A 72,089-nucleotide genomic window follows, 5' to 3' on the forward strand; every position below is an offset into this window, starting at 1 on the left:
GTGAAAAATGGATAAAGAAGTTGTGGTATTTACTTACAAAGCAATATCACTCAGCAATGAAATCTATGTCATCAGGCCCTTAGCAGCACAATGAGTGGATTCAGGTATGATGATTCTAACTGAAATAAGTCACACAGAAAAAGAAACATCATAAGATATCTCTAATACACGCAATGTAAACTTGGCTACACAGGAACTGAATTACAGAACAGAACAGGGTCTCAAATTTAGAAAAACAACTTACGCTTGCTTAAGGGTAAAGGTGAGTTGGGGTGCTGCATAAAACCAGAGATTGAAATGAGCACAGATAAAGTTCCTTAAGCCAAATATGGAATAGACAAGAGCTACTCCTTGCTCAACGAAATGGACTCAACACCGCATATTAAACGCCTAAGAATGTACCTGACTAGTAAGTATCTTAAAACCTATGGATTGCTATGTCTCCGAAAGAGAATCAAGCATGTTTACAGGGGCATAAACGCAGCAGTGATAGGATTGGAGAGGTTCGGTGAGCAAATGAAGACCCTTTGAGGTCATATTACATGGTACCCATTACGCGGGTTTCAACTACCCAGGTTTAAGGTATTCTTCCTTCAGCTAAAACATGCATGTGGAACCTAGAGTATGATCAACCATGTGATCGGGAAACGTGTTCAAATATGTCTCAGTTTTCGTACCCTGGTACTCGGGTGCAACATTCCAGACGCTTTACTAACACTCTCCCGACTTGGAGAGTCAGTCCCTTTAACCTCCTGTTTGGCCCAGTTTGCAATTTCTGCGGAAGATGAACAGGAATAGCGAGAACCAATGAGAGCCTAGCTGGAGGTGTCTGGACGGGCAAATTTAACTCTCATTTCCCAGCAGGAAGAGGAATTAACCAAAGGCTCAGCGTGCCGTGCCGGAACCAGATTAGGGCCTGAAACCATCCTGCGGTGTTGCGGCCAGCTCAAAAGAAAGCGAGTTGAAGAAAGGAGCTCAGGGGCACTGTAATTCACAAACCTGCAGAGTTATAAATGACAGCTATCGTCCAAAAATATACTGAAGTAAGGCTGTCAAGAGGACATGAAAGCGGGGCAGAATTGCAGGAAACCGATTTCAGTAGGTAGACTGGAATTGCATTGAAAGCATAGGAAAAGAGGCAGAACGTCCACAATGATGCACTTGGCCAAAAAGGGCGTATGCGTTTTTTCCCTAGGAAAAAACGCATACGCCCTTTTTGGCCAACCAAGCAAGCTTGCAAAGGAAATCTGCACTACAATGAAGTCTCACTTCCCCCCGGTCAAAAGGGCCATCTGAAAAAAGTGTAAAATCCAGAAAGGCAGGACAGGCCATGGAGAACTGGGAGCCTTGTTATGCTGATGGGCGGGATGTAAATTGCCAACAGCCACTCCGGAGAAGTGTATGGTGTTTCCTGAAACATCTAAAAAACAAAGCAACAGAGCCTAGGGCACTTGCACTTATGGTCCTATAGCTTAGGGAAATTAAAATCAAAAAGACACAGCCACCCCACAGTTTCGGACAGCTCTGTTTACAAGAACCTCGTTTACGGTACAAGTTCAATATCGCAGAAAGTGAAAAATGGATAAAGAAGTTGTGGTACTTATGTACAATGCAAAATCACTCAGCCATGAAATCTATGTCATCAGGCCCGTAGCAGCATAATGAGTGGATTCAGGTATGATGATTCTAACTGAAATAAGTCACACAGAAAAAGAAACATCATAAGATATCACTAATACACGGAATGTGAACTTGGCTACACATGAACTGAATTACAAAACAGAACAGGGTCTCAAGTTTAGAAAACCAACTTATGCTTGCTTAAGGGGGAAAGTGAGTTGGGGTGCTGCATAAAACCAGAGTTTGAAATTAGCAGAGATACCATTCAATAAGCCAAATATGTAATAGACAAGACCTACCCCTTGCTCAACAAAATGGACTCAACAATGAGGTATCACCTCACACCTGATAGAATGGGCATCATGAGAAAATCTACAAACAAAAATGCTGGAAAGGGTGTGGAGAAAAGGAACCCTCTTCCACTATTGTTGGGAATATAAATTGATACAGTCTCTACGGAGAACAATATGGAGTTTCTTAAGAAACTAACAATAGAATTACCATATGATACAGCAATCCCAGTACTGGACATATACCCAGACAAAACCATAAATCAAAACGAGACATTCACCGCAATGTTCATTGCATCACTATTTACAATATCGAGGTAATGGAAGCAACCTAAATGCCCACAGACAGATGAATGCATAAAGCTGTGGTACATATATAAAATGGAATATTACTAAGCCATGAAAAGGAATGAAATTGGGTCATTTGTAGAGACGTCGATGGATCTAGAGACTGTCATACAGAGTGAAGTAAGTCAGAAAGAGAAAAACAAATCTTGTATATTCATGCATATATGTGGAACCTAGAAAAACTGTACAGATTAACCATTTTGCAAGGCATAAATAGAGCAACAGATGTAGACAACAAATGTATGGACAACAAGGGGGGAAAGCTGTTGGGGGGGTGGTGGTGGGAGGAGTTGAGAGACTGGGATTGGCATGTATACATTTATATGTATAAAATAGATAACCAATAAGAACCTGCTGTATAAAAATATAAAATAAAATTCAAAATTAAAAAGAAATAAAATTTAAAAAATAAAACAGAAAAAACAATTATTCCCTTCACATACATGTATTTATATGAATAAATTATTTCCATGCTTATATCTGTAAATACAAAAAAGAGGAATAAAATCTACCTTGAAGCAAAAACGAAAAAGAGAAAAAAAACACAGAACCCACCAGTTCCACAGAAGGAAACCGTATCAGGGCACTTGCTCCAGTTGTAAACAATTCTGAAGTTGGCCAGTGGTGGGGAATCGTCTCCCATTCAGCCAGCAGCCCCCACGCAACAAGCGTCCTCATTGCAAAGCTGGGGCACCGTGCCGAGGCATCTGTGAGTAAACGTGAGCTGAGCCCCAGGCCAGTTGCTGCTGAACTATTCCCACCCGTCCCAGGTAAAACACCTGAATATATACAAGGACTTGAAAGCCTAGAGGAAGGGCCATAGAGCCACACGAGTGACAGCATGCCGGCCGACTTGGTGCCTGCAGGCCAGCCAGGATGGTCCTGGCCCTGGGTGCTCTTCTGGAAGATTTCCATTTCCCTGCCTGAGATACCCGTCCTGTCCCTGCCCCCACTGCTTTTTTCCTTCCTCACCTCTGCCCAGGGAGAAATTCCAGCAGCAGGTATGGGTGACACATCCTCTTCTTTAGCAGGTGGCAGCCTGGCAACTGCTGCAGAAAGTCCAGCAGAGCCCCACTCACACTGGGCCACCCACAAAGCCGTGGCCTCTCACTCCCTCCCACCAGCCCAGCCCCGAGACTGCTGACAGGGCAGAGAAAATGGCGTCAGGCACGGCTGCAGGGGCTCTTGCTGCCTGGAGTGGTATTTATATTGATCTCAACCCAGGCACACCTGGGGAGGGCTGGCCCGCACGGTAAGGCTGCCCAGGTCAGCCAATCATCACCCCTCAGGGGCTCACAGTTGCAGAAAATGGAACTTGCTGAACCGGCCAGGTCCAAGGAACAGGTGTGGGCTCCTGAGAGTCAGGATAGACAAGGGGCTGCAGCTTTGGCTTGTTTTCTAATCATTTTATCTGGCCCATGAGTGGGAGACAACTTCAAGAAAACCCTCTCCTTATGAGAGGAACCCAGGAGTCAGGGAGAGGAGGGGTGGGTGGTGGTTGGAGACAGAGGCCTGGTGCCCCGGGTGCAGTGGAAGTCTCTGGAAGACCAGGTGGAGGGAGGCCGCACAGAGTGATGCCCAGGGTCACAGACCTGTCGCAGCTGCTGTTTGTTAGTTCAAGTCCTGCTCTGAGGTGCTCTGTGTCAGCTCTGAGTGACAGGTGAGCTGGGGGTGCTCTGCAATGAGGGCTATGTGCACGGTTCCTGTGTGCCCAGCCCTGCCACGGTACCTGCAAGGGTAGCTCTGTATCCTGGGAAGGGCCTGACCACGAGAGCCCCGTGGGCTGGGGTGGGGGTGGGGTACCTGCCCAGGTGAGCTCCATATTCTGGGATTGGTCTGACCACGAGAGCCCCATGGGCTGCTGGGGACCTGGTAAAGGATGTCAGGACAGTCAGTGAAGCCACCGAGGATATACCTCCAGTTGCTCCTAATTCCTACACCCTGCTGGTCATTCTACCAACCACCAGGACATGGTATTCTGTATTAGTCTTCAATTATGCCTTCTTTTGTATTCCATTAGTCCCAGAGTCACAAGAAATTTTGGCTTGTGAGTGGCAGGACTCAACATACAACTAAAACAATACTTCCGGGCCGTCTTGCCCCAAGGGTGCAAAAATTCCCACACCATCTTTGGGGAAAGCTTAGCTAAAGACCTAAAAGTTCTACCTCTGGAAAAGGAAACCCTCCTTCAGTACGCAGACAACATTCTGATCGCCAGCCCTACTAAGGAGGCCTCTGAACTACCAAGCCAATAAAGGATAGAAGTTGTCCAAGAAAAAGCTCAAATATCACAGACTGCAGTGACCTGCCTGGGCTTCATTCTCACAGAAGGTCGGAGAAGCCCATCCCAGGAAAAGGAAGAAACCATTTGCAGCCTTACCCCTTTCTAAAACTAGAAGACAGCTTAGGGGTTCCTGGGGAGGCCAGGGTTTGCTGCTTCTGGATCCCTAACTACAGTCTACTAGCTGGGCCTCTATATGAAACACTGAAAGGAAAAGATGATGATCCTTTTGAATAGAATCCAGAAGTGGCCTTTCAAGAATGGAAAGAGCAGTCAATTCAGACCCTTGCCCTGGAACTCCCTAATTTAGCTAAACCCTTTGACCTTTACATTCCCGGTGAAAGGTGAATCGCCATTGGAGAATTAGTGCAAAAACTGGGACCACTTGAAATGGAACAATGCAAGAATGCCATCCAGGTAGGATAAACTACGGTCACCAAGGGGCTTGGCCCACTGCCGCATCTGGCCAAGATACTGGTGGTATCTAAAAACCTGGAAATCAGCAGCCCAAAAGGCCACCTCCCTCCTAAGGGAAAAGGACCCCACGTGGTGATCCTAACCACCAACCATGCCCTGAAGTTGCAGGGTTCGCTCCGTGGGCACACCGACCTCGAGTGAGGAGGCCCTCCAATTCCAACATCCAGAGAGATAACCGGGGGCAACAGGGCACCATGACGATTCGTGTGAACATCACTTGACCTGGAGTTTCTCTCATAAAACAACAAGAGTGTGTCCCAAAAGAGCAGACTACTGCTTGCAGGACTTACTGCACCCAGAGGGGAGCTAATAATCTTGGCGGGGGAACCGTATATCACACTGTCACCATAGAAAAGCCTACAGACACCGTGATGATGGTGGCCAATAAGACCGGCTGGACTCCTGTTTACTTCAAAAGGCTGTTGACTCAGTGGTCATCATGGTCCTTGATCACCACTGACCCTGGACTGTCTGGGAGTTGAGCGGGCAGGGCTCTGACACCTGGTGCTGTTTGTACGTTAATTCAGGGGCCTAATTGAAGAAAGCGCAGACTACTGGTCAGAGCATCTAGGCTGGCAGAAACGGTCAGCCTAAGGTGGCCGAACAAATGTGGGGCGGGGTGAAACCGGCCCCCACAGCGTCTCTGCATATCTCTTTCCTGGACCCTTAAAGGTCATTAAAATCTATAACACTTCCAATGCTGGTGCTCAGGTGGACGAGCAGGGAGGCAGGGGACCTGGGGACAATCAACATCACCTGGAGGCTGCTGGGGAGAAGCTCTGACCCTCGCCCCCGGGTATTAGGGCTCCCAACTCAGCACTCAGCAGTTACAGAAGAAGTGTCTGCACCCTCAGCACTCCAAGAATGAGGAACGGGACAAAAGGCAGAGGAGGGGTTTGTCCCCAGCAAAGCCCATTAAAAATCCCTGGGAGATAAAAATAGAATCTGGGCAATAAAGTCAAGTCTAACCTTTTTTATCCTTTGTGCTTTGTCTAATTTCACGTGCTCCTAGGGTCCCGCATGCAGAGGTTCCACACCCGGCACTTCAGACCAGATTTCCTAGTGCAGAATGGCTGGGTCGACACCTCAGCTCCTGGGGCCCAGTGCAGACTCCGCGATATAGAGCCTGAGCTGCAGCCAACCTGGCCCTCGAGAGCTCCGCCCCCTCCCTCCCACTGACTCTGACAGGATCTCTACACAGCAGCCCAGCCCACAGCCCACGGGGTAGTGCATGCTCTCACCTCTCCATTCTCTGATCAAAATATAAAGTTTCCTTTGCTTGTGAACCAAACTCAGTCTCGATCTGTTGGCCCCAATGACACTGGGCAGGGGGACACTTGTTGGGGTCCACTCTGGAGGATCAGTAACAGAAATTGAGACTATTGTAACCTCAATGAACAGATGTGTGAGCCAAACTGTAGTTAACATAGAACAGTGTATAAGGCTCGGGTAAAATAAGATGTTTCTAACACTTCCATTTGATATTTCCATCACTTTATTATAAGCAAGTTCAGTGAAAAGGTTTGTCTTATTTGTCAGGTCAATATGAGAGAAACGAAGTGATTTCTTTCCAAGGATGTACATCTAATAATCTTGGTTAAAGCTTCAATCTTGTTTTAAATGCTTTTCCATTGAAAATGATACCTCTCTTTCAGCTCCCCCATTTCTGAGAAGTATAAAATCTTATAATTTATTATTACCAAAGGGGAAAGGTGGGAGGAGGGATAAATTAACAGTTTGGGATTAACACATACACACTGCTATGTATAAAATAGATCATCAACAAGGAACTACTGTATAGCACAGGGAACTACACTCAACATTTTGCAATAACCTATAAGGGGAAATAATCTGAAAAAGAATAGATATTTTTATTGACATCATCTATCAATGACAGTTAAAGTGTAACCTAAGGGAAGCTGGTGGTGAGTGCTTCTGACCCTGAAGACTTCAATCATCTAAAGTTTGGACTCTGCCTACTTCCCAAGGCCCTTAATGAACATATGTGTAGCCGTAGCTTAAAAAATTCCCCAGTTTGGGTTTCGGGGAGACACTGATTTTGAAAAAGCCCTGGTGTTCTCCTTACATGAATGGGACTCTTCCTACTGCTAAAACATGTCTGTCACACCCAGAGGATGGTATACCGTCTGATCGGGAAGAGTTTGGGAAAGGCATCTCATCTCCTCATCTCCTGGTGCTCGGGTTCACCCCTCCAGCGTCTTTATTAACAGTCTCCCCACTTGGAGATGTCAGCACTGTCAACATCCTGTTGCGTACAGTTTGGAATTTGTCCAGAGGATGAAGCGGAAGGATGAGGAACAATGAGAGACAAGTCCTAGGTGTTCAGACAGGCACATGTCACTCTAATTTCCAATCAGGAAGACGAATTGACCAAAGGCTAGGGTTGCCCATGGAAACAGTATAGGGCTTGAGGAAATCCCGCTGCTTTGTGGCCAGTTCCCATAAACACAAGTTGAACAATGGAACTCAGGGGCAGTAAAATTCACAAAACTGCAGAGTTGAAAATATCCATCACTGAAAAATGTCTTGAGGAAAGTCAGAGAAAAGGACTTGTAAGCAAGGGAGAATGGCAGGAAAGGGATTTGAGGAGGTAGAAAGGACTCGCCATTAAGCACAAGAAAAGGAGCTGAACATTGCCAACATTGCAGTTGGCCAAAAAGGGTGTATGCGTTTTTTTCTGTATATATTCAAGAAAAGGGCATACACTTTTTTAGCCAACCAAACAGGTGGGCACTGGAAGTCAATACTACAAAAGATATCACTTCGCATCAGTCAGAAGAGCCATCCTCATAAAGCGTAAACAACAGAAATGCAAGACAGGGCAAGGAGAAGAGGGAGCCCTGTGAGACTTATAGTGGAAATGTATATTGCCAACGGCCATTCTGGAGAAGTGTATTGTGTTTACTAAAACATCTAAAAAATGAGCTACAGAGCATAGGGCACTTGCACTCATGGGCGTATATCTTGAGAAAAACAAAAATCGAGAGGACACAGGCACCCCAATGTTTACCCCCTCTCTGTTTAAAAGATCCTCAACTAGGATATAACTTAAATGTCTCTGGAGGGAAAAAATGGGTAGAGATGTAGTACTTAGGTAGAGTGGAATATTATTCAGCCTGGAAATCAATGAAATATGGCCAGTTGTAACAACTCCGGAGGAGTTACGTATGATCTTTCTAAGTGACATAATTCAAAAAGAAAAAGACACATATCATAAGATATCACTTAAAGGTGGAATCCAAAATGGCTACACATGAAATAAATTACAAAACAAAAACATAGTCAAATATGTAGAAAACACGCATAAGGCTGCTAAACGGGAAAGGTGGGGAGGGGTGAGGCATCACCCAGGAGGTTGAAATTAGCAAAGATACCATTCCAAATACCAAACTGATAATCAACAAGGCCTACACGGTAGCTAAAAGAACTGCACTCAGCACACTCAAGTCACCGGAAAAGAATATATACGACTGGTAAGAATCTGAAAAAGAATTTACTGATGTCTCTCTGTACGTGAATCAAGTGGATGTACAGCAGCAAGAAACAGAGCTTTGAAAATCAGCTGTAACCAATATAGTAATAAATTGAAAAAAATAAACGACAGAGAGACAGAGAAAACCTCTTACAACTTTTCCTCAGGGCCGGTGATGCAACATGGATTGAACACATCTAGACCCACAGCAGGATGAGACATAAGGCTGGAAACTGTTTGCGCTAAGAGAAATGTGAGGTTGGGTGAGGAAATGCACACCCTTTAAAGTAATACTACCTGGTACCCATTCAATGGGTCCCAAATATGCAGGTTCAAGGGATCTTCCTACAGCTAAAACATGCATGGAAAACCCAGAGGACTGTACACCATGTGATCGGGAGATGTGTCTAAAATGCAGCTCATTTATCCTCTCCTGGTGCTCCTGTTCACCATTCCAGCCACGTTACTTAGAATCTCCCCACTTGGAGAATCAGCACATTTCAACTTCTGTTTCACACATTTTGCAAATTGTGAGGAGGATGAACGGGGAACCAATGAGAGAATAGTTGTAGGGGTTTGGACGGGCACATATCACTCTAATTTCCCATTAAGAATAAGAATTGAAAAAAGGCTCAGCCCGCCTCGCCCGAGCCAAAATAGGGCCTGAAGCAATCCTGCGGGTTTGAGGCCAGCTCACAAAAGAGCAACTTAAAAAATGGAGCTCAGGGTCACTGCAATTCACAAACCTGCAGAGTTATAAATGAAAACTAACGTCCAAAAATATGTTGAGGTAAGGCAAAGAAGAGGATCTGAATGCAAGACAGAATTGCAAGAAACAGATTTCAAGAGATAGATTGGACTCGTCTTTAAAGCACATGAAAAGCGGCAGAATTTCGACAATGATGCAGTTGGCCCAAAAGGGCGTATGCGTTTTTTCCTGATTATATCCAGGAAAAAACGCATACGCACTTTATGGGCAACGAAGCAAGCAAGCAATGCAAATGTGCACAACAAAGAAGTCTCATTTCCCACTGGTCAAAAGGGCCATCCTAAAAAATTGTAAAAACCAGAAATGCAGGACAGGCCATGGAGAACAGGGAGCCTTTATACGCTGATGGGCAGTGTGTGAACTGCCGAGAGCCACTCTGGAGAAGTGTATGGTGGTTCCTAAATCATCTAAAAAACAGAGCTACAGAGCATAGGACACTTCCAATCATGGGAGTATATCTAGGGAAGTCTAAAAATCAACAAGACACAAGCACACCACAGTTTAGGGCTACTCTGTTTACAAGAACCTCAACTTCAGTATACCTTAAATATCCCAGGAAAGAGAGCAATGGATAAAGAAGATGTGGTACTTATGTACAATGGAATATTTCTTCACCATGAAATCAATGTAATAAGGCTAGTAGAAGGATAAAGAGTGGATTTAGGTCCGATAATACTACTTGAAATAAGTCAAACAGAAAAAGAAACATATCATAAGATATCACTTATAGAGGGAGGGTAAATATGGCTGCACAAGAAATGAATTACAGAACAGAACAGTGTCTCACATTTAGAAAACACACTTATTTCAGCTTAAGGGGAAAGGAGAGGTGGGGTGATGCATAAAACCAGAGTTTGAAATTAGCACAGATACCGTTCAATAAACCAAATAGATATTAGACAAGATCTACACCTTGCTCAATGAACTGGCCTCAACACACCCTATACACCGCAGAGAAATCTATCTGAGTAATAAGAATCTTAAAACCCATGTATTGATATATCTCCATAAGGGAATCAAGTGTGTGCAGAGCGGCACAAACACAGCAGTGAAAATGAGCTAAACCCCATTATAGAAATAAATTTTAAAAACAAAACGCAGAAACAATGAAAGAGAGAAAAATTCTTACAAAATTCGCTCAGGGGCTGTGATGCAACCTGGATTGACCACATATAAACCCACAGCTGGATAAGACATAAGGCTGGACACTTGGGGCTGAGAGGATTGATGAGCTTTGGTGAGCAACTGCCAAAAGTTTAATGCAATACTTCATGCTACTCATTCCAAGGGTCCCAACACTCCAGGTTGAAGGGAATCTTCCTACAGCTAAACCATGCTTGAGAAACCCAGCGACTGGTATACCATATGATCGGGAAAGGTTTCTAAAACGCACCTCATTTTTCCTCTCCTGGGGCTCCGGATCGACATTCCAGCCGCTTTACCAAAAATATCCCCACATGGAGAGTCAATGCCTTTAAGTTCTGGTATCGCACAGTCTGCAGTTAGTGCGGAGGATGAATGAGAATAGGGGGAACCAGTGAGAAACTAGCTGTAGCGGTTTCAATGGGCACATGTCACTCTAATTTCACATCAGTAAGAAGAATAAACCAAAGGCACAGCAAGGTGCCCCAGAAGAAGAATAGGGCCTGAAGGAATCCTGTGGTTATGAGGCAAGATCACAAAAATAAGAGCTGAAAAATGGAGCTAAGGGCCACTGCAATTCAAAAACCTGCAGAGTTATAAAGGCCAACTATTTTCAAAAAATATATTGAGGTAAGGCTATGAAGAGGCATTGAAAGCAAGGCAGAATTGCAGGAAAACGATTTCAGGAGGTAGACTGGAATTGCATTTAAAGCATAGGAAAAGAGGCAGAACGTCCACAATGATTCACTTGGCCATAAAGGGCGTATGCCTTTTTTCCTGAATTTATTCAGGAAAAAAGGCATACGCCCTTTTTGGCCAACCAAGCAAGCTTGCAAAGGAAATCTGCACTACAATGAAGTCTCACTTCCCCCCCGTCAAAAGGCCCTCTGAAAAACGTGTAAAATCCAGAAAGGCAGGACAGGCCATGGAGAACTGGGAGCCTTGTTATGCTGATGGACGGGATGTAAATGGCCAACAGCCACTCAGGAGAAGTGTATGGGGTTTCCTGAAACATCTAAAAAACAAAGCAACAGAGCCTAGGGCACTTCCACTTATGGTCCTATAGCTTAGGGAAATTAAAATAAAAAAGACACAGCCACCCCAAAATTTGGGACGGCTCTGTTTACAAGAACCTCATTTACGGTAGAAGTTCAATATCGCATAAAGTGAAAAATGGATAAAGAAGTTGTGGTACTTACGTACAATGCAATATCACTCAGCAATGAAATCTATGTCATCAGGCCCATAGCAGCATAAAGAGTGGATTCAGGTATGATGATTCTAACTGAAATAAGTCACACAGAAAAAGAAACATCACAAGATATCACTAATACACGGAATGTAAACTTGGCTACACAGGAACTGAATTCCAAAACAGAACAGGGTCTCAAATTTAGAAAACCAACTTATGCTTGCTTAAGGGGAAAGGTGAGTTGGGGTGCTGCATAAAACCAGAGATTGAAATGAGCACAGATAAAGTTCCTTAAGCCAAATATGGAATAGACAAGAGCTACTCCTTGCTCAATGAAATGGACTCAACACCCCATATTAAACGCCTAAGAATGTACCTGACTAGTAAGTATCTTAAAACCTATGGATTGCTATGTCTCCGAAAGAGAATCAAGCGTGTGAACAGGGGCATAAATGCAGCAGTGATAGGATTGGAGAGGTTCGGTGAGCAAATGAAGACCCTTTGAAGTCATATTGCATGGTACCCATTCCACGGGTCTCAACTCTCCAGGTTTAAGGTATTCTTCCTTCAGCTAAAACATGCATGTGGAACCCAGAGTATGATCAACCATGTGAACGGGAGACGTGTTCAAATATGTCTCAGTTTTCCTCCCCTGGTACTCGGGTGCAACATTCCAGACGCTTTACTAACACTCTCCCCACTTGGAGAGTCAGCGCCTTTAACCTCCTGTTTGGACCAGTTTGCAATTTCTGCGGAAGATGAACAGGAATAGGGAGAACCAATGAGAGACTAGCTGGAGGTGTCTGGACGGGCAAATTTAACTCTCATTTCCCACCAGGAAGAGGAAATAACCAAAGGCTCAGCGTGCCGTGCCGGAACCAGATTAGGGCCTGAAGCCATCCTGCGGTGTTGCGGCCGGCTCAAAGGAAAGCGAGTTGAAGAAAGGAGCTCAGGGGCACTGTAATTCACAAACCTGCAGAGTTATAAATGACAGCTATCGTCCAAAAATATACTGAAGTAAGGCTGCCAAGAGGACTTGAAAGCGGGGCAGAATTGCAGGAACCCGATTTCAGGAGGTAGACTGGAATTGCATTGAAAGCATAGGAAAAGAGGCAGAACGTCCACAATGATGCACTTGGCCAAAAAGGGCGTATGCGTTTTTTCCTGAATATATTCAGGAAAAAACGCATACGCCCTTTTTGGCCAACCAAGCAAGCTTGCAAAGGAAATCTGCACTACAATGAAGTCTCACTTCCCCCCGGTCAAAAGGGCCATCTGAAAAAAGTGTAAAATCCAGAAAGGCAGGACAGGCCATGGAGAACTGGGAGCCTTGTTATGCTGATGGGCGGGATGTAAATTGCCAACAGACACTCGGGAGAAGTGTATGGTGTTTCCTGAAACATCTAAAAAACAAAGCAACAGAGCCTAGGGCACTTCCACTTATGGTCCTATAGCTTAGGGAAATTAAAATCAAAAAGACACAGCCACCCCAAAGTTTGGAACGGCTCTGTTTACAAGAACCTCGTTTACAGTACACGTTCAACATCGCAGAAAGTGAAAAATGGATAAAGAAGTTGTGGTATTTACTTACAAAGCAATATCACTCAGCAATGAAATCTATGTCATCAGGCCCTTAGCAGCACAATGAGTGGATTCAGGTATGATGATTCTAACTGAAATAAGTCACACAGAAAAAGAAACATCATAAGATATCTCTAATACACGCAATGTAAACTTGGCTACACAGGAACTGAATTACAGAACAGAACAGGGTCTCAAATTTAGAAAAACAACTTACGCTTGCTTAAGGGTAAAGGTGAGTTGGGGTGCTGCATAAAACCAGAGATTGAAATGAGCACAGATAAAGTTCCTTAAGCCAAATATGGAATAGACAAGAGCTACTCCTTGCTCAACGAAATGGACTCAACACCGCATATTAAACGCCTAAGAATGTACCTGACTAGTAAGTATCTTAAAACCTATGGATTGCTATGTCTCCGAAAGAGAATCAAGCATGTTTACAGGGGCATAAACGCAGCAGTGATAGGATTGGAGAGGTTCGGTGAGCAAATGAAGACCCTTTGAGGTCATATTACATGGTACCCATTACGCGGGTTTCAACTACCCAGGTTTAAGGTATTCTTCCTTCAGCTAAAACATGCATGTGGAACCTAGAGTATGATCAACCATGTGATCGGGAAACGTGTTCAAATATGTCTCAGTTTTCGTACCCTGGTACTCGGGTGCAACATTCCAGACGCTTTACTAACACTCTCCCGACTTGGAGAGTCAGTCCCTTTAACCTCCTGTTTGGCCCAGTTTGCAATTTCTGCGGAAGATGAACAGGAATAGCGAGAACCAATGAGAGCCTAGCTGGAGGTGTCTGGACGGGCAAATTTAACTCTCATTTCCCAGCAGGAAGAGGAATTAACCAAAGGCTCAGCGTGCCGTGCCGGAACCAGATTAGGGCCTGAAACCATCCTGCGGTGTTGCGGCCAGGTCAAAAGAAAGCGAGTTGAAGAAAGGAGCTCAGGGGCACTGTAATTCACAAACCTGCAGAGTTATAAATGACAGCTATCGTCCAAAAATATACTGAAGTAAGGCTGTCAAGAGGACATGAAAGCGGGGCAGAATTGCAGGAAACCGATTTCAGTAGGTAGACTGGAATTGCATTGAAAGCATAGGAAAAGAGGCAGAACGTCCACAATGATGCACTTGGCCAAAAAGGGCGTATGCGTTTTTTCCCTAGGAAAAAACGCATACGCCCTTTTTGGCCAACCAAGCAAGCTTGCAAAGGAAATCTGCACTACAATGAAGTCTCACTTCCCCCCGGTCAAAAGGGCCATCTGAAAAAAGTGTAAAATCCAGAAAGGCAGGACAGGCCATGGAGAACTGGGAGCCTTGTTATGCTGATGGGCGGGATGTAAATTGCCAACAGCCACTCCGGAGAAGTGTATGGTGTTTCCTGAAACATCTAAAAAACAAAGCAACAGAGCCTAGGGCACTTGCACTTATGGTCCTATAGCTTAGGGAAATTAAAATCAAAAAGACACAGCCACCCCACAGTTTCGGACAGCTCTGTTTACAAGAACCTCGTTTACGGTACAAGTTCAATATCGCAGAAAGTGAAAAATGGATAAAGAAGTTGTGGTACTTATGTACAATGCAAAATCACTCAGCCATGAAATCTATGTCATCAGGCCCGTAGCAGCATAATGAGTGGATTCAGGTATGATGATTCTAACTGAAATAAGTCACACAGAAAAAGAAACATCATAAGATATCACTAATACACGGAATGTGAACTTGGCTACACATGAACTGAATTACAAAACAGAACAGGGTCTCAAGTTTAGAAAACCAACTTATGCTTGCTTAAGGGGGAAAGTGAGTTGGGGTACTGCATAAAACCAGAGTTTGAAATTAGCAGAGATACCATTCAATAAGCCAAATATGTAATAGACAAGACCTACCCCTTGCTCAACAAAATGGACTCAACAATGAGGTATCACCTCACACCTGATAGAATGGGCATCATGAGAAAATCTACAAACAAAAATGCTGGAAAGGGTGTGGAGAAAAGGAACCCTCTTCCACTATTGTTGGGAATATAAATTGATACAGTCTCTACGGAGAACAATATGGAGTTTCTTAAGAAACTAACAATAGAATTACCATATGATACAGCAATCCCAGTACTGGACATATACCCAGACAAAACCATAAATCAAAACGAGACATTCACCGCAATGTTCATTGCATCACTATTTACAATATCGAGGTAATGGAAGCAACCTAAATGCCCACAGACAGACGAATGCATAAAGCTGTGGTACATATATAAAATGGAATATTACTAAGCCATGAAAAGGAATGAAATTGGGTCATTTGTAGAGACGTCGATGGATCTAGAGACTGTCATACAGAGTGAAGTAAGTCAGAAAGAGAAAAACAAATCTTGTATATTCATGCATATATGTGGAACCTAGAAAAACTGTACAGATTAACCATTTTGCAAGGCATAAATAGAGCAACAGATGTAGACAACAAATGTATGGACAACAAGGGGGGAAAGCTGTTGGGGGGGTGGTGGTGGGAGGAGTTGAGAGACTGGGATTGGCATGTATACATTTATATGTATAAAATAGATAACCAATAAGAACCTGCTGTATAAAAATATAAAATAAAATTCAAAATTAAAAAGAAATAAAATTTAAAAAATAAAACAGAAAAAACAATTATTCCCTTCACATACATGTATTTATATGAATAAATTATTTCCATGCTTATATCTGTAAATACAAAAAAGAGGAATAAAATCTACCTTGAAGCAAAAACGAAAAAGAGAAAAAAAACACAGAACCCACCAGTTCCACAGAAGGAAACCGTATCAGGGCACTTGCTCCAGTTGTAAACAATTCTGAAGTTGGCCAGTGGTGGGGAATCGTCTCCCATTCAGCCAGCAGCCCCCACGCAACAAGCGTCCTCATTGCAAAGCTGGGGCACCGTGCCGAGGCATCTGTGAGTAAACGTGAGCTGAGCCCCAGGCCAGTTGCTGCTGAACTATTCCCACCCGTCCCAGGTAAAACACCTGAATATATACAAGGACTTGAAAGCCTAGAGGAAGGGCCATAGAGCCACACGAGTGACAGCATGCCGGCCGACTTGGTGCCTGCAGGCCAGCCAGGATGGTCCTGGCCCTGGGTGCTCTTCTGGAAGATTTCCATTTCCCTGCCTGAGATACCCATCCTGTCCCTGCCCCCACTGCTTTTTTCCTTCCTCACCTCTGCCCAGGGAGAAATTCCAGCAGCAGGTATGGGTGACACATCCTCTTCTTTAGCAGGTGGCAGCCTGGCAACTGCTGCAGAAAGTCCAGCAGAGCCCCACTCACACTGGGCCACCCACAAAGCCGTGGCCTCTCACTCCCTCCCACCAGCCCAGCCCCGAGACTGCTGACAGGGCAGAGAAAATGGCGTCAGGCACGGCTGCAGGGGCTCTTGCTGCCTGGAGTGGTATTTATATTGATCTCAACCCAGGCACACCTGGGGAGGGCTGGCCCGCACGGTAAGGCTGCCCAGGTCAGCCAATCATCACCCCTCAGGGGCTCACAGTTGCAGAAAATGGAACTTGCTGAACCGGCCAGGTCCAAGGAACAGGTGTGGGCTCCTGAGAGTCAGGATAGACAAGGGGCTGCAGCTTTGGCTTGTTTTCTAATCATTTTATCTGGCCCATGAGTGGGAGACAACTTCAAGAAAACCCTCTCCTTATGAGAGGAACCCAGGAGTCAGGGAGAGGAGGGGTGGGTGGTGGTTGGAGACAGAGGCCTGGTGCCCCGGGTGCAGTGGAAGTCTCTGGAAGACCAGGTGGAGGGAGGCCGCACAGAGTGATGCCCAGGGTCACAGACCTGTCGCAGCTGCTGTTTGTTAGTTCAAGTCCTGCTCTGAGGTGCTCTGTGTCAGCTCTGAGTGACAGGTGAGCTGGGGGTGCTCTGCAATGAGGGCTATGTGCACGGTTCCTGTGTGCCCAGCCCTGCCACGGTACCTGCAAGGGTAGCTCTGTATCCTGGGAAGGGCCTGACCACGAGAGCCCCGTGGGCTGGGGTGGGGGTGGGGTACCTGCCCAGGTGAGCTCCATATTCTGGGATTGGTCTGACCACGAGAGCCCCATGGGCTGCTGGGGACCTGGTAAAGGATGTCAGGACAGTCAGTGAAGCCACCGAGGATATACCTCCAGTTGCTCCTAATTCCTACACCCTGCTGGTCATTCTACCAACCACCAGGACATGGTATTCTGTATTAGTCTTCAATTATGCCTTCTTTTGTATTCCATTAGTCCCAGAGTCACAAGAAATTTTGGCTTGTGAGTGGCAGGACTCAACATACAACTAAAACAATACTTCCGGGCCGTCTTGCCCCAAGGGTGCAAAAATTCCCACACCATCTTTGGGGAAAGCTTAGCTAAAGACCTAAAAGTTCTACCTCTGGAAAAGGAAACCCTCCTTCAGTACGCAGACAACATTCTGATCGCCAGCCCTACTAAGGAGGCCTCTGAACTACCAAGCCAATAAAGGATAGAAGTTGTCCAAGAAAAAGCTCAAATATCACAGACTGCAGTGACCTGCCTGGGCTTCATTCTCACAGAAGGTCGGAGAAGCCCATCCCAGGAAAAGGAAGAAACCATTTGCAGCCTTACCCCTTTCTAAAACTAGAAGACAGCTTAGGGGTTCCTGGGGAGGCCAGGGTTTGCTGCTTCTGGATCCCTAACTACAGTCTACTAGCTGGGCCTCTATATGAAACACTGAAAGGAAAAGATGATGATCCTTTTGAATAGAATCCAGAAGTGGCCTTTCAAGAATGGAAAGAGCAGTCAATTCAGACCCTTGCCCTGGAACTCCCTAATTTAGCTAAACCCTTTGACCTTTACATTCCCGGTGAAAGGTGAATCGCCATTGGAGAATTAGTGCAAAAACTGGGACCACTTGAAATGGAACAATGCAAGAATGCCATCCAGGTAGGATAAACTACGGTCACCAAGGGGCTTGGCCCACTGCCGCATCTGGCCAAGATACTGGTGGTATCTAAAAACCTGGAAATCAGCAGCCCAAAAGGCCACCTCCCTCCTAAGGGAAAAGGACCCCACGTGGTGATCCTAACCACCAACCATGCCCTGAAGTTGCAGGGTTCGCTCCGTGGGCACACCGACCTCGAGTGAGGAGGCCCTCCAATTCCAACATCCAGAGAGATAACCGGGGGCAACAGGGCACCATGACGATTCGTGTGAACATCACTTGACCTGGAGTTTCTCTCATAAAACAACAAGAGTGTGTCCCAAAAGAGCAGACTACTGCTTGCAGGACTTACTGCACCCAGAGGGGAGCTAATAATCTTGGCGGGGGAACCGTATATCACACTGTCACCATAGAAAAGCCTACAGACACCGTGATGATGGTGGCCAATAAGACCGGCTGGACTCCTGTTTACTTCAAAAGGCTGTTGACTCAGTGGTCATCATGGTCCTTGATCACCACTGACCCTGGACTGTCTGGGAGTTGAGCGGGCAGGGCTCTGACACCTGGTGCTGTTTGTACGTTAATTCAGGGGCCTAATTGAAGAAAGCGCAGACTACTGGTCAGAGCATCTAGGCTGGCAGAAACGGTCAGCCTAAGGTGGCCGAACAAATGTGGGGCGGGGTGAAACCGGCCCCCACAGCGTCTCTGCATATCTCTTTCCTGGACCCTTAAAGGTCATTAAAATCTATAACACTTCCAATGCTGGTGCTCAGGTGGACGAGCAGGGAGGCAGGGGACCTGGGGACAATCAACATCACCTGGAGGCTGCTGGGGAGAAGCTCTGACCCTCGCCCCCGGGTATTAGGGCTCCCAACTCAGCACTCAGCAGTTACAGAAGAAGTGTCTGCACCCTCAGCACTCCAAGAATGAGGAACGGGACAAAAGGCAGAGGAGGGGTTTGTCCCCAGCAAAGCCCATTAAAAATCCCTGGGAGATAAAAATAGAATCTGGGCAATAAAGTCAAGTCTAACCTTTTTTATCCTTTGTGCTTTGTCTAATTTCACGTGCTCCTAGGGTCCCGCATGCAGAGGTTCCACACCCGGCACTTCAGACCAGATTTCCTAGTGCAGAATGGCTGGGTCGACACCTCAGCTCCTGGGGCCCAGTGCAGACTCCGCGATATAGAGCCTGAGCTGCAGCCAACCTGGCCCTCGAGAGCTCCGCCCCCTCCCTCCCACTGACTCTGACAGGATCTCTACACAGCAGCCCAGCCCACAGCCCACGGGGTAGTGCATGCTCTCACCTCTCCATTCTCTGATCAAAATATAAAGTTTCCTTTGCTTGTGAACCAAACTCAGTCTCGATCTGTTGGCCCCAATGACACTGGGCAGGGGGACACTTGTTGGGGTCCACTCTGGAGGATCAGTAACAGAAATTGAGACTATTGTAACCTCAATGAACAGATGTGTGAGCCAAACTGTAGTTAACATAGAACAGTGTATAAGGCTCGGGTAAAATAAGATGTTTCTAACACTTCCATTTGATATTTCCATCACTTTATTATAAGCAAGTTCAGTGAAAAGGTTTGTCTTATTTGTCAGGTCAATATGAGAGAAACGAAGTGATTTCTTTCCAAGGATGTACATCTAATAATCTTGGTTAAAGCTTCAATCTTGTTTTAAATGCTTTTCCATTGAAAATGATACCTCTCTTTCAGCTCCCCCATTTCTGAGAAGTATAAAATCTTATAATTTATTATTACCAAAGGGGAAAGGTGGGAGGAGGGATAAATTAACAGTTTGGGATTAACACATACACACTGCTATGTATAAAATAGATCATCAACAAGGAACTACTGTATAGCACAGGGAACTACACTCAACATTTTGCAATAACCTATAAGGGGAAATAATCTGAAAAAGAATAGATATTTTTATTGACATCATCTATCAATGACAGTTAAAGTGTAACCTAAGGGAAGCTGGTGGTGAGTGCTTCTGACCCTGAAGACTTCAATCATCTAAAGTTTGGACTCTGCCTACTTCCCAAGGCCCTTAATGAACATATGTGTAGCCGTAGCTTAAAAAATTCCCCAGTTTGGGTTTCGGGGAGACACTGATTTTGAAAAAGCCCTGGTGTTCTCCTTACATGAATGGGACTCTTCCTACTGCTAAAACATGTCTGTCACACCCAGAGGATGGTATACCGTCTGATCGGGAAGAGTTTGGGAAAGGCATCTCATCTCCTCATCTCCTGGTGCTCGGGTTCACCCCTCCAGCGTCTTTATTAACAGTCTCCCCACTTGGAGATGTCAGCACTGTCAACATCCTGTTGCGTACAGTTTGGAATTTGTCCAGAGGATGAAGCGGAAGGATGAGGAACAATGAGAGACAAGTCCTAGGTGTTCAGACAGGCACATGTCACTCTAATTTCCAATCAGGAAGACGAATTGACCAAAGGCTAGGGTTGCCCATGGAAACAGTATAGGGCTTGAGGAAATCCCGCTGCTTTGTGGCCAGTTCCCATAAACACAAGTTGAACAATGGAACTCAGGGGCAGTAAAATTCACAAAACTGCAGAGTTGAAAATATCCATCACTGAAAAATGTCTTGAGGAAAGTCAGAGAAAAGGACTTGTAAGCAAGGGAGAATGGCAGGAAAGGGATTTGAGGAGGTAGAAAGGACTCGCCATTAAGCACAAGAAAAGGAGCTGAACATTGCCAACATTGCAGTTGGCCAAAAAGGGTGTATGCGTTTTTTTCTGTATATATTCAAGAAAAGGGCATACACTTTTTTAGCCAACCAAACAGGTGGGCACTGGAAGTCAATACTACAAAAGATATCACTTCGCATCAGTCAGAAGAGCCATCCTCATAAAGCGTAAACAACAGAAATGCAAGACAGGGCAAGGAGAAGAGGGAGCCCTGTGAGACTTATAGTGGAAATGTATATTGCCAACGGCCATTCTGGAGAAGTGTATTGTGTTTACTAAAACATCTAAAAAATGAGCTACAGAGCATAGGGCACTTGCACTCATGGGCGTATATCTTGAGAAAAACAAAAATCGAGAGGACACAGGCACCCCAATGTTTACCCCCTCTCTGTTTAAAAGATCCTCAACTAGGATATAACTTAAATGTCTCTGGAGGGAAAAAATGGGTAGAGATGTAGTACTTAGGTAGAGTGGAATATTATTCAGCCTGGAAATCAATGAAATATGGCCAGTTGTAACAACTCCGGAGGAGTTACGTATGATCTTTCTAAGTGACATAATTCAAAAAGAAAAAGACACATATCATAAGATATCACTTAAAGGTGGAATCCAAAATGGCTACACATGAAATAAATTACAAAACAAAAACATAGTCAAATATGTAGAAAACACGCATAAGGCTGCTAAACGGGAAAGGTGGGGAGGGGTGAGGCATCACCCAGGAGGTTGAAATTAGCAAAGATACCATTCCAAATACCAAACTGATAATCAACAAGGCCTACACGGTAGCTAAAAGAACTGCACTCAGCACACTCAAGTCACCGGAAAAGAATATATACGACTGGTAAGAATCTGAAAAAGAATTTACTGATGTCTCTCTGTACGTGAATCAAGTGGATGTACAGCAGCAAGAAACAGAGCTTTGAAAATCAGCTGTAACCAATATAGTAATAAATTGAAAAAAATAAACGACAGAGAGACAGAGAAAACCTCTTACAACTTTTCCTCAGGGCCGGTGATGCAACATGGATTGAACACATCTAGACCCACAGCAGGATGAGACATAAGGCTGGAAACTGTTTGCGCTAAGAGAAATGTGAGGTTGGGTGAGGAAATGCACACCCTTTAAAGTAATACTACCTGGTACCCATTCAATGGGTCCCAAATATGCAGGTTCAAGGGATCTTCCTACAGCTAAAACATGCATGGAAAACCCAGAGGACTGTACACCATGTGATCGGGAGATGTGTCTAAAATGCAGCTCATTTATCCTCTCCTGGTGCTCCTGTTCACCATTCCAGCCACGTTACTTAGAATCTCCCCACTTGGAGAATCAGCACATTTCAACTTCTGTTTCACACATTTTGCAAATTGTGAGGAGGATGAACGGGGAACCAATGAGAGAATAGTTGTAGGGGTTTGGACGGGCACATATCACTCTAATTTCCCATTAAGAATAAGAATTGAAAAAAGGCTCAGCCCGCCTCGCCCGAGCCAAAATAGGGCCTGAAGCAATCCTGCGGGTTTGAGGCCAGCTCACAAAAGAGCAACTTAAAAAATGGAGCTCAGGGTCACTGCAATTCACAAACCTGCAGAGTTATAAATGAAAACTAACGTCCAAAAATATGTTGAGGTAAGGCAAAGAAGAGGATCTGAATGCAAGACAGAATTGCAAGAAACAGATTTCAAGAGATAGATTGGACTCGTCTTTAAAGCACATGAAAAGCGGCAGAATTTCGACAATGATGCAGTTGGCCCAAAAGGGCGTATGCGTTTTTTCCTGATTATATCCAGGAAAAAACGCATACGCACTTTATGGGCAACGAAGCAAGCAAGCAATGCAAATGTGCACAACAAAGAAGTCTCATTTCCCACTGGTCAAAAGGGCCATCCTAAAAAATTGTAAAAACCAGAAATGCAGGACAGGCCATGGAGAACAGGGAGCCTTTATACGCTGATGGGCAGTGTGTGAACTGCCGAGAGCCACTCTGGAGAAGTGTATGGTGGTTCCTAAATCATCTAAAAAACAGAGCTACAGAGCATAGGACACTTCCAATCATGGGAGTATATCTAGGGAAGTCTAAAAATCAACAAGACACAAGCACACCACAGTTTAGGGCTACTCTGTTTACAAGAACCTCAACTTCAGTATACCTTAAATATCCCAGGAAAGAGAGCAATGGATAAAGAAGATGTGGTACTTATGTACAATGGAATATTTCTTCACCATGAAATCAATGTAATAAGGCTAGTAGAAGGATAAAGAGTGGATTTAGGTCCGATAATACTACTTGAAATAAGTCAAACAGAAAAAGAAACATATCATAAGATATCACTTATAGAGGGAGGGTAAATATGGCTGCACAAGAAATGAATTACAGAACAGAACAGTGTCTCACATTTAGAAAACACACTTATTTCAGCTTAAGGGGAAAGGAGAGGTGGGGTGATGCATAAAACCAGAGTTTGAAATTAGCACAGATACCGTTCAATAAACCAAATAGATATTAGACAAGATCTACACCTTGCTCAATGAACTGGCCTCAACACACCCTATACACCGCAGAGAAATCTATCTGAGTAATAAGAATCTTAAAACCCATGTATTGATATATCTCCATAAGGGAATCAAGTGTGTGCAGAGCGGCACAAACACAGCAGTGAAAATGAGCTAAACCCCATTATAGAAATAAATTTTAAAAACAAAACGCAGAAACAATGAAAGAGAGAAAAATTCTTACAAAATTCGCTCAGGGGCTGTGATGCAACCTGGATTGACCACATATAAACCCACAGCTGGATAAGACATAAGGCTGGACACTTGGGGCTGAGAGGATTGATGAGCTTTGGTGAGCAACTGCCAAAAGTTTAATGCAATACTTCATGCTACTCATTCCAAGGGTCCCAACACTCCAGGTTGAAGGGAATCTTCCTACAGCTAAACCATGCTTGGGAAACCCAGCGACTGGTATACCATATGATCGGGAAAGGTTTCTAAAACGCACCTCATTTTTCCTCTCCTGGGGCTCCGGATCGACATTCCAGCCGCTTTACCAAAAATATCCCCACATGGAGAGTCAATGCCTTTAAGTTCTGGTATCGCACAGTCTGCAGTTAGTGCGGAGGATGAATGAGAATAGGGGGAACCAGTGAGAAACTAGCTGTAGCGGTTTCAATGGGCACATGTCACTCTAATTTCACATCAGTAAGAAGAATAAACCAAAGGCACAGCAAGGTGCCCCAGAAGAAGAATAGGGCCTGAAGGAATCCTGTGGTTATGAGGCAAGATCACAAAAATAAGAGCTGAAAAATGGAGCTAAGGGCCACTGCAATTCAAAAACCTGCAGAGTTATAAAGGCCAACTATTTTCAAAAAATATATTGAGGTAAGGCTATGAAGAGGCATTGAAAGCAAGGCAGAATTGCAGGAAAACGATTTCAGGAGGTAGACTGGAATTGCATTTAAAGCATAGGAAAAGAGGCAGAACGTCCACAATGATTCACTTGGCCATAAAGGGCGTATGCCTTTTTTCCTGAATTTATTCAGGAAAAAAGGCATACGCCCTTTTTGGCCAACCAAGCAAGCTTGCAAAGGAAATCTGCACTACAATGAAGTCTCACTTCCCCCTGGTCAAAAGGGCCATCTGAAAAAACGTGTAAAATCCAGAAAGGCAGGACAGGCCATGGAGAACTGGGAGCCTTGTTATGCTGATGGACGGGATGTAAATGGCCAACAGCCACTCGGGAGAAGTGTATGGGGTTTCCTGAAACATCTAAAAAACAAAGCAACAGAGCCTAGGGCACTTCCACTTATGGTCCTATAGCTTAGGGAAATTAAAATAAAAAAGACACAGCCACCCCAAAATTTGGGACGGCTCTGTTTACAAGAACCTCATTTACGGTAGAAGTTCAATATCGCATAAAGTGAAAAATGGATAAAGAAGTTGTGGTACTTACGTACAATGCAATATCACTCAGCAATGAAATCTATGTCATCAGGCCCATAGCAGCATAAAGAGTGGATTCAGGTATGATGATTCTAACTGAAATAAGTCACACAGAAAAAGAAACATCACAAGATATCACTAATACACGGAATGTAAACTTGGCTACACAGGAACTGAATTCCAAAACAGAACAGGGTCTCAAATTTAGAAAACCAACTTATGCTTGCTTAAGGGGAAAGGTGAGTTGGGGTGCTGCATAAAACCAGAGATTGAAATGAGCACAGATAAAGTTCCTTAAGCCAAATATGGAATAGACAAGAGCTACTCCTTGCTCAATGAAATGGACTCAACACCCCATATTAAACGCCTAAGAATGTACCTGACTAGTAAGTATCTTAAAACCTATGGATTGCTATGTCTCCGAAAGAGAATCAAGCGTGTGAACAGGGGCATAAATGCAGCAGTGATAGGATTGGAGAGGTTCGGTGAGCAAATGAAGACCCTTTGAAGTCATATTGCATGGTACCCATTCCACGGGTCTCAACTCTCCAGGTTTAAGGTATTCTTCCTTCAGCTAAAACATGCATGTGGAACCCAGAGTATGATCAACCATGTGAACGGGAGACGTGTTCAAATATGTCTCAGTTTTCCTCCCCTGGTACTCGGGTGCAACATTCCAGACGCTTTACTAACACTCTCCCCACTTGGAGAGTCAGCGCCTTTAACCTCCTGTTTGGACCAGTTTGCAATTTCTGCGGAAGATGAACAGGAATAGGGAGAACCAATGAGAGACTAGCTGGAGGTGTCTGGACGGGCAAATTTAACTCTCATTTCCCACCAGGAAGAGGAAATAACCAAAGGCTCAGCGTGCCGTGCCGGAACCAGATTAGGGCCTGAAGCCATCCTGCGGTGTTGCGGCCGGCTCAAAGGAAAGCGAGTTGAAGAAAGGAGCTCAGGGGCACTGTAATTCACAAACCTGCAGAGTTATAAATGACAGCTATCGTCCAAAAATATACTGAAGTAAGGCTGCCAAGAGGACTTGAAAGCGGGGCAGAATTGCAGGAACCCGATTTCAGGAGGTAGACTGGAATTGCATTGAAAGCATAGGAAAAGAGGCAGAACGTCCACAATGATGCACTTGGCCAAAAAGGGCGTATGCGTTTTTTCCTGAATATATTCAGGAAAAAACGCATACGCCCTTTTTGGCCAACCAAGCAAGCTTGCAAAGGAAATCTGCACTACAATGAAGTCTCACTTCCCCCCGGTCAAAAGGGCCATCTGAAAAAAGTGTAAAATCCAGAAAGGCAGGACAGGCCATGGAGAACTGGGAGCCTTTTTATGCTGATGGGCGGGATGTAAATTGCCAACAGACACTCGGGAGAAGTGTATGGTGTTTCCTGAAACATCTAAAAAACAAAGCAACAGAGCCTAGGGCACTTCCACTTATGGTCCTATAGCTTAGGGAAATTAAAATCAAAAAGACACAGCCACCCCAAAGTTTGGAACGGCTCTGTTTACAAGAACCTCGTTTACAGTACACGTTCAACATCGCAGAAAGTGAAAAATGGATAAAGAAGTTGTGGTATTTACTTACAAAGCAATATCACTCAGCAATGAAATCTATGTCATCAGGCCCTTAGCAGCACAATGAGTGGATTCAGGTATGATGATTCTAACTGAAATAAGTCACACAGAAAAAGAAACATCATAAGATATCTCTAATACACGCAATGTAAACTTGGCTACACAGGAACTGAATTACAGAACAGAACAGGGTCTCAAATTTAGAAAAACAACTTACGCTTGCTTAAGGGTAAAGGTGAGTTGGGGTGCTGCATAAAACCAGAGATTGAAATGAGCACAGATAAAGTTCCTTAAGCCAAATATGGAATAGACAAGAGCTACTCCTTGCTCAACGAAATGGACTCAACACCGCATATTAAACGCCTAAGAATGTACCTGACTAGTAAGTATCTTAAAACCTATGGATTGCTATGTCTCCGAAAGAGAATCAAGCATGTTTACAGGGGCATAAACGCAGCAGTGATAGGATTGGAGAGGTTCGGTGAGCAAATGAAGACCCTTTGAGGTCATATTACATGGTACCCATTACGCGGGTTTCAACTACCCAGGTTTAAGGTATTCTTCCTTCAGCTAAAACATGCATGTGGAACCTAGAGTATGATCAACCATGTGATCGGGAAACGTGTTCAAATATGTCTCAGTTTTCGTACCCTGGTACTCGGGTGCAACATTCCAGACGCTTTACTAACACTCTCCCGACTTGGAGAGTCAGTCCCTTTAACCTCCTGTTTGGCCCAGTTTGCAATTTCTGCGGAAGATGAACAGGAATAGCGAGAACCAATGAGAGCCTAGCTGGAGGTGTCTGGACGGGCAAATTTAACTCTCATTTCCCAGCAGGAAGAGGAATTAACCAAAGGCTCAGCGTGCCGTGCCGGAACCAGATTAGGGCCTGAAACCATCCTGCGGTGTTGCGGCCAGCTCAAAAGAAAGCGAGTTGAAGAAAGGAGCTCAGGGGCACTGTAATTCACAAACCTGCAGAGTTATAAATGACAGCTATCGTCCAAAAATATACTGAAGTAAGGCTGTCAAGAGGACATGAAAGCGGGGCAGAATTGCAGGAAACCGATTTCAGGAGGTAGACTGGAATTGCATTGAAAGCATAGGAAAAGAGGCAGAACGTCCACAATGATGCACTTGGCCAAAAAGGGCGTATGCGTTTTTTCCCTAGGAAAAAACGCATACGCCCTTTTTGGCCAACCAAGCAAGCTTGCAAAGGAAATCTGCACTACAATGAAGTCTCACTTCCCCCCGGTCAAAAGGGCCATCTGAAAAAAGTGTAAAATCCAGAAAGGCAGGACAGGCCATGGAGAACTGGGAGCCTTGTTATGCTGATGGGCGGGATGTAAATTGCCAACAGCCACTCCGGAGAAGTGTATGGTGTTTCCTGAAACATCTAAAAAACAAAGCAACAGAGCCTAGGGCACTTGCACTTATGGTCCTATAGCTTAGGGAAATTAAAATCAAAAAGACACAGCCACCCCACAGTTTCGGACAGCTCTGTTTACAAGAACCTCGTTTACGGTACAAGTTCAATATCGCAGAAAGTGAAAAATGGATAAAGAAGTTGTGGTACTTATGTACAATGCAAAATCACTCAGCCATGAAATCTATGTCATCAGGCCCGTAGCAGCATAATGAGTGGATTCAGGTATGATGATTCTAACTGAAATAAGTCACACAGAAAAAGAAACATCATAAGATATCACTAATACACGGAATGTGAACTTGGCTACACATGAACTGAATTACAAAACAGAACAGGGTCTCAAGTTTAGAAAACCAACTTATGCTTGCTTAAGGGGGAAAGTGAGTTGGGGTGCTGCATAAAACCAGAGTTTGAAATTAGCAGAGATACCATTCAATAAGCCAAATATGTAATAGACAAGACCTACCCCTTGCTCAACAAAATGGACTCAACAATGAGGTATCACCTCACACCTGATAGAATGGGCATCATGAGAAAATCTACAAACAAAAATGCTGGAAAGGGTGTGGAGAAAAGGAACCCTCTTCCACTATTGTTGGGAATATAAATTGATACAGTCTCTACGGAGAACAATATGGAGTTTCTTAAGAAACTAACAATAGAATTACCATATGATACAGCAATCCCAGTACTGGACATATACCCAGACAAAACCATAAATCAAAACGAGACATTCACCGCAATGTTCATTGCATCACTATTTACAATATCGAGGTAATGGAAGCAACCTAAATGCCCACAGACAGACGAATGCATAAAGCTGTGGTACATATATAAAATGGAATATTACTAAGCCATGAAAAGGAATGAAATTGGGTCATTTGTAGAGACGTCGATGGATCTAGAGACTGTCATACAGAGTGAAGTAAGTCAGAAAGAGAAAAACAAATCTTGTATATTCATGCATATATGTGGAACCTAGAAAAACTGTACAGATTAACCATTTTGCAAGGCATAAATAGAGCAACAGATGTAGACAACAAATGTATGGACAACAAGGGGGGAAAGCTGTTGGGGGGGTGGTGGTGGGAGGAGTTGAGAGACTGGGATTGGCATGTATACATTTATATGTATAAAATAGATAACCAATAAGAACCTGCTGTATAAAAATATAAAATAAAATTCAAAATTAAAAAGAAATAAAATTTAAAAAATAAAACAGAAAAAACAATTATTCCCTTCACATACATGTATTTATATGAATAAATTATTTCCATGCTTATATCTGTAAATACAAAAAAGAGGAATAAAATCTACCTTGAAGCAAAAACGAAAAAGAGAAAAAAAACACAGAACCCACCAGTTCCACAGAAGGAAACCGTATCAGGGCACTTGCTCCAGTTGTAAACAATTCTGAAGTTGGCCAGTGGTGGGGAATCGTCTCCCATTCAGCCAGCAGCCCCCACGCAACAAGCGTCCTCATTGCAAAGCTGGGGCACCGTGCCGAGGCATCTGTGAGTAAACGTGAGCTGAGCCCCAGGCCAGTTGCTGCTGAACTATTCCCACCCGTCCCAGGTAAAACACCTGAATATATACAAGGACTTGAAAGCCTAGAGGAAGGGCCATAGAGCCACACGAGTGACAGCATGCCGGCCGACTTGGTGCCTGCAGGCCAGCCAGGATGGTCCTGGCCCTGGCTGCTCTTCTGGAAGATTTCCATTTCCCTGCCTGAGATACCCGTCCTGTCCCTGCCCCCACTGCTTTTTTCCTTCCTCACCTCTGCCCAGGGAGAAATTCCAGCAGCAGGTATGGGTGACACATCCTCTTCTTTAGCAGGTGGCAGCCTGGCAACTGCTGCAGAAAGTCCAGCAGAGCCCCACTCACACTGGGCCACCCACAAAGCCGTGGCCTCTCACTCCCTCCCACCAGCCCAGCCCCGAGACTGCTGACAGGGCAGAGAAAATGGCGTCAGGCACGGCTGCAGGGGCTCTTGCTGCCTGGAGTGGTATTTATATTGATCTCAACCCAGGCACACCTGGGGAGGGCTGGCCCGCACGGTAAGGCTGCCCAGGTCAGCCAATCATCACCCCTCAGGGGCTCACAGTTGCAGAAAATGGAACTTGCTGAACCGGCCAGGTCCAAGGAACAGGTGTGGGCTCCTGAGAGTCAGGATAGACAAGGGGCTGCAGCTTTGGCTTGTTTTCTAATCATTTTATCTGGCCCATGAGTGGGAGACAACTTCAAGAAAACCCTCTCCTTATGAGAGGAACCCAGGAGTCAGGGAGAGGAGGGGTGGGTGGTGGTTGGAGACAGAGGCCTGGTGCCCCGGGTGCAGTGGAAGTCTCTGGAAGACCAGGTGGAGGGAGGCCGCACAGAGTGATGCCCAGGGTCACAGACCTGTCGCAGCTGCTGTTTGTTAGTTCAAGTCCTGCTCTGAGGTGCTCTGTGTCAGCTCTGAGTGACAGGTGAGCTGGGGGTGCTCTGCAATGAGGGCTATGTGCACGGTTCCTGTGTGCCCAGCCCTGCCACGGTACCTGCAAGGGTAGCTCTGTATCCTGGGAAGGGCCTGACCACGAGAGCCCCGTGGGCTGGGGTGGGGGTGGGGTACCTGCCCAGGTGAGCTCCATATTCTGGGATTGGTCTGACCACGAGAGCCCCATGGGCTGCTGGGGACCTGGTAAAGGATGTCAGGACAGTCAGTGAAGCCACCGAGGATATACCTCCAGTTGCTCCTAATTCCTACACCCTGCTGGTCATTCTACCAACCACCAGGACATGGTATTCTGTATTAGTCTTCAATTATGCCTTCTTTTGTATTCCATTAGTCCCAGAGTCACAAGAAATTTTGGCTTGTGAGTGGCAGGACTCAACATACAACTAAAACAATACTTCCGGGCCGTCTTGCCCCAAGGGTGCAAAAATTCCCACACCATCTTTGGGGAAAGCTTAGCTAAAGACCTAAAAGTTCTACCTCTGGAAAAGGAAACCCTCCTTCAGTACGCAGACAACATTCTGATCGCCAGCCCTACTAAGGAGGCCTCTGAACTACCAAGCCAATAAAGGATAGAAGTTGTCCAAGAAAAAGCTCAAATATCACAGACTGCAGTGACCTGCCTGGGCTTCATTCTCACAGAAGGTCGGAGAAGCCCATCCCAGGAAAAGGAAGAAACCATTTGCAGCCTTACCCCTTTCTAAAACTAGAAGACAGCTTAGGGGTTCCTGGGGAGGCCAGGGTTTGCTGCTTCTGGATCCCTAACTACAGTCTACTAGCTGGGCCTCTATATGAAACACTGAAAGGAAAAGATGATGATCCTTTTGAATAGAATCCAGAAGTGGCCTTTCAAGAATGGAAAGAGCAGTCAATTCAGACCCTTGCCCTGGAACTCCCTAATTTAGCTAAACCCTTTGACCTTTACATTCCCGGTGAAAGGTGAATCGCCATTGGAGAATTAGTGCAAAAACTGGGACCACTTGAAATGGAACAATGCAAGAATGCCATCCAGGTAGGATAAACTACGGTCACCAAGGGGCTTGGCCCACTGCCGCATCTGGCCAAGATACTGGTGGTATCTAAAAACCTGGAAATCAGCAGCCCAAAAGGCCACCTCCCTCCTAAGGGAAAAGGACCCCACGTGGTGATCCTAACCACCAACCATGCCCTGAAGTTGCAGGGTTCGCTCCGTGGGCACACCGACCTCGAGTGAGGAGGCCCTCCAACTCCAACATCCAGAGAGATAACCGGGGGCAACAGGGCACCATGACGATTCGTGTGAACATCACTTGACCTGGAGTTTCTCTCATAAAACAACAAGAGTGTGTCCCAAAAGAGCAGACTACTGCTTGCAGGACTTACTGCACCCAGAGGGGAGCTAATAATCTTGGCGGGGGAACCGTATATCACACTGTCACCATAGAAAAGCCTACAGACACCGTGATGATGGTGGCCAATAAGACCGGCTGGACTCCTGTTTACTTCAAAAGGCTGTTGACTCAGTGGTCATCATGGTCCTTGATCACCACTGACCCTGGACTGTCTGGGAGTTGAGCGGGCAGGGCTCTGACACCTGGTGCTGTTTGTACGTTAATTCAGGGGCCTAATTGAAGAAAGCGCAGACTACTGGTCAGAGCATCTAGGCTGGCAGAAACGGTCAGCCTAAGGTGGCCGAACAAATGTGGGGCGGGGTGAAACCGGCCCCCACAGCGTCTCTGCATATCTCTTTCCTGGACCCTTAAAGGTCATTAAAATCTATAACACTTCCAATGCTGGTGCTCAGGTGGACGAGCAGGGAGGCAGGGGACCTGGGGACAATCAACATCACCTGGAGGCTGCTGGGGAGAAGCTCTGACCCTCGCCCCCGGTTATTAGGGCTCCCAACTCAGCACTCAGCAGTTACAGAAGAAGTGTCTGCACCCTCAGCACTCCAAGAATGAGGAACGGGACAAAAGGCAGAGGAGGGGTTTGTCCCCAGCAAAGCCCATTAAAAATCCCTGGGAGATAAAAATAGAATCTGGGCAATAAAGTCAAGTCTAACCTTTTTTATCCTTTGTGCTTTGTCTAATTTCACGTGCTCCTAGGGTCCCGCATGCAGAGGTTCCACACCCGGCACTTCAGACCAGATTTCCTAGTGCAGAATGGCTGGGTCGACACCTCAGCTCCTGGGGCCCAGTGCAGACTCCGCGATATAGAGCCTGAGCTGCAGCCAACCTGGCCCTCGAGAGCTCCGCCCCCTCCCTCCCACTGACTCTGACAGGATCTCTACACAGCAGCCCAGCCCACAGCCCACGGGGTAGTGCATGCTCTCACCTCTCCATTCTCTGATCAAAATATAAAGTTTCCTTTGCTTGTGAACCAAACTCAGTCTCGATCTGTTGGCCCCAATGACACTGGGCAGGGGGACACTTGTTGGGGTCCACTCTGGAGGATCAGTAACAGAAATTGAGACTATTGTAACCTCAATGAACAGATGTGTGAGCCAAACTGTAGTTAACATAGAACAGTGTATAAGGCTCGGGTAAAATAAGATGTTTCTAACACTTCCATTTGATATTTCCATCACTTTATTATAAGCAAGTTCAGTGAAAAGGTTTGTCTTATTTGTCAGGTCAATATGAGAGAAACGAAGTGATTTCTTTCCAAGGATGTACATCTAATAATCTTGGTTAAAGCTTCAATCTTGTTTTAAATGCTTTTCCATTGAAAATGATACCTCTCTTTCAGCTCCCCCATTTCTGAGAAGTATAAAATCTTATAATTTATTATTACCAAAGGGGAAAGGTGGGAGGAGGGATAAATTAACAGTTTGGGATTAACACATACACACTGCTATGTATAAAATAGATCATCAACAAGGAACTACTGTATAGCACAGGGAACTACACTCAACATTTTGCAATAACCTATAAGGGGAAATAATCTGAAAAAGAATAGATATTTTTATTGACATCATCTATCAATGACAGTTAAAGTGTAACCTAAGGGAAGCTGGTGGTGAGTGCTTCTGACCCTGAAGACTTCAATCATCTAAAGTTTGGACTCTGCCTACTTCCCAAGGCCCTTAATGAACATATGTGTAGCCGTAGCTTAAAAAATTCCCCAGTTTGGGTTTCGGGGAGACACTGATTTTGAAAAAGCCCTGGTGTTCTCCTTACATGAATGGGACTCTTCCTACTGCTAAAACATGTCTGTCACACCCAGAGGATGGTATACCGTCTGATCGGGAAGAGTTTGGGAAAGGCATCTCATCTCCTCATCTCCTGGTGCTCGGGTTCACCCCTCCAGCGTCTTTACTAACAGTCTCCCCACTTGGAGATGTCAGCACTGTCAACATCCTGTTGCGTACAGTTTGGAATTTGTCCAGAGGATGAAGCGGAAGGATGAGGAACAATGAGAGACAAGTCCTAGGTGTTCAGACAGGCACATGTCACTCTAATTTCCAATCAGGAAGACGAATTGACCAAAGGCTAGGGTTGCCCATGGAAACAGTATAGGGCTTGAGGAAATCCCGCTGCTTTGTGGCCAGTTCCCATAAACACAAGTTGAACAATGGAACTCAGGGGCAGTAAAATTCACAAAACTGCAGAGTTGAAAATATCCATCACTGAAAAATGTCTTGAGGAAAGTCAGAGAAAAGGACTTGTAAGCAAGGGAGAATGGCAGGAAAGGGATTTGAGGAGGTAGAAAGGACTCGCCATTAAGCACAAGAAAAGGAGCTGAACATTGCCAACATTGCAGTTGGCCAAAAAGGGTGTATGCGTTTTTTTCTGTATATATTCAAGAAAAGGGCATACACTTTTTTAGCCAACCAAACAGGTGGGCACTGGAAGTCAATACTACAAAAGATATCACTTCGCATCAGTCAGAAGAGCCATCCTCATAAAGCGTAAACAACAGAAATGCAAGACAGGGCAAGGAGAAGAGGGAGCCCTGTGAGACTTATAGTGGAAATGTATATTGCCAACGGCCATTCTGGAGAAGTGTATTGTGTTTACTAAAACATCTAAAAAATGAGCTACAGAGCATAGGGCACTTGCACTCATGGGCGTATATCTTGAGAAAAACAAAAATCGAGAGGACACAGGCACCCCAATGTTTACCCCCTCTCTGTTTAAAAGATCCTCAACTAGGATATAACTTAAATGTCTCTGGAGGGAAAAAATGGGTAGAGATGTAGTACTTAGGTAGAGTGGAATATTATTCAGCCTGGAAATCAATGAAATATGGCCAGTTGTAACAACTCCGGAGGAGTTACGTATGATCTTTCTAAGTGACATAATTCAAAAAGAAAAAGACACATATCATAAGATATCACTTAAAGGTGGAATCCAAAATGGCTACACATGAAATAAATTACAAAACAAAAACATAGTCAAATATGTAGAAAACACGCATAAGGCTGCTAAACGGGAAAGGTGGGGAGGGGTGAGGCATCACCCAGGAGGTTGAAATTAGCAAAGATACCATTCCAAATACCAAACTGATAATCAACAAGGCCTACACGGTAGCTAAAAGAACTGCACTCAGCACACTCAAGTCACCGGAAAAGAATATATACGACTGGTAAGAATCTGAAAAAGAATTTACTGATGTCTCTCTGTACGTGAATCAAGTGGATGTACAGCAGCAAGAAACAGAGCTTTGAAAATCAGCTGTAACCAATATAGTAATAAATTGAAAAAAATAAACGACAGAGAGACAGAGAAAACCTCTTACAACTTTTCCTCAGGGCCGGTGATGCAACATGGATTGAACACATCTAGACCCACAGCAGGATGAGACATAAGGCTGGAAACTGTTTGCGCTAAGAGAAATGTGAGGTTGGGTGAGGAAATGCACACCCTTTAAAGTAATACTACCTGGTACCCATTCAATGGGTCCCAAATATGCAGGTTCAAGGGATCTTCCTACAGCTAAAACATGCATGGAAAACCCAGAGGACTGTACACCATGTGATCGGGAGATGTGTCTAAAATGCAGCTCATTTATCCTCTCCTGGTGCTCCTGTTCACCATTCCAGCCACGTTACTTAGAATCTCCCCACTTGGAGAATCAGCACATTTCAACTTCTGTTTCACACATTTTGCAAATTGTGAGGAGGATGAACGGGGAACCAATGAGAGAATAGTTGTAGGGGTTTGGACGGGCACATATCACTCTAATTTCCCATTAAGAATAAGAATTGAAAAAAGGCTCAGCCCGCCTCGCCCGAGCCAAAATAGGGCCTGAAGCAATCCTGCGGGTTTGAGGCCAGCTCACAAAAGAGCAACTTAAAAAATGGAGCTCAGGGTCACTGCAATTCACAAACCTGCAGAGTTATAAATGAAAACTAACGTCCAAAAATATGTTGAGGTAAGGCAAAGAAGAGGATCTGAATGCAAGACAGAATTGCAAGAAACAGATTTCAAGAGATAGATTGGACTCGTCTTTAAAGCACATGAAAAGCGGCAGAATTTCGACAATGATGCAGTTGGCCCAAAAGGGCGTATGCGTTTTTTCCTGATTATATCCAGGAAAAAACGCATACGCACCTTATGGGCAACGAAGCAAGCAAGCAATGCAAATGTGCACAACAAAGAAGTCTCATTTCCCACTGGTCAAAAGGGCCATCCTAAAAAATTGTAAAAACCAGAAATGCAGGACAGGCCATGGAGAACAGGGAGCCTTTATACGCTGATGGGCAGTGTGTGAACTGCCGAGAGCCACTCTGGAGAAGTGTATGGTGGTTCCTAAATCATCTAAAAAACAGAGCTACAGAGCATAGGACACTTCCAATCATGGGAGTATATCTAGGGAAGTCTAAAAATCAACAAGACACAAGCACACCACAGTTTAGGGCTACTCTGTTTACAAGAACCTCAACTTCAGTATACCTTAAATATCCCAGGAAAGAGAGCAATGGATAAAGAAGATGTGGTACTTATGTACAATGGAATATTTCTTCACCATGAAATCAATGTAATAAGGCTAGTAGAAGGATAAAGAGTGGATTTAGGTCCGATAATACTACTTGAAATAAGTCAAACAGAAAAAGAAACATATCATAAGATATCACTTATAGAGGGAGGGTAAATATGGCTGCACAAGAAATGAATTACAGAACAGAACAGTGTCTCACATTTAGAAAACACACTTATTTCAGCTTAAGGGGAAAGGAGAGGTGGGGTGATGCATAAAACCAGAGTTTGAAATTAGCACAGATACCGTTCAATAAACCAAATAGATATTAGACAAGATCTACACCTTGCTCAATGAACTGGCCTCAACACACCCTATACACCGCAGAGAAATCTATCTGAGTAATAAGAATCTTAAAACCCATGTATTGATATATCTCCATAAGGGAATCAAGTGTGTGCAGAGCGGCACAAACACAGCAGTGAAAATGAGCTAAACCCCATTATAGAAATAAATTTTAAAAACAAAACGCAGAAACAATGAAAGAGAGAAAAATTCTTACAAAATTCGCTCAGGGGCTGTGATGCAACCTGGATTGACCACATATAAACCCACAGCTGGATAAGACATAAGGCTGGACACTTGGGGCTGAGAGGATTGATGAGCTTTGGTGAGCAACTGCCAAAAGTTTAATGCAATACTTCATGCTACTCATTCCAAGGGTCCCAACACTCCAGGTTGAAGGGAATCTTCCTACAGCTAAACCATGCTTGGGAAACCCAGCGACTGGTATACCATATGATCGGGAAAGGTTTCTAAAACGCACCTCATTTTTCCTCTCCTGGGGCTCCGGATCGACATTCCAGCCGCTTTACCAAAAATATCCCCACATGGAGAGTCAATGCCTTTAAGTTCTGGTATCGCACAGTCTGCAGTTAGTGCGGAGGATGAATGAGAATAGGGGGAACCAGTGAGAAACTAGCTGTAGCGGTTTCAATGGGCACATGTCACTCTAATTTCACATCAGTAAGAAGAATAAACCAAAGGCACAGCAAGGTGCCCCAGAAGAAGAATAGGGCCTGAAGGAATCCTGTGGTTATGAGGCAAGATCACAAAAATAAGAGCTGAAAAATGGAGCTAAGGGCCACTGCAATTCAAAAACCTGCAGAGTTATAAAGGCCAACTATTTTAAAAAATATATTGAGGTAAGGCTATGAAGAGGCATTGAAAGCAAGGCAGAATTGCAGGAAAACGATTTCAGGAGGTAGACTGGAATTGCATTTAAAGCATAGGAAAAGAGGCAGAACGTCCACAATGATTCACTTGGCCAAAAAGGGCGTATGCCTTTTTTCCTGAATTTATTCAGGAAAAAAGGCATACGCCCTTTTTGGCCAACCAAGCAAGCTTGCAAAGGAAATCTGCACTACAATGAAGTCTCACTTCCCCCTGGTCAAAAGGGCCATCTGAAAAAACGTGTAAAATCCAGAAAGGCAGGACAGGCCATGGAGAACTGGGAGCCTTGTTATGCTGATGGACGGGATGTAAATGGCCAACAGCCACTCAGGAGAAGTGTATGGGGTTTCCTGAAACATCTAAAAAACAAAGCAACAGAGCCTAGGGCACTTCCACTTATGGTCCTATAGCTTAGGGAAATTAAAATAAAAAAGACACAGCCACCCCAAAATTTGGGACGGCTCTGTTTACAAGAACCTCATTTACGGTAGAAGTTCAATATCGCATAAAGTGAAAACTGGATAAAGAAGTTGTGGTACTTACGTACAATGCAATATCACTCAGCAATGAAATCTATGTCATCAGGCCCATAGCAGCATAAAGAGTGGATTCAGGTATGATGATTCTAACTGAAATAAGTCACACAGAAAAAGAAACATCATAAGATATCACTAATACACGGAATGTAAACTTGGCTACACAGGAACTGAATTCCAAAACAGAACAGGGTCTCAAATTTACAAAACCAACTTATGCTTGCTTAAGGGGAAAGGTGAGTTGGGGTGCTGCATAAAACCAGAGATTGAAATGAGCACAGATAAAGTTCCTTAAGCCAAATATGGAATAGACAAGAGCTACTCCTTGCTCAATGAAATGGACTCAACACCCCATATTAAACGCCTAAGAATGTACCTGACTAGTAAGTATCTTAAAACCTATGGATTGCTATGTCTCCGAAAGAGAATCAAGCGTGTGAACAGGGGCATAAATGCAGCAGTGATAGGATTGGAGAGGTTCGGTGAGCAAATGAAGACCCTTTGAAGTCATATTGCATGGTACCCATTAAACGGGTCTCAACTCTCCAGGTTTAAGGTATTCTTCCTTCAGCTAAAACATGCATGTGGAACCCAGAGTATGATCAACCATGTGAATGGGAGACGTGTTCAAATATGTCTCAGTTTTCCTCCCCTGGTACTCGGGTGCAACATTCCAGACGCTTTACTAACACTCTCCCCACTTGGAGAGTCAGCGCCTTTAACCTCCTGTTTGGACCAGTTTGCAATTTCTGCGGAAGATGAACAGGAATAGGGAGAACCAATGAGAGACTAGCTGGAGGTGTCTGGACGGGCAAATTTAACTCTCATTTCCCACCAGGAAGAGGAAATAACCAAAGGCTCAGCGTGCCGTGCCGGAACCAGATTAGGGCCTGAAGCCATCCTGCGGTGTTGCGGCCGGCTCAAAGGAAAGCGAGTTGAAGAAAGGAGCTCAGGGGCACTGTAATTCACAAACCTGCAGAGTTATAAATGACAGCTATCGTCCAAAAATATACTGAAGTAAGGCTGCCAAGAGGACTTGAAAGCGGGGCAGAATTGCAGGAAACCGATTTCAGGAGGTAGACTGGAATTGCATTGAAAGCATAGGAAAAGAGGCAGAACGTCCACAATGATGCACTTGGCCAAAAAGGGCGTATGCGTTTTTTCCTGAATATATTCAGGAAAAAACGCATACGCCCTTTTTGGCCAACCAAGCAAGCTTGCAAAGGAAATCTGCACTACAATGAAGTCTCACTTCCCCCCGGTCAAAAGGGCCATCTGAAAAAAGTGTAAAATCCAGAAAGGCAGGACAGGCCATGGAGAACTGGGAGCCTTTTTATGCTGATGGGCGGGATGTAAATTGCCAACAGACACTCGGGAGAAGTGTATGGTGTTTCCTGAAACATCTAAAAAACAAAGCAACAGAGCCTAGGGCACTTCCACTTATGGTCCTATAGCTTAGGGAAATTAAAATCAAAAAGACACAGCCACCCCAAAGTTTGGAACGGCTCTGTTTTCAAGAACCTCGTTTACAGTACACGTTCAACATCGCAGAAAGTGAAAAATGGATAAAGAAGTTGTGGTATTTACTTACAAAGCAATATCACTCAGCAATGAAATCTATGTCATCAGGCCCTTAGCAGCACAATGAGTGGATTCAGGTATGATGATTCTAACTGAAATAAGTCACACAGAAAAAGAAACATCATAAGATATCTCTAATACACGCAATGTAAACTTGGCTACACAGGAACTGAATTACAGAACAGAACAGGGTCTCAAATTTAGAAAAACAACTTACGCTTGCTTAAGGGTAAAGGTGAGTTGGGGTGCTGCATAAAACCAGAGATTGAAATGAGCACAGATAAAGTTCCTTAAGCCAAATATGGAATAGACAAGAGCTACTCCTTGCTCAACGAAATGGACTCAACACCGCATATTAAACGCCTAAGAATGTACCTGACTAGTAAGTATCTTAAAACCTATGGATTGCTATGTCTCCGAAAGAGAATCAAGCATGTGTACAGGGGCATAAACGCAGCAGTGATAGGATTGGAGAGGTTCGGTGAGCAAATAAAGACCCTTTGAGGTCATATTACATGGTACCCATTACGCGGGTTTCAACTACCCAGGTTTAAGGTATTCTTCCTTCAGCTAAAACATGCATGTGGAACCTAGAGTATGATCAACCATGTGATCGGGAGACGTGTTCAAATATGTCTCAGTTTTCGTACCCTGGTACTCGGGTGCAACATTCCAGACGCTTTACTAACACTCTCCCGACTTGGAGAGTCAGTCCCTTTAACCTCCTGTTTGGCCCAGTTTGCAATTTCTGCGGAAGATGAACAGGAATAGCGAGAACCAATGAGAGACTAGCTGGAGGTGTCTGGACGGGCAAATTTAACTCTCATTTCCCACCAGGAAGAGGAAATAACCAAAGGCTCAGCATGCCGTGCCGGAACCAGATTAGGGCCTGAAGCCATCCTGCGGTGTTGCGGCCAGCTCAAAAGAAAGCGAGTTGAAGAAAGGAGCTCAGGGGCACTGTAATTCACAAACCTGCAGAGTTATAAATGACAGCTATCGTCCAAAAATATACTGAAGTAAGGCTGCCAAGAGGACTTGAAAGCGGGGCAGAATTGCAGGAAACAGATTTCAGGAGGTAGACTGGAATTGCATTGAAAGCATAGGAAAAGAGGCAGAACGTCCACAATGATGCACTTGGCCAAAAAGGGCGTATGCGTTTTTTCCTGAATATATTCAGGAAAAAACACATACGCCCTTTTTGGCCAACCAAGCAAACTTGCAAAGGAAATCTGCACTACAATGAAGTCTCACTTCCCCCCGGTCAAAAGGGCCATCTGAAAAAAGTGTAAAATCCAGAAAGGCAGGACAGGCCATGGAGAACTGGGAGCCTTGTTATGCTGATGGGCGGGATGTAAATTGCCAACAGACACTCGGGAGAAGTGTATGGTGTTTCCTGAAACTTCTAAAAAATAAAACAACAGAGCCTAGGGCACTTCCACTTATGGTCCTATAGCTTAGGGAAATTAAAATCAAAAAGACACAGCCACCCCAAAGTTTGGGACGCCTCTGTTTACAAGAACCTCTTTTACAGTACAAGTTCAACATCGCAGAAAGTGGAAAATGGATAAAGAAGTTGTGGTATTTACTTACAAAACAATATCACTCAGCAATGAAATCTATGTCATCAGGCCCTTAGCAGCACAATCAGTTCATTCAGGTATGATGATTCTAACTATAATAAGTCACACAGAAAAAGAAACATCATAAGATATCAGTAATACACGGAATGTAAACTTGGCTACACAGGAACTGAATTACAGAACAGAACAGGGTCTCAAATTTAGAAAACCAACTTATGCTTGCTTAAGGGTAAAGGTGAGTTGGGGTGCTGCATAAAACCAGAGATTGAAATGAGCACAGATAAAGTTCCTTAAGCCAAATATGGAATAGACAAGAGCTACTCCTTGCTCAACGAAATGGACTCAACACCCCATATTAAACGCCTAAGAATGTACCTGACTAGTAAGTATCTTAAAACCTATGGATTGCTATGTCTCTGAAAGAGAATGAAGCATGTGTACATGGGCATAAACGCAGCAGTGATAGGATTGGAGAGGTTCGGTGAGCAAACGAAGACCCTTTGAAGTCATATTGCATGGTACCCATTCCACGGGTTTCAACTACCCAGGTTTAAGGTATTCTTCCTTCAGCTAAAACATGCATGTAGAACCTAGAGTATGATCAACCATGTGATCGGGAGACGTGTTCAAATATGTCTCAGTTTTCGTACCCTGGTACTCGGGTGCAACATTCCAGACGCTTTACTAACACTCTCCCGACTTGGAGAGTCAGTCCCTTTAACCTCCTGTTTGGCCCAGTTTGCAATTTCTGCGGAAGATGAACAGGAATAGCGAGAACCAATGAGAGACTAGCTGGAGGTGTCTGGACGGGCAAATTTAACTCTCATTTCCCACCAGGAAGAGGAAATAACCAAAGGCTCAGCATGCCGTGCCGGAACCAGATTAGGGCCTGAAGCCATCCTGCGGTGTTGCGGCCAGCTCAAAAGAAAGCGAGTTGAAGAAAGGAGCTCAGGGGCACTGTAATTCACAAACCTGCAGAGTTATAAATGACAGCTATCGTCCAAAAATATACTGAAGTAAGGCTGCCAAGAGGACTTGAAAGCGGGGCAGAATTGCAGGAAACAGATTTCAGGAGGTAGACTGGAATTGCATTGAAAGCATAGGAAAAGAGGCAGAACGTCCACAATGATGCACTTGGCCAAAAAGGGCGTATGCGTTTTTTCCTGAATATATTCAGGAAAAAACGCATACGCCCTTTTTGGCCAACCAAGCAAACTTGCAAAGGAAATCTGCACTACAATGAAGTCTCACTTCCCCCCGGTCAAAAGGGCCATCTGAAAAAAGTGTAAAATCCAGAAAGGCAGGACAGGCCATGGAGAACTGGGAGCCTTGTTATGCTGATGGGCGGGATGTAAATTGCCAACAGACACACAGGAGAAGTGTATGGTGTTTCCTGAAACATCTAAAAAACAAAGCAACAGAGCCTAGGGCACTTCCACTTATGGTCCTATAGCTTAGGGAAATTAAAATCTAAAAGGCACAGCCACCCCAAAGTTTGGGACGCCTCTGTTTACAAGAACCTCGTTTACCGTACAAGTTCAATATCACAGAAAGTGAAAAATGGATACAGAACTTGTGGTACTTACGTACAATACAGTATGACTCAACAATGAAATCTACGTCATCAGGCCCGTAGCAGCATAATGAGTGGATTCAGGTACGATGATTCTAACTGAAATAAGTCACACAGCAAAAGAAACATCATAAGATATCACTAATACACGGAATGTAATCTTGGCTACACAGGAACTGAATTACAGAACAGAACAGGGTCTCAAATTTAGAAAACCAACTTATGCTTGCTTAAGGGGAAAGGTGAGTTGTGGTGCTGCATAAAACCAGAGATTGAAATGAGCACAGATAAAGTTCCTTAAGCCAAATATGGAATAGACAAGAGCTACTCCTTGCTCAACGAAATGGACTCAACACCCCATATTAATCGCCTAAGAATGTACCTGACTAGTAAATATCTTAAAACCTATGGATTGCTATGTCTCCAAAAGAGAATCAAGCGTGTGTAGAGGGGCATAAACGCAGCAGTGATAGGATTGGAGAGGTTCGGTGAGCAAATGAAGTCCCTTTGAAGTCATATTGCATGGTACCCATTCCACGGGTCTCAACTCTCCAGGTTTAAGGTATTCTTCCTTCAGCTAAAACATGCATGTGGAACCCAGAGTATGATAAACCGTGTGAACGGGAGACGTGTTCAAATATGTCTCAGTTTTCGTACCCTGGTACTCGGGTGCAACATTCCTGACGCTTTACTAACACTCTCCCCACTTGGAGAGTCAGTGCCTTTAACCTCCTGTTTGGCCCAGTTTGCAATTTCTGCGGAATATGAACAGGAATAGGGAGAACCAATGAGAGACTAGCTGGAGGTGTCTGGACGGGCAAATTTAACTCTCATTTCCCACCAGGAAGAGGAAATAACCAAAGGCTCAGCGTGCCGTGCCGGAACCAGATTAGGGCCTGAAGCCATCCTGCAGTGTTGCGGCCAGCTCACAAGAAAGCGAGTTGAAGAAAGGAGCTCAGGGGCACTGTAATTCACAAACCTGCAGAGTTATAAATGACAGCTATCGTCCAAAAATATACTGAAGTAAGGCTGCCAAGAGGACTTGAAAGCGGGGCAGAATTGCAGGAAACCGATTTCAGGAGGTAGACTGGAATTGCATTGAAAGCATAGGAAAAGAGGCAGAACGTCCACAATGATGCACTTGGCCAAAAAGGGCGTATGCGTTTTTTCCTGAATATATTCAGGAAAAAACGCATACGTGCTTTTTGGCCAACCAAGCAAGCTTGCAAAGGAAAGCTGCACTACAATGAAGTCTCACTTCCCCCCACTCAAAAGGGCCATCTGAAAAAAGTGTAAAATCCAGAAAGGCAGGACAGGCCATGGAGAACTGGGAGCCTTGTTATGCTGATGGGCGGGATGTAAATTGCCAACAGACACTCGGGAGAAGTGTATGGTGTTTCCTGAAACATCTAAAAAACAAAGCAACAGAGCCTAGGGCACTTCCACTTATGGTCCTATAGCTTAGGGAAATTAAAATCAAAAAGACACAGCCACCCCAAAGTTTGGGACGCCTCTGTTTACAAGAACCTCGTTTACCGTACAAGTTAAATATCGCAGAAAGTGAAAAATGGATAAAGAACTTGTGGTACTTATGTACAATGCAGTATCACTCAGCAATGAAATCTATGTCATCAGGCCCGTAGCAGCATAATGAGTGGATTCAGGTACGATGATTCTAACTGAAATAAGTCACACAGAAAAAGAAACATCATAAGATATCACTAATACACGGAATGCAAACTTGGCTACACAGGAACTGAATTCCAAAATAGAACAGGGTCTCAAATTTAGAAAACCAACTTATGCTTGCTTAAGGGGAAAGGTGAGTTGGGGTGCTGCATAAAACCAGAGATTGAAATGAGCACAGATAAAGTTCCTTAAGCCAAATATGGAATAGACAAGAGCTACTCCTTGCTCAACAAAATGGACTCAACACCCCATATTAAACGCCTAAGAATGTACCTGACTAGTAAGTATCTTAAAACCTGTGGATTGCTATGTCTGCAAACGAGAATCAAGCGTGTGTACAGGGGCATAAACGCAGCAGTGATAGGATTGGAGAGGTTCGGTGAGCAAATGAAGACCCTTTGAAGTCATATTGCATGGTACCCATTCCACGGGTTTCAACTACCCAGGTTTAAGGTATTCTTCCTTCAGCTAAAACATGCATGTGGAACCTAGAGTATGATCAACCATGTGATCAGGAGACGTGTTCAAATATGTCTCAATTTTGGTCCCCTGGTACTCGGGTGCAACATTCCTGACGCTTTACTAACACTCTCCCCACTTGGAGAGTCAGCGCCTTTAACCTCCTGTTTGGCCCAGTTTGCAATTTCTGCGGAAGATGAACAGGAATAGGGAGAACCAATTAGAGACTAGCTGGAGGTGTCTCGACGGGCAAATTTAACTCTCATTTCCCACCAGGAAGAGGAAATAACCAAAGGCTCAGCGTGCCGTGCCGGAACCAGATTAGGGCCTGAAGCCATCCTGCGGTGTTGCGGCCAGCTCAAAAGAAAGCGAGTTGAAGAAAGGAGCTCAGGGGCACTGTAATTCACAAACCTGCAGAGTTATAAATGACAGCTATCGTCCAAAAATATACTGAAGTAAGGCTGCCAAGAGGACTTGAAAGCGGGGCAGAATTGCAGGAAACCGATTTCAGGAGGTAGACTGGAATTGCATTGAAAGCATAGGAAAAGAGGCAGAACGTCCACAATGATGCACTTGGCCAAAAAGGGCGTATGCGTTTTTTCCTGAATATATTCAGGAAAAAACGCATACGCCCTTTTTGGCCAACCAAGCAAGCTTGCAAAGGAAATCTGCACTACAATGAAGTCTCACTTCCCCCCGGAAAAAGGGCCATCTGAAAAAAGTGTAAAATCCAGAAAGGCAGGACAGGCCATGGAGAACTGGGAGCCTTGTTATGCTGATGGGCGGGATGTAAATTGCCAACAGACACTCGGGAGAAGTGTATGGTGTTTCCTGAAACATCTAAAAAACAAAGCAACAGAGCCTAGGGCACTTCCACTTATGGTCCTATAGCTTAGGGAAATTAAAATCAAAAAGACACAGCCACCCCAAAGTTTGGGACTCCTCTGTTTACAAGAACCTCGTTTACAGTACAAGTTCAACATCACAGAAAGTGAAAAATGGATAAAGAAGTTGTGGTATTTACTTACAAAGCAATATCACTCAGCAATGAAATCTATGTCATCAGGCCCTTAGCAGCACAATGAGTTGATTCAGGTATGATGATTCTAACTGAGATAAGTCACACAGAAATAGAAACATCATAAGATATCAGTAATACACGGAATGTAAACTTGGCTACACAGGAACTGAATTACAGAACAGAATAGGGTCTCAAATTTAGAAAACCAACTTATGCTTGCTTAAGGGTAAAGGTGAGTTGGGGTGCTGCATAAAACCAGAGATTGAAATGAGCACAGATAAAGTTCCTTAAGCCAAATATGGAATAGACAAGAGCTACTCTTTGCTCAACGAAATGGACTCAACACCGCATATTAAACGCCTAAGAATGTACCTGACTAGTAAGTATCTTAAAACCTATGGATTGCTATGTCTCCGAAAGAGAATCAAGCATGTGTACAGAGGCATAAACGCAGCAGTGATAGGATTGGAGAGGTTCGGTGAGCAAATGAAGACCCTTTGAAGTCATATTGCATGGTACCCATTCCACGGGTTTCCACTACCCAGGTTTAAGGTATTCTTCCTTCAGCTAAAACATGCATGTGGAACCTAGAGTATGATCAACCATGTGATTGGGAGACGTGTTCAAATATGTCTCAGTTTTCTTCCCCTGGTACTCGGGTGCAACATTCCAGACGCTTTACTAACACTCTCCCCAATTGGAGAGTCAGTCCCTTTAACCTCCTGTTTGGCCCAGTTTGCAATTTCTGCGGAAGATGAACAGGAATAGCGAGAACCAATGAGAGACTAGCTGGAGGTGTCTGGACGGGCAAATTTAACTCTCATTTCCCACCAGGAAGAGGAATTAACCAAAGGCTCAGCGTGCCGTGCCGGAACCAGATTAGGGCCTGAAGCCATCCTGCGGTGTTGCGGCCAGCTCAAAAGAAAGCAAGTTGAATAAAGGAGCTCAGGGGCACTGTAATTCACAAACCTGCAGAGTTATAAATGACAGCTATCGTCCAAAAATATACTGAAGTAAGGCTGTCAAGAGGACTTGAAAGCGGGGCAGAATTGCAGGAAACCGATTTCAGGAGGTAGACTGGAATTGCATTGAAAGCATAGGAAACGAGGCAGAACGTCCACAATGATGCACTTGGCCAAAAAGGGCGTATGCGTTTTTTCCTGAATATATTCAGGAAAAAACGCATACGCACTTTTTGGCCAACCAAGCAAACTTGCAAAGGAAATCTGCACTACAATGAAGTCTCACTTCCCCCCGGTCAAAAGGGCCATCTGAAAAAAGTGTAAAATCCAGAAAGGCAGGACAGGCCATGGAGAACTGGGAGCCTTGTTATGCTGATGGGCGGGATGTAAATTGCCAACAGACACTCGGGAGAAGTGTATGGTGTTTCCTGAAACATCTAAAAAACAAAGCAACAGAGCCTAGGGCACTTCCACTTATGGTCCTATAGCTTAGGGAAATTAAAATCAAAAAGACACAGCCACCCCAAAGTTTGGGACGCCTCTGTTTACAAGAACCTCGTTTACAGTACAAGTTCAACATCGCAGAAAGTGAAAAATGGATAAAAAAGTTGTGGTATTTACTTACAAAGCAATATCACTCAGCAATGAAATCTATGTCATCAGGCCCTTAGGAGCACAATGAGTGGATTCAGGTATGAAGATTCTAACTGAAATAAGTCACACAGAAAAAGAAACATCATAAGATATCAGTAATACACGGAATGAAAACTTGGCTACACAGGAACTGAATTACAGAACAGAACAGGGTCTCAAATTTAGAAAACCAACTTATGCTTGCTTAAGGGTAAAGGTGAGTTGGGCTGCTGCATAAAACCAGAGATTGAAATGAGCACAGATAAAGTTCCTTAAGCCAAATATGGAATAGACAAGAGCTACTCCTTGCTCAACGAAATGGACTCAACACCGCATATTAAACGCCTAAGAATGTACCTGACTAGTAAGTATCTTAAAACCTATGGATTGCTATGTCTCCGAAAGAGAATCAAGCATGTGTACAGGGGCATAAACGCAGCAGTGATAGGATTGGAGAGGTTCGGTGAGCAAATGAAGACCCTTTGAAGTCATATTGCATGGTACCCATTCCACGGGTTTCAACTACCCAGGTTTAAGGTATTCTTCCTTCAGCTAAAACATGCATGTGGAACCTAGAGTATGATCAACCATGTGATCGGGAGACGTGTTCAAATATGTCTCAGTTTTCGTACCCTGGTACTCGGGTGCAACATTCCAGACGCTTTACTAACACCCTCCCGACTTGGAGAGTCAGTCCCTTTAACCTCCTGTTTGGCCCAGTTTGCAATTTCTGCGGAAGATGAACAGGAATAGCGAGAACCAATGAGAGACTAGCTGGAGGTGTCTGGACGGGCAAATTTAACTCTCATTTCCCACCAGGAAGAGGAATTAACCAAAGGCTCAGCGTGCCGTGGCGGAAACAGATTAGGGCCTGAAGCCATCCTGCGGTGTTGCGGCCAGGTCAAAAGAAAGCGAGTTGAAGAAAGGAGCTCAGGGGCACTGTAATTCACAAACCTGCAGAGTTATAAATGACAGCTATCGTCCAAAAATATACTGAAGTAAGGCTGCCAAGAGCACTTGAAAGCGGGGCAGAATTGCAGGAAACTGATTTCAGGAGGTAGACTGGAATTGCATTGAAAGCATAGGAAAAGAGGCAGAACGTCCACAATGATGCACTTGGCCAAAAAGGGCGTATGCGTTTTTTCCTGAATATATTCAGGAAAAAACACATACGCCCTTTTTGGCCAACCAAGCAAACTTGCAAAGGAAATCTGCACTACAATGAAGTCTCACTTCCCCCCGGTCAAAAGGGCCATCTGAAAAAAGTGTAAAATCCAGAAAGGCAGGACAGGCCATGGAGAACTGGGAGCCTTGTTATGCTGATGGGCGGGATGTAAATTGCCAAGAGACACTCGGGAGAAGTGTATGGTGTTTCCTGAAACATCTAAAAAACAAAGCAACAGAGCCTAGGGCACTTCCACTTATGGTCCTATAGCTTAGGGAAATTAAAATCTAAAAGGCACAGTCACCCCAAAGTTTGGGACGCCTCTGTTTACAAGAACCTCGTTTACCGTACAAGTTCAATATCACAGAAAGTGAAAAATGGATACAGAACTTGTGGTACTTACGTACAATACAGTATCACTCAACAATGAAATCTACGTCATCAGGCCCGTAGCAGCATAATGAGTGGATTCAGGTACGATGATTCTAACTGAAATAAGTCACACAGAAAAAGAAACATCATAAGATATGACTAATACATGGAATGTAAACTTGGCTACACAGGAACTGAATTCCAAAACAGAACAGGGTCTCAAATTTAGAAAACCAACTTATGCTTGCTTAAGGGGAAAGGTGAGTTGGGGTGCTGCATAAAACCAGAGATTGAAATGAGCACAGATAAAGTTCCTTAAGCCAAATATGGAATAGACAAGAGCTACTCCTTGCTCAACGAAATGGACTCAACACCCCATATTAAACGCCTAAGAATGTACCTGACTAGTAAGTATCTTAAAACCTATGGATTGCTATGTCTCCAAAAGAGAATCAAGCGTGTGTACAGGGGCATAAATGCAGCAGTGATAGGATTGCAGAAGTTCGGTGAGCAAATGAAGACCCTGTGAAGTCATATTGCATGGTACCCATTACACGGGTCTCAACTCTCCAGGTTTAAGGTATTCTTCCTTCAGCTAAAACATGCATGTGGAACCCAGAGTATGATCAACCGTGTGAACGGGAGACGTGTTCAAATATGTCTCAGTTTTCCTCCCCTGGTACTCGGGTGCAACATTCCAGATGCTTTACTAACACTCTCCCCACTTGGAGAGTCAGCGCCTTTAACCTCCTGTTTGGCCCACTTTGCAATTTCTGCGGAAGATGAACAGGAATAGGGAGAACCAATGAGAGACTAGCTGGAGGTGTCTGGACGGGCAAATTTAACTCTCATTTCCCACCAGGAAGAGGAAATAACCAAAGGCTCAGCGTGCCGTGCCGGAACCAGATTAGGGCCTGAAGCCATCCTGCGGTGTTGTGTCCAGCTCAAAAGAAAGCGAGTTGAAGAAAGGAGCTCAGGGGCACTGTAATTCAAAAACCTGCAGAGTTGTAAATGACAGCTATCGTCCAAAAATATACTGAAGTAAGGCTGCCAAGAGGACTTGAAAGTGGGGCAGAATTGCAGGAAACCGATTTCAGGAGGTAGACTGGAATTGCATTGAAAGCATAGGAAAAGAGGCAGAACGTCCACAATGATGCACTTGGCCAAAAAGGGCGTATGTGTTTTTTCCTGAATATATTCAGGAAAAAACGCATACGCCCTTTTTGGCCAACCAAGCAAACTTGCAAAGGAAATCTGCACTACAATGAAGTCTCACTTCCCCCCGGTCAAAAGGGCCATCTGAAAAAAGTGTAAAATCCAGAAAGGCAGGACAGGCCATGGAGAACTGGGAGCCTTGTTATGCTGATGGGCGGGATGTAAATTGCCAACAGACACTCGGGAGAAGTGTATGGTGTTTCCTGAAACTTCTAAAAAAGAAAACAACAGAGCCTAGGGCACTTCCACTTATGGTCCTATAGCTTAGGGAAATTAAAATCAAAAAGACACAGCCACCCCAAAGTTTGGGACGCCTCTGTTTACAAGAACCTCGTTTACAGTACAAATTCAACATCGCAGAAAGTGAAAAATGGATAAAGAAGTTGTGGTATTTACTTACAAAGCAATATCACTCAGCAATGAAATCTATGTCATCAGGCCCTTAGCAGCACAATGAGTGGATTCAGGTATGATGATTCTAACTGAAATAAGTCACACAGAAAAAGAAACATCATAAGATATCAGTAATACACGGAATGTAAACTTGGCTACACAGGAACTGAATTACAGAACAGAACAGGGTCTCAAATTTAGAAAACCAACTTATGCTTGCTTAAGGGTAAAGGTGAGTTGGGGTGCTGCATAAAACCAGAGATTGAAATGAGCACAGATAAAGTTCCTTAAGTCAAATATGGAATAGACAAGAGCTACTCCTTGCTCAACGAAATGGACTCAACACCGCATATTAAACGCCTAAGAATGTACCTGACTAGTAAGTATCGTAAAACCTATGGATTGCTATGTCTCCGAAAGAGAATCAAGCATGTGTAAAGGGGCATAAACGCAGCAGTGATAGGATTGGAGAGGTTCGGTGAGCAAATGAAGACCCTTGGAAGTCATATTGCATGGTACCCATTACACGGGTCTCAACTCTCCAGGTTTAAGGTATTCTTCCTTCAGCTAAAACATGCATGTGGAACCCAGAGTATGATCAACCGTGTGAACGGGAGACATGTTCAAATATGTCTCAGTTTTCCTCCCCTGGTACTCGGGTGCAACATTCCAGACGCTTTACTAACACTCTCCCCACTTGGAGAGTCAGCGCCTTTAACTTCCTGTTTGGCCCAGTTTGCAATTTCTGCGGAAGATGAACAGGAATAGGGAGAACCAATGAGAGACTAGCTGGAGGTGTCTGGACGGGCAAATTTAACTCTCATTTCCCACCAGGAAGAGGAAATAACCAAAGGCTCAGCGTGCCGTGCTGGAACCAGATTAGGGCCTGAAGCCATCCTGCGGTGTTGCGGCCAGCTCAAAAGAAAGCGAGTTGAAGAAAGGAGCTCAGGGGCACTGTAATTCACAAACCTGCAGAGTTATAAATGACAGCTATCGTCCAAAAATATACTGAAGTAAGGCTGCCAAGAGGACTTGAAAGCGGGGCAGAATTGCAGGAAACCGATTTCAGGAGGTAGACTGGAATTGCATTGAAAGCATAGGAAAAGAGGCAGAACGTCCACAATGATGCACTTGGCCAAAAAGGGCGTATGCGTTTTTTCCTGAATATATTCAGGAAAAAACGCATACGCCCATTTTGGCCAACCAAGCAAGCTTGCAAAGGAAATCTGCACTACACTGAAGTCTCACTTCCCCCCGGTCAAAAGGGCCATCTGAAAAAAGTGTAAAATCCAGAAAGACAGGACAGGCCATGGAGAACTGGGAGCCTTGTTATGCTGATGGGCGGGATGTAAATTGCCAACAGACACTCGGGAGAAGTGTATGGTGTTTCCTGAAACATCTAAAAAACAAAGCAACAGAGCCTAGGGCACTTCCACTTATGGTCTTATAGCTTAGGGAAATTAAAATCAAAAAGACACAGCCACCCCAAAGTTTGGGACACCTCTGCTTACAAGAACCTCGTTTACAGTACAAGTTTAACATCGCAGAAAGTGAAAAATGGATAAAGAACTTGTGGTATTTACTTACAAAGCAATATCACTCAGCAATGAAATCTATGTCATCAGGCCCATAGCAGCACAATGAGTGGATTCAGTTATGATGATTCTAACTGAAATAAGTCACACAGAAAAAGAAACATCATAAGATATCAGTAATACACGGAATGTAAACTTGGCTACACAGGAACTGAATTACAGAACAGAACAGGGTCTCAAAGTTAGAAAACCAACTTATGCTTGCTTAGGGGTAAAGGGGAGTTGGGGTGCTCCATAAAACCAGAGATTGAAATGAGCACAGATAAAGTTCCTTAAGCCAAATATGGAATAGACAAGAGCTACTCCTTGCTCAACGAAATGGACTCAACACTGCATATTAAACGCTTAAGAATGTACCTGACTAGTAAGTATCTTAAAACCTATGGATTGCTATGTCTCCGAAAGAGAATCAAGCATGTGTACAGGGGCATAAACGCAGCAGTGATAGGATTGGAGAGGTTCGGTGAGCAAATGAAGACCCTTTGAAGTCATATTGCATGGTACCCATTCCACGGGTTTCAACTACCCAGGTTGAAGGTATTCTTCCTTCAGCTAAAACATGCATGTGGAACCTAGAGTATGATCAACCATGTGATCGGGAGACGTGTTCAAATATGTCTCAGTTTTCGTACCCTGGTACTCGGGTGCAACATTCCAGACGCTTTACTAACACTCTCCCGACTTGGAGAGTCAGTCCCTTTAACCTCCTGTTTGGCCCAGTTTGCAATTTCTGCGGAAGATGAACAGGAATAGCGAGAACCAATGAGAGACTAGCTGGAGGTGTCTGGACGGGCAAATTTAACTCTCATTTCCCACCAGGAAGAGGAATCAACCAAAGGTTCAGCGTGCCATGCCGGAACCAGATTAGGGCCTGAAGCCATCCTGCGGTGTTGCGGCCAGCTCAAAAGAAAGCGAGTTGAAGAAAGGAGCTCAGGGGCACTGTAATTCACAAACCTGCAGAGTTATAAATGACAGCTATCGTCCAAAAATATACTGAAGTAAGGCTGCCAAGAGGACTTGAAAGCGGGGCAGAATTGCAGGAAACCGATTTCAGGAGGTAGACTGGAATTGCATTGAAAGCATAGGAAAAGAGGCAGAACGTCCACAATGATGCACTTGGCCAAAAAGGGCGTATGCGTTTTTTCCTGAATACATTCAGGAAAAAACGCATACGCCCTTTTTGGCCAACCAAGCAAACTTGCAAAGGAAATCTGCACTACAATGAAGTCTCACTTCCCCCCAGTCAAAAGGGCCATCTGAAAAAAGTGTAAAATCCAGAAAGGCAGGACAGGCCATGGAGAACTGGGAGCCTTGTTATGCTGATGGGCGGGATGTAAATTGCCAACAGACACTCGGGAGAAGTGTATGGTGTTTCCTGAAACATCTAAAAAACAAAGCAACAGAGCCTAGGGCACTTCCACTTATGGTCCTATAGCTTAGGGAAATTAAAATCAAAAAGACACAGCCACCCCAAAGTTTGGGACGCCTCTGTTTACAAGAACCTCGTTTACCGTACAAGTTCAATATCACAGAAAGTGAAAAATGGATAAAGAACTTTTGGTACTTACGTACAATGCAGTATCACTCAGCAATGAAATCTATGTCATCAGGCCCGTAGCAGCATAATGAGTGGATTCAGGTACGATGATTCTAACTGAAATAAGTCACACAGAAAAAGAAACATCATAAGATATCACTAATACACGGAATGCAAACTTGGCTACACAGGAACTGAATTCCAAAACAGAACAGGGTCTCAAATTTAGAAAACCAACTTATGCTTGCTTAAGGGGAAAGGTGAGTTGGGGTGCTGCATAAAACCAGAGATTGAAATGAGCACAGATAAAGTTCCTTAAGCCAAATATGGAATAGACAAGAGCTACTCCTTGCTCAACGAAATGGACTCAACACCCCATATTAAACGCCTAAGAATGTACCTGACTAGTAAGTATCTTAAAACCTATGGATTGCTATGTCTCCAAAAGAGAATCAAGCGTGTGTACAGGGGCATAAACGCAGCAGTGATAGGATTGGAGAGGTTCGGTGAGCAAATGAAGACCCTTTGAAGTCATATTGCATGGTACCCATTCCACGGGTCTCAACTCTCCAGGTTTAAGGTATTCTTCCTTCAGCTAAAACATGCATGTGGAACCCAGAGTATGATCAACCGTGTGAACGGGAGACGTGTTCAAATATGTCTCAGTTTTCCTTCCCTGGTACTCGGGTGCAACATTCCAGACCCTTTACTAACAATCTCCCCACTTGGAGAGTCAGCGCCTTTAACCTCCCGTTTGGCCCAGTTTGCAATTTCTGCGGAAGATGAACAGGAATAGGGAGAACCAATGAGAGACTAGCTGGAGGTGTCTGGACGGGCAAATTTAACTCTCATTTCCCACCAGGAAGAGGAAATAACCAAAGGCTCAGCGTGCCGTGCCGGAACCAGATTAGGGCCTGAAGCCATCCTGCGGTGTTGCGGCCAGCTCAAAAGAAAGCGAATTGAAGAAAGGAGCTCAGGGGCACTCTAATTCACAAACCTGCAGAGTTATAAATGACAGCTATCGTCCAAAAATATACTGAAGTAAGGCTGCCAAGAGGACTTGAAAGCGGGGCAGAATTGCAGGAAACCGATTTCAGGAGGTAGACTGGAATTGCATTGAAAGCATAGGAAAAGAGGCAGAACGTCCACAATGATGCACTTGGCCAAAAAGGGCGTATGCGTTTTTTCCTGAATATATTCAGGAAAAAACGCATACGCCCTTTTTGGCCAACCAAGCAAGCTTGCAAAGGAAATCTGCACTACAATGAAGTCTCACTTCCCCCCCCCCGGTCAAAAGGGCCATCTGAAAAAAGTGTAAAATCCAGAAAGGCAGGACAGGCCATGGAGAACTGGGAGCCTTGTTATGCTGATGGGCGGGATGTAAATTGCCAACAGACACTCAGGAGAAGTGTATGGTGTTTCCTGAAACATCTAAAAAACAAAGCAACAGAGCCTAGGGCACTTCCACTTATGGTCCTATAGCTTAGGGAAATTAAAATCAAAAAGACACAACCACCCCAAAATTTGGGACGGCTCTGTTTACAAGAACCTCGTTTACGGTACAAGTTCAATATCGCAGAAAGTGAAAAATGGATAAAGAACTTGTGGTACTTACGTACAATGCAGTATCACTCAGCAGTGAAACCTATGTCATCAGGCCCATAGCAGCATAATGAGTGGATTCAGGTACGATGATTCTAACTGAAATAAGTCACACAGAAAAAGAAACATCATAAGATATCACTAATACACGGAATGCAAACTTGGCTACACAGGAACTGAAATCCAAAACAGAACAGGGTCTCAAATTTAGAAAACCAACTTATGCTTGCTTAAGGGGAAAGGTGAGTTGGGGTGCTGCATAAAACCAGAGATTGAAATGAGCACAGATAAAGTTCCTTAAGCCAAATATGGAATAGACAAGAGCTACTCCTTGCTCAACGAAATGGACTCAACACCCCATATTAAACGCCTAAGAATGTACCTGACTAGTAAGTATCTTAAAACCTATGGATTGCTATGTCTCCGAAAGAGAATCAAGCATGTGTACAGGGGCATAAACGCAGCAGCGATAGGATTGGAGAGGTTCGGTGAGCAAATGAAGACCCTTTGAAGTCATATTGCATGGTACCCATTACACGGGTCTCAACTCTCCAGGTTTAAGGTATTCTTCCTTCAGCTAAAACATGCATGTGGAACCCAGAGTATGATCAACCGTGTGAACGGGAGACGTGTTCAAATATGTCTCAGTTTTCGTACCCTGGTACTCGGGTGCAACATTCCAGACGCTTTACTAACACTCTCCCCACTTGGAGAGTCAGCGCCTTTAACCTCCTGTTTGGCCCAGTTTGCAATTTCTGCGGAAGATGAACAGGAATAGCGAGAACAAATGAGAGACTAGCTGGAGGTGTCTGGACGGGCAAATTTAACTCTCATTTCCCACCAGGAAGAGGAATTAACCAAAGGCTCAGCGTGCCGTGCCGGAACCAGATTAGGGCCTGAAGCCATCCTGCGGTGTTGCGGCCAGCTCAAAAGAAAGCGAGTTGAAGAAAGGAGCTCAGGGGCACTGTAATTCACAAACCTGCAGAGTTATAAATGACAGCTATCGTCCAAAAATATACTGAAGTAAGGCTGCCAAGAGGACTTGAAAGCGGGGCAGAATTGCAGGAAACCGATTTCAGGAGGTAGACTGGAATTGCATTGAAAGCATAGGAAAAGAGGCAGAACGTCCACAATGATGCACTTGGCCAAAAAGGGTGTATGCGTTTTTTCCTGAACATATTCAGGAAAAAACGCATACGCCCTTTTTGGCCAACCAAGCAAGCTTGCAAAGGAAATCTGCACTACAATGAAGTCTCACTTCCCCCCAGTCAAAAGGGCCATCTGAAAAAAGTGTAAAATCCAGAAAGGCAGGACAGGCCATGGAGAACTGGGAGCCTTGTTATGCTGATGGGCGGGATGTAAATTGCCAACAGACACTCGGGAGAAGTGTATGGTGTTTCCTGAAACATCTAAAAAACAAAGCAACAGAGCCTAGGGCACTTCCACTTATGGTCCTATAGCTTAGGGAAATTAATATCAAAAAGACACAGCCACCCCAAAGTTTGGGACGCCTCTGTTTACAAGAACCTCGTTTATAGTACAAGGTCAACATCACAGAAAGTGAAAAATGGATAAAGAACTTGTGGTACTTACGTACAATGCAGTATCACTCAGCAATGAAATCTATGTCATCAGGCCCGTAGCAGCATAATGAGTGGATTCAGGTACGATGATTCTAACTGAAATAAGTCACACAGAAAAAGAAACATCATAAGATATCACTAATACATGGAATGTAAACTTGGCTACACAGGAACTGAATTCCAAAAGAGAACAGGGTCTCAAATTTAGAAAACCAACTTATGCTTGCTTAAGGGGAAAGGTGAGTTGGGGTGCTGCATAAAACCAGAGATTGAAATGAGCACAGATAAAGTTCCTTAAGCCAAATATGGAGTAGATAAGAGCTACTCCTTGCTCAATGAAATGGACTCAACACCGCATATTAAATGCCTAAGAATGTACCTGACTAGTAAGTATCTTAAAACCTATGGATTGCTATGTCTCCGAAAGAGAATCAAACGTGTGTACAGGGGCATAAACGCAGCAGTGATAGAATTGGAGAGGTTCGGTGAGCAAACGAAGACCCTTGGAAGTCATATTGCATGGTACCCATTCCACGGGTTTCAACTACCCAGGTTTAAGGTATTCTTCCTTCAGCTAAAACATGCATGTGGAACCTAGAGTATGATCAACCATGTGATCGGGAGACGTGTTCAAATATGTCTCAGTTTTCGTACCTGGTACTCGGGTGCAACATTCCAGACGCTTTACTAACACTCTCCCGACTTGGAGAGTCAGTCCCTTTAAACTCCTGTTTGGCCCAGTTTGCAATTTCTGCGTAAGATGAACAGGAATAGTGAGAACCAATGAGAGACTTGCTGGAGGTGTCTGGACGGGCAAATTTAACTCTCATTTCCCACCAGGAAGAGGAATTAACCAAAGACTCAGCGTGCCGTGCCGGAACCAGATTAGGGCCTGAAGCCATCCTGCGGTGTTGCGGCCAGGTCACAAGAAAGCGAGTTGAAGAAAGGAGCTCAGGGGTACTGTAATTCACAAACCTGCAGAGTTATAAATGACAGCTATCGTCCAAAAATATACTGAAGTAAGGCTGCCAAGAGGACTTGAAAGCGGGGCAGAATTGCAGGAAACCGATTTCAGGAGGTAGACTGGAATTGCATTGAAAGCATAGGAAAAGAGGCAGAACGTCCACAATGATGCACTTGGCCAAAAAGGGCGTACGCGTTTTTTCCTGAATATATTCAGGAAAAAACGCGTACGCCCTTTTTGGCCAACCAAGCAAGCTTGCAAAGGAAATCTGCACTACAATGAAGTCTCACTTCCCCCTTGTCAAAAGGGATATCTTAAAAAAGTGTAAAATCCAGAAAGGCAGGACAGGCCATGGAGAACTGGGAGCCTTGTTATGCTGATGGGCGGGATGTAAATTGCCAACAGACACTCGGGAGAAGTGTATGGTGTTTCCTGAAACACCTAAAAAACAAAGCAACAGAGCCTAGGGCACTTCCACTTATGGTCCTATAGCTTAGGGAAATTAAAATCAAAAAGACACAGCCACCCCAAAGTTTGGGACGCCTCTGTTTACAAGAACCTCGTTTATAGTACAAAGTCAACATCACAGAAAGTGAAAAATGGATAAAGAACTTGTGGTACTTACGTACAATGCAGTATCACTCAGCAATGAAATCTATGTCATCAGGCCCGTAGCAGCATAATGAGTGGATTCAGGTACGATGATTCTAACTGAAATAAGTCACACAGAAAAAGAAACATCATAAGATATCACTAATACATGGAATGTAAACTTGGCTACACAGGAACTGAATTCCAAAAGAGAACAGGGTCTCAAATTTAGAAAACCAACTTATGCTTGCTTAAGAGTAAAGGTGAGTTGGGGTGCTGCATAAAACCAGAGATTGAAATGAGCACAGATAAAGTTCCTTAAGCCAAATATGGAGTAGACAAGAGCTACTCCTTGCTCAATGAAATGGACTCAACACCGCATATTAAATGCCTAAGAATGTACCTGACTAGTAAGTATCTTAAAACCTATGGATTGCTATGTCTCTGAAAGAGAATCAAACATGTGTACAGGGGCATAAACGCAGCAGTGATAGGATTGGAGAGGTTCGGTGAGCAAACGAAGACCCTTTGAAGTCATATTGCATGGTACCCATTCCACGGGTTTCAACTACCCAGGTTTAAGGTATTCTTCCTTCAGCTAAAACATGCATGTGGAACCTAGAGTATGATCAACCATGTGATCGGGAGACGTGTTCAAATATGTCTCAGTTTTCGTACCCTGGTACTCGGGTGCAACATTCCAGACGCTTTACTAACACTCTCCCGACTTGGAGAGTCAGTCCCTTTAAACTCCTGTTTGGCCCAGTTTGCAATTTCTGCGGAAGATGAACAGGAATAGTGAGAACCAATGAGAGACTTGCTGCAGGTGTCTGGACGGGCAAATTTAACTCTCATTTCCCACCAGGAAGAGGAAATAACCAAAGGCTCAGCATGCCGTGCCGGAACCAGATTAGGGCCTGAAGCCATCCTGCGGTGTTGCGGCCAGGTCACAAGAAAGCGAGTTGAAGAAAGGAGCTCAGGGGCACTGTAATTCACAAACCTGCAGAGTTATAAATGACAGCTATCGTCCAAAAATATACTGAAGTAAGGCTGCCAAGAGGACTTGAAAGCGGGGCAGAATTGCAGGAAACAGATTTCAGGAGGTAGACTGGAATTGCATTGAAAGCATAGGAAAAGAGGCAGAGCATCCACAACGATGCACTGGGCCAAAAAGGGCGTATGCGTTTTTTCCTGAATATATCAGGAAAAAACGCATACGCCCTTTTTGGCCAACCAAGCAAGCTTGCAAAGGAAATCTGCACTACAATGAAGTCTCACTTCCCACCGGTCAAAAGGGCCATCTGAAAAAAGTGTAAAATCCAGAAAGGCAGGACAGGCCATGGAGAACTGGGAGCCTTGTTATGCTGATGGGCGGGATGTAAATTGCCAACAGACACTCGGGAGAAGTGTATGGTGTTTCCTGAAACATCTAAAAAACAAAGCAACAGAGCCTAGGGCACTTCCACTTATGGTCCTATAGCTTAGGGAAATTAAAATCAAAAAGACACAGCCACCCCAAAGTTTGGGACGCCTCTGTTTACAAGAACCTCGTTTACCGTACAAGTTCAATATCACAGAAAGTGAAAAATGGATAAAGAACTTGTGGTACTTACGTACAATGCAGTATCACTCAGCAATGAAATCTATGTCATCAGGCCCGTAGCAGCATAACGAGTGGATTCAGGTACGATGATTCTAACTGAAATAAGTCACACAGAAAAAGAAACATCATAAGATATCACTAATACACGGAATGTAAACTTGGCTACACAGGAACTGAATTCCAAAACAGAACAGGGTCTCAAATTTAGAAAACCAACTTATGCTTGCTTAAGGGGAAAGGTGAGTTGGGGTGCTGCATAAAACCAGAGATTGAAATGAGCACAGATAAAGTTCCTTAAGCCAAATATGGAATAGACAAGAGCTACTCCTTGCTCAACGAAATGGACTCAACACCGCATATTAAATGCCTAAGAATGTACCTGACTAGTAAGTATCTTAAAACCTATGGATTGCTATGTCTCCGAAAGAGAATCAAGCATGTGTACAGGGGCATAAACGCAGCAGTGATAGGATTGGAGAGGTTCGGTGAGCAAATGAAGACCCTTTGAAGTCATATTGCATGGTACCCATTCCACGGGTCTCAACTCTCCAGGTTTAAGGTATTCTTCCTTCAGCTAAAACATGCATGTGGAACCCAGAGTATAATCAACCGTGTGAACGGGAGACGTGTTCAAATATGTCTCAGTTTTGGTCCCCTGGTACTCGGGTGCAACATTCCTGACGCTTTACTAACACTCTCCCCACTTGGAGAGTCAGCGCCTTTAACCTCCTGATTGGCCCAGTTTGCAATTTCTGCGGAAGATGAACAGGAATAGGGAGAACCAATGAGAGACTAGCTGGAGGTGTCTGGACGGGCAAATTTAACTCTCATTTCCCACCAGGAAGAGGAAATAACCAAAGGCTCAGTGTGCCATGCCGGAACCAGATTAGGGCCTGAAGCCATCCTGCGGTGTTGCGGCCAGCTCAAAAGAAAGCGAGTTGAAGAAAGGAGCTCAGGGGCACTGTAATTCACAAACCTGCAGAGTTATAAATGACAGCTATCGTCCAAAAATATACTGAAGTAAGGCTGCCAAGAGGACTTGAAAGCGGGGCAGAATTGCAGAAAACCGATTTCAGGAGGTAGACTGGAATTGCATTGAAAGCATAGGAAAAGAGGTAGAACGTCCACAATGATGCACTTGGCCAAAAAGGGCGTATGCGTTTTTTCCTGAATATATTCAGGAAAAAACGCATACGCCCTTTTGGGCCAACCAAGCAAGCTTGCAAAGGAAATCTGCACTACAATGAAGTCTCACTTCCCCCCGGTCAAAAGGGCCATCTGAAAAAAGTGTAAAATCCAGAAAGGCAGGACAGGCCATGGAGAACTGGGAGCCTTGTTATGCTGATGGGCGGGATGTAAATTGCCAACAGACACTCGGGAGAAGTGTATGGTGTTTCCTGAAACATCTAAAAAACAAAGCAACAGAGCCTAGGGCACTTCCACTTATGGTCCTATAGCTTAGGGAAATTAAAATCAAAAAGACACAGCCACCCCAAAGTTTGGGACGCCTCTGTTTACAAGAACCTCGTTTACAGTACAAGTTCAACATCGCAGAAAGTGAAAAATGGATAAAGAAGTTGTGGTATTTACTTACAAAGCAATATCACTCAGCAATGAAATCTATGTCATCAGGCCCTTAGCAGTAGAATGAGTGGATTCAGGTATGATGATTCTAACTGAAATAAGTCACACAGAAAAAGAAACATCATAAGATATCACTAATACACAGAATGTAAACTTGGCTACACAGGAACTGAATTCCAAAACAGAACAGGGTCTCAAATTTAGAAAACCAACTTATGCTTGCTTAAGGGGAAAGGTGAGTTGGGGTGCTGTATAAAACCAGAGATCGAAATGAGCACAGATGAAGTTCCTTAAGCCAAATATGGAATAGACAAGAGCTACGCCTTGCTCAACGAAATGGACTCAACACCCCATATTAAACGCCTAAGAATGTACCTGACTAGTAAGTATCTTAAAATCTATGGATTGCTATGTCTCCAAAAGAGAATCAAGCATGTGTACAGGGGCATAAACGCAGCAGTGATAGGATTGGAGAGGTTCGGTGAGCAAATGAAGACCCTTTGAAATCATATTGCATGGTACCCAGTCCACTGATCTCAACTCTCCAGGTTAAAGGTATTCTTCCTTCAGCTAATACATGCATGTGGAACCCAGAGTATGATCAACCGTGTGAACGGGAGACGTGTTCAAATATGTCTCAGTTTTCCTCCCCTGGTACTCGGGTGCAACATTCCAGACGCTTTACTAACACTCTCCCCACTTGGAGAGTCAGCGCCTGTAACCTCCTGTTTGGCCCAGTTTGCAATTTCTGCGGAAGATGAACAGGAATAGCGGGAACCAATGAGAAATTAGATGGAGGTGTCTGGACGGGCAAATTTAACTCTCATTTCCCACCAGGAAGAGGAATTTACCAAAGGCTCAGCATGCCGTGCCGGAACCAGATTATGGCCTGAAGCCATCCTGCGGTGTTGCAGCCAGCTCAAAAGAAAGCGAGTTGAAGAAAGGAGCTCAGGGGCACTGTAATTCACAAACCTGCAGAGTTATAAATGACAGCTATCGTCCAAAAATATACTGAAGTAAGGCTGCCAAGAGGACTTGAAAGCGGGGCAGAATTGCAGGAAACCGATTTCAGGAGGTAGACTGGAATTGCATTGAAAGCATAGGAAAAGAGGCAGAACGTCCACAATGATGCACTTGGCCAAAAAGGGCGTATGCGTTTTTTCCTGAATATATTCAGGAAAAAACGCATACGCCCTTTTTGGCCAACCAAGCAAACTTGCAAAGGAAATCTGCACTACAATGAAGTCTCACTTCCCCCCGGTCAAAAGGGCCATCTGAAAAAAGTGTAAAATCCAGAAAGGCAGGACAGGCCATGGAGAACTGGGAGCCTTGTTATGCTGATGGGCGGGATGTAAATTGCCAACAGACACTCGGGAGAAGTGTATGGTGTTTCCAGAAACATCTAAAAAACAAAGCAACAGAGCCTAGGGCACTTCCACTTATGGTCCTATAGCTTAGGGAAATTTAAATCAAAAAGACACAGCCACCCCAAAGTTTGGGACACCTCTGTTTACAAGAACCTCGTTTACCGTACAAGTTCAATATCACAGAAAGTGAAAAATGGATAAAGAACTTGTGGTACTTACATACAATGCAGTATCACTCAGCAATGAAATCTATGTCATCAGGCCCATTGCAGCATAATGAGTGGATTCAGGTACGATGATTCTAACTGAAATAAGTCACACAGAAAAAGAAACATCATAAGATATCACTAATACACGGAATGTAAACTTGGCTACACATGAACTGAAATCCAAAATAGAACAGGGTCTCAAATTTAGAAAAACAACTTATGCTTGCTTAAGGGGAAAGGTGAGTTGGGGTGCTGCATAAAACCAGAGATTGAAATGAGCACAGATAAAGTTCCTTAAGCCAAATATGGAATAGACAAGAGCTACTCCTTGCTCAACGAAATGGACTCAACACCCCATATTAAACGCCTAAGAATGTACCTGACTAGTAAGTATCTTAAAACCTATGGATTGCTATGTCTCTGAAAGAGAATCAAGCATGTGTACATGGGCATAAACGCAGCAGTGATAGAATTGGAGAGGTTCGGTGAGCAAACGAAGACCCTTTGAAGACATATTGCATGGTACCCATTCCACGGGTTTCAACTACCCAGGTTTAAGGTATTCTTCCTTCAGCTAAAACATGCATGTAGAACCTAGAGTATGATCAACCATGTGATCGGGAGACGTGTTCAAATATGTCTCAGTTTTCGTACCCTGGTACTCGGGTGCAACATTCCAGACGCTTTACTAACACTCTCCCGACTTGGAGAGTCAGTCCCTTTAACCTCCTGTTTGGCCCAGTTTGCAATTTCTGCGGAAGATGAACAGGAATAGCGAGAACCAATGAGAGACTAGGTGGAGGTTTCGCGACGGGCAAATTTAACTCTCAATTCCCACCAGGAAGTGGAAATAACCAAAGGCTCAGCGTGCCGTGCCGGAACCAGATTAGGGCCTGAAGCCATCCTGCGGTGTTGCGGCCAGCTCAAAATAAAGCGAGTTGAAGAAAGGAGCTCAGGGGCACTGCAATTCACAAACCTGCAGAGTTATAAATGACAGCTATCGTCCAAAAATATACTGAAGTAAGGCTGCCAAGAGGACTTGAAAGCGGGGCAGAATTGCAGGAAACCGATTTCAGGAGGTAGACTGGAATTGCATTGAAAGCATAGGAAAAGAGGCAGAACGTCCACAATGATGCACTTGGCCAAAAAGGGCGTATGCGTTTTTTCCTGAATATATTCAGGAAAAATCGCATACGCACGTTTTGGCCAACCAAGCAAACTTGCAAAGGAAATCTGCACTACAATGAAGTCTCACTTCCCCCCGGTCAAAAGTGCCATCTGAAAAAAGTGTAAAATCCAGAAAGGCAGGACAGGCCATGGAGAACAGGGAGCCTTGTTATGCTGATGGGCGGGATGTAAATTGTCAACAGACACTCGGGAGAAGTGTATGGTGTTTCCTGAAACATCTAAAAAACAAAGCAACAGAGCCTAGGGCACTTCCACTTATGGTCCTATAGCTTAGGGAAATTAAAATCAAAAAGACACAGCCACCCCAAAGTTTGGGACGCCTCTGTTTACAAGAACCTCGTTTACCGAACAAGTTCAATATCGCAGAAAGTGAAAAATGGATAAAGAACTTGTGGTACTTACGTACAATGCAGTATCACTCAGCAATGAAATCTATGTCATCAGGCCCATAGCAGCATAATGAGTGGATTCAGGTACGATGATTCTAACTGAAATAAGTCACACAGAAAAAGAAACATCATAAGATATCACTAATACACGGAATGTAAACTTGGCTACACAGGAACTGAATTACAGAACAGAACAGGGTCTCAAATTTAGAAAACCAACTTATGTTTGCTTAAGGGGAAATGTGAGTTGTGGTGCTGCATAAAACCAGAGATTGAAATGAGCACAGATAAAGTTCCTTAAGCCAAATATGGAATAGACAAGAGCTACTCCTTGCTCAACGAAATGGACTCAACACCCCATATTAATCGCCTAAGAATGTACCTGACTAGTAAATATCTTAAAACCTATGGATTGCTATGTCTCCAAAAGAGAATCAAGCGTGTGTAGAGGGGCATAAACGCAGCAGTGATAGGATTGGAGAGGTTCGGTGAGCAAATGAAGTCCCTTTGAAGTCATATTGCATGGTACCCATTCCACGGGTCTCAACTCTCCAGGTTTAAGGTATTCTTCCTTCAGCTAAAACATGCATGTAGAACCCAGAGTATGATCAACCGTGTGAACGGGAGACGTGCTCAAATATGTCTCAGTTTTCCTCCCCTGGTACTCGGGTGCAACATTCCAGACGCTTTACTAACACTCTCCCCACTTGGAGAGTCAGCGCCTTTAACCTCCTGTTTGACCCAGTTTGCAATTTCTGCGGAAGATGAACAGGAATAGCGAGAACCAATGAGAGACTAGCTGGAGGTGTCTGGCCGGGCAAATTTAACTCTCATTTCCCACCAGGAAGAGGAAATAACCAAAGGCTCAGCGTGCCGTTCCAGAACCAGATTAGGGCCTGAAGCCATCCTGCGGTGTTGCGGCCAGGTCACAAGAAAGCGAGTTGAAGAAAGGAGCTCAGGGGCTCTGTAATTCACAAACCTGCAGACTTATAAATGACAGCTATCGTCCAAAAATATACTGAAGTAAGGCTGCCAAGAGGACTTGAAAGCGGGGCAGAATTGCAGGAAACCGATTTCAGGAGGTAGACTGGAATTGCATTGAAAGCATAGGAATAGAGGCAGAACGTCCACTATGATGCACTTGGCCAAAAAGGGCGTATGCGTTTTTTCCTGAATATATTCAGGAAAAAACGCATACGCCCTTTTGGGCCAACCAAGCAAGCTTGCAAAGGAAATCTGCACTACAATGAAGTCTCACTTCCCCCTTGTCAAAAGGGCCATCTGAAAAAAGTGTAAAATCCAGAAAGGCAGGACAGGCCATGGAGAACTGGGAGCCTTGTTATGCTGATGGGCGGGATGTAAATTGCCAACAGACACTCGGGAGAAGTGTATGGTGTTTCCTGAAACATCTAAAAAACAAAGCAACAGAGCCTAGGGCACTTCCACTTATGGTCCTATAGCTTAGGGAAATTAAAATCTAAAAGGCACAGCCACCCCAAAGTTTGGGACGCCTCTGTTTACAAGAACCTCGTTTACAGTACAAGTTCAACATCGCAGAAAGTGAAAAATGGATAAAGAAGTTGTGGTATTTACTTACAAAGCAATATCACTCAGCAATGAAATCTATGTCATCAGGCCCTTAGCAGCAGAATGAGTGGATTCAGGTATGATGATTCTAACTGAAATAAGTCACACAGAAAAAGAAACATCATAAGATATCACTAATACACAGAATGTAAACTTGGCTACACAGGAACTGAATTCCAAAACAGAACAGGGTCTCAAATTTAGAAAACCAACTTATGCTTGCTTAAGGGGAAAGGTGAGATGGGGTGCTGTATAAAACCAGAGATCGAAATGAGCACAGATGAAGTTCCTTAAGCCAAATATGGAATAGACAAGAGCTACGCCTTGCTCAACGAAATGGACTCAACACCCCATATTAAACGCCTAAGAATGTACCTGACTAGTAAGTATCTTAAAATCTATGGATTGCTATGTCTCCAAAAGAGAATCAAGCATGTGTACAGGGGCATAAACGCAGTAGTGATAGGATTGGAGAGGTTCGGTGAGCAAATGAAGACCCTTTGAAGTCATATTGCATGGTACCCAGTCCACTGGTCTCAACTCTCCAGGTTAAAGGTATTCTTCCTTCAGCTAAAACATGCATGTGGAACCCAGAGTATGATCAACCGTGTGAACGGGAGACATGTTCAAATATGTCTCAGTTTTCCTCCCCTGGTACTCGGGTGCAACATTCCAGACGCTTTACTAACACTCTCCCCACTTGGAGAGTCAGTGCCTGTAACCTCCTGTTTGGCCCAGTTTGCAATTTCTGTGGAAGATGAACAGGAATAGCGGGAACCAATGAGAAATTAGATGGAGGTGTCTGGACGGGCAAATTTAACTCTCATTTCCCACCAGGAAGAGGAAATAACCAAAGGCTCAGCGTGCCGTGCCGGAACCAGATTATGGCCTGAAGCCATCCTGCGGTGTTGCGGCCAGCTCAAAATAAAGCGAGTTGAAGAAAGGAGCTCAGGGGCACTGCAATTCACAAACCTGCAGAGTTATAAATGACAGCTATCGTCCAAAAATATACTGAAGTAAGGCTGCCAAGAGGACTTGAAAGTGGGGCAGAATTGCAGGAAACCGATTTCAGGAGGTAGACTGGAATTGCATTGAAAGCATAGGAAAAGAGGCAGAACGTCCACAATGATGCACTTGGCCAAAAAGGGCGTATGCGTTTTTTCCTGAATATATTCAGGAAAAAACGCATACGCCCTTTTTGGCCAACCAAGCAAACTTGCAAAGGAAATCTGCACTACAATGAAGTCTCACTTCCCCCCGGTCAAAAGGGCCATCTGAAAAAAGTGTAAAATCCAGAAAGGCAGGACAGGCCATGGAGAACAGGGAGCCTTGTTATGCTGATGGGCGGGATGTAAATTGCCAACAGACACTCGGGAGAAGTGTATGGTGTTTCCTGAAACATCTAAAAAACAAAGCAACAGAGCCTAGGGCACTTCCACTTATGGTCCTATAGCTTAGGGAAATTAAAATCAAAAAGACACAGCCACCCCAAAGTTTGGGACGCCTCTGTTTACAAGAACCTCGTTTACCGAACAAGTTCAATATCGCAGAAAGTGAAAAATGGATAAAGAACTTGTGGTACTTACGTACAATGCAGTATCACTCAGCAATGAAATCTATGTCATCAGGCCCATAGCAGCATAATGAGTGGATTCAGGTACGATGATTCTAACTGAAATAAGTCACACAGAAAAAGAAACATCATAAGATATCACTAATACACGGAATGTAAACTTGGCTACACAGGAACTGAATTACAGAACAGAACAGGGTCTCAAATTTAGAAAACCAACTTATGTTTGCTTAAGGGGAAATGTGAATTGTGGTGCTGCATAAAACCAGAGATTGAAATGAGCACAGATAAAGTTCCTTAAGCCAAATATGGAATAGACAAGAGCTACTCCTTGCTCAACGAAATGGACTCAACACCCCATATTAATCGCCTAAGAATGTACCTGACTAGTAAATATCTTAAAACCTATGGATTGCTATGTCTCCAAAAGAGAATCAAGCGTGTGTAGAGGGGCATAAACGCAGCAGTGATAGGATTGGAGAGGTTCGGTGAGCAAATGAAGTCCCTTTGAAGTCATATTGCAAGGTACCCATTCCACGGGTCTCAACTCTCCAGGTTTAAGGTATTCTTCCTTCAGCTAAAACATGCATGTGGAACCTAGAGTATGATCAACCATGTGATCGGGAGACGTGTTCAAATATGACTCAGTTTTCGTACCCTGGTACTCGGGTGCAACATTCCAGACGCTTTACTAACACCCTCCCGACTTGGAGAGTCAGTCCCTTTAACCTCCTGTTTGGCCCAGTTTGCAATTTCTGCGGAAGATGAACAGGAATAGCGAGAACCAATGAGAGACTAGCTGGAGGTGTCTGGACGGGCAAATTTAACTCTCATTTCCCACCAGGAAGAGGAATTAACCAAAGGCTCAGCGTGCCGTGGCGGAACCAGATTAGGGCCTGAAGCCATCCTGCGGTGTTGCGGCCAGGTCACAAGAAAGCGAGTTGAAGAAAGGAGCTCAGGGGCACTGTAATTCACAAACCTGCAGAGTTATAAATGACAGCTATCGTCCAAAAATATACTGAAGTAAGGCTGCCAAGAGGACTTGAAAGCGGGGCAGAATTGCAGGAAACCGATTTCAGGAGGTAGACTGGAATTGCATTGAAAGCATAGGAAAAGAGGCAGAACGTCCACAATGATGCACTTGGCCAAAAAGGGCGTATGCGTTTTTTCCTGAATATATTCAGGAAAAAACGCATACGCCCTTTTTGGCCAACCAAGCAAACTTGCAAAGGAAATCTGCACTACAATGAAGTCTCACTTCCCCCCGGTCAAAAGGGCCATCTGAAAAAAGTGTAAAATCCAGAAAGGCAGGACAGGCCATGGAGAACTGGGAGCCTTGTTATGCTGATGGGCGGGATGTAAATTGCCAGCAGACACTCGGGCGAAGTGTATGGTGTTTCCTGAAACATCTAAAAAACAAAGCAACAGAGCCTAGGGCACTTCCACTTATGGTCCTATAGCTTAGGGAAATTAAAATCAAAAAGACACAACCACCCCAAAGTTTGGAACGGCTCTGTTTACAAGAACCTCGTTTACAGTACAAGTTCAAGATCGCAGAAAGTGAAAAATGTATAACGAAGTTGTGGTATTTACTTACAAACAATATCACTCAACTATGAAATCTATGTCATCAGGCCCTTAGCAGCACAATGAGTGGACTCAGGTATGATGATTCTAACTAAAATAAGTCACACAGAAAAAGAAACATCATAAGATATCAGTAATACACGGAATGTAAACTTGGCTACACAGGAACTGAATTACAGAACAGAACAGGGTGTCAAATTTAGAAAACCAACTTATGCTTGCTTAAGGGTAAAGGTGAGTTGGGGTGCTGCATAAAACCAGAAATTGAAATGAGCACAGATAAAGTTCTTTAAGCCAAATATGGAATAGACAAGAGCTACTCCTTGCTCAACGAAATGGACTCAACATCGCATATTAAACGCCTAAGAATGTACCTGACTAGTAAGTATCTTAAAACCTACGGATTGCTATGTCTCCGAAAGAGAATCAAACATGTGTACAGGGGAATAAACGCAGCAGTGATAGGATTGGAGAGGTTCGGTGAGCAAACGAAGACCCTTTGAAGTCATATTGCATGGTACCCATTCCACGGGTTTCAACTACCCAGGTTTAAGGTATTCTTCCTTCAGCTAAAACATGCATGTGGAACCTAGAGTATGATCAACCATGTGATCGGGAGATGTGTTCAAATATGTCTCAGTTTTCGTACCCTGGTACTCGGGTGCAACATTCCAGACGCTTTACTAACACTCTCCCGACTTGGAGAGTCAGTCCCTTTAACCTCCTGTTTGGCCCAGTTTGCAATTTCTGCGGAAGATGAACAGGAATAGCGAGAACCAATGAGAGACTAGCTGGAGGTGTCTGGACGGGCAAATTTAACTCTCATTTCCCACCAGGAAGAGGAAATAACCAAAGGCTCAGCGTGCCGTGCCGGAACCAGTTTAGGGCCTGAAGCCATCCTGCGGTGTTGCGGCCAGGTCACAAGAAAGCGAGTTGAAGAAAGGAGCTCAGGGGCACTGTAATTCACAAACCTGCAGACTTATAAATGACAGCTATCGTCCAAAAATATACTGAAGTAAGGCTGCCAAGAGGACTTGAAAGCGGGGCAGAATTGCAGGAAACCGATTTCAGGAGGTAGACTGGAATTGCATTGAAAGCATAGGAAAAGAGGCAGAACGTCCACAATGATGCACTTGGCCAAAAAGGGCGTATGCGTTTTTTCCTGAATATATTCAGGAAAAAACGCATACGCCCTTTTTGGCCAACCAAGCAAACTTGCAAAGGAAATCTGCACTACAATGAAGTCTCACTTCCCCCCGGTCAAAAGGGCCATCTGAAAAAAGTGTAAAATCCAGAAAGGCAGGACAGGCCATGGAGAACTGGGAGCCTTGTTATGCTGATGGGCGGGATGTAAATTGCCAACAGACACTCGGGAGAAGTGTATGGTGTTTCCTGAAATATCTAAAAAACAAAGCAACAGAGCCTAGGGCACTTCCACTTATGGTCCTATAGCTTAGGGAAATTAAAATCAAAAAGACACAGCCACCCCAAAGTTTGGGACTCCTCTGTTTACAAGAACCTCATTTACCGTACGAGTTCAAATTCACAGAAAGTGAAAAATGGATAAAGAACTTGTGGTACTTACGTACAATGCAGTATCACTCAGCAATGAAATCTATGTCATCAGGCCCATAGCAGCATAATGAGTGGATTCAGGTACGATGATTCTAACTGAAATAAGTCACACAGAAAAAGAAACATCATAAGATATCACTAATACACGGAATGCAAACTTGGCTACACAGGAACTGAATTACAGAACAGAACAGGGTCTCAAATTTAGAAAACCAACTTATCCTTGCTTAAGGGGAAAGGTGAGTTGTGGTGCTGCATAAAGCCAGAGATTGAAATGAGCACAGATAAAGTTCCTTAAGCCAAATATGGAATAGACAAGAGCTACTCCTTGCTCAACGAAATGGACTCAACACCCCATATTAAACGCCTAAGAATGTACCTGACTAGTAAGTATCTTAAAACCTATGGATTCTATGTCTCCAAAAGAGAATCAAGCGTGTGTAGAGGGGCATAAACGCAGCAGTGATAGGATTGGAGAGGTTCGGTGAGCAAATGAAGACCCTTTGAAGTCATATTGCATGGTACCCATTCCACGGGTCTCAACTCTCCAGGTTTAAGGTATTCTTCCTTCAGCTAAAACATGCATGTGGAACCCAGAGTATGATCAACCGTGTGAACGGGAGACGTGTTCAAATATGTCTCAGTTTTGGTCCCCTGGTACTCGGGTGCAACATTCCTGACGCTTTACTAACACTCTCCCCACTTGGAGAGTCAGCGCCTTTAACCTCCTGTTTCGCCCAGTTTGCAATTTCTGCGGAAGATGAACAGGAATAGGGAGAACCAATGAGAGACTAGCTGGAGGTGTCTGGACGGGCAAATTTAACTCTCATTTCCCACCAGGAAGAGGAAATAACCAAAGGCTCAGCATGCCGTGCCGGAACCAGATTAGGGCCTGAAGCCATCCTGCGGTGTTGCGGCCAGCTCAAAAGAAAGCGAGTTGAAGAAAGGAGCTCAGGGGCACT

Source organism: Pseudorca crassidens, chromosome 5 (assembly GCF_039906515.1).
Source record: "Pseudorca crassidens isolate mPseCra1 chromosome 5, mPseCra1.hap1, whole genome shotgun sequence".
Lineage (NCBI taxonomy): Eukaryota > Metazoa > Chordata > Mammalia > Artiodactyla > Delphinidae > Pseudorca > Pseudorca crassidens.